Here is a 72,089-nt window from a genome sequence, read left to right as displayed (position 1 = left end):
ACTCTATCTGCTTGACGGTGAGTACTAATGAATGGGGAATGGGGATGGCTGAGGGACTGTTGTGCCTTCTCAACAGGGCTGGAACTGAAGCTGACACAACTCAAACTATAAACAGCCACGTACTCAGATCTTTGATGTGTATGGTTGGTTGGTGTGAGACAGGGTGGCCTATTGCAACACAATGGGCTCACACTCACTGGATAGCTAAATACATCAGCGGGAGGGAAGATGGAAAGGAAAGCAGACTCAGTGGTAGCTCGAGTGCTTTGACCTCTCACCTAAATTGGGGTCTAGTCTCTACTGAAGTGCAAAAGTTTTAGCAGAATTAGATCATTCTTCAGCTGTCCTGACTTCTATGCTGGAGTGGCCGCATCGCAGCCCGTCGTGGTAGACATTATTATGGCAGTTGTCTATAACTGCGTCCTTGATGGAACGTTTGACCGGGATCCACCCAGACACCATATTAAGCCAAAAATGACAAGAGCCTTCCAGGTCATGTTGCAAGGTCTCCAACTCCTAGATGTGTGCAGAGAAAAACACATGACAGAGAAAGTATACTCATGCTACACGCCAGCAGCAGGGACCCATAGCTCGTTGGACTACTGTTTGGTCTCTAGTGAACTGGCAAGGGGTAAGGAGATAGACTGTTTGGACCACTATATGTCAGACCATTTCTCCGTTTTGATGAGCTTTGCAGGAGAGCCTAGGTGCACAGCCATACCGCTGTGGAGGTTAAGAGCAGAAGTGCTATCTGACCCCTCCTGTTTGAAGCAACAGTTAATGAGACGCTATTGCATTACTTTGAGGAGAACTGAGGTAGTGCGAGTAATAGAGCGCTAGGCTGGGAAGCAATGAAAGCAGTGCTCTGGGGAGTGTGCCTAAGACAATATATAGGGTTAGATGACAACTGGAAAGGGACATTCAGAAACACGCATAAGATTTAGGTGCCACAGAGAAAGTGCTGCATACACACCCCGATAGACTGGCAGAGTGGTGGGAGGGCCACAAGGTGGTGCTGGATGATTGGTGCCAGATGGAGAAGCATACTTATACAGCATACCAACAAAGATTACATGCAGAGGGAGGCAAGACAAGTGTGATGCATGCACGAGTGACCAGACAGGAAAATGGAAATTTTTCAATCATCATGCAGAGAGAATCTGGATTTCATTAAGTACAACGGAGGCTATGATTATGTAAATCCTTTTATTGCTGCCCCAACATGCAGCCCTTTAAAGAATAAACATACATCATATAGGGAAATATTCCATTGTGGAACCTTGTTATAGCATATATGCCGATAGCAACAACCATCTTCCTCTTTTAGGCTACGACACAGGAATAAAACTTGAACTTGAAACAACATGGAACTTGAGACTTTGTCAACAGGATACATCCAGACACACCTTTCTGGTGCAGTTAGGAAATATTTCCTACAAAAGACAGATATACGTTTAAGAAACTCTTTCCAGATAAAATCTGATAGAAAAAAATATTAAAGCACAAAACTCCACCAAAACACGTCCATCATTTGTATTACTAACATACTCTTGTTTTATTTTTAAATATGTATCAGTACCACAACCCCCCTGATACATGGCATGACATAACATAAACGAGGTGAGGTGGGAAGGATAATGATAGCCTCTTTTGTCTTTAATTAAATCAAGATTCTCTCTGCATGATAATTGGAGAATCTCCATTTCATTACAAGAGAGGAGGCTATCATTATGCATGTTTAAAGCTTTCAACAACTAAGCTACTTGCATGCTTCACTGGTTTCAGATAGAAATTAGCAAAGGTCTTAGCATTTGACCAGTCTACCGCTTTTAAAATCTCAGAAAGAGTACCACCAGCCCAGAATACCTTACTGGTCATAGCACCCCTTGTCGAATGGGCACCAAAATGTGATAGTTCTATGCCAGCTTCACTCATTACTGCTCGAATCAATCTGGCTATAGTGGTGGTAGAGACTGCTTATGTGGTTTCTCATATGATTTCAAAGGTTGCTCTTCACCATGATGTCTAAACTCTATAATTTTTTGTTCAGATACTTTCATGCAACTTGCCACGCATAATTTTGGACAATCCTGGAATAAAGGACAAAAAACATGACTAGACATATTCTTTGTCCTTTTCCAAATGTCAAAATGTACACCATCTGAAAAATAAACCCTTTTACAGATTTCCAAAACGTTCACATCGGAAACGCTTCTGAATGAAATTAAGCAGAGAAGACTCACCAATTTCTGTGATGTCTGTCTTAAGGAAAGATGTCAATTATTTAGCCATCAGTCAAAGAGCTTGCAAACTACATTAACATCCCAAATAGAAGTGTAACGAGGTCTGGGAGGTCTATTGGTTCAGATACCTTTCTTCATTCTGCAAATTAAACGGTCATTCCCAAACGAAGTGTCGCCTTATAAGGCATGCCCAGCTGGAATACCCGATCTATGACAATTGATGGTCCTGTAGGATAAGCCTGACTGAAGAAGATCTGCTAAATAGTTTACTAACTCAGTTGTAGGAACCTCCATGGGATCCAGACTCCTTTCCAAGCACCAACTACACCATCTTTACCAAACTCCCCTTTATTTTGTCTGAGTTCCTGGTGCCCATGACATCCAGTAAATCTTAAGCCTTTCCCAAAAGGCCTGAGAGTCTTGCAGAACCCCTGATATTCTCCAAACAAGTAGGTCGAGCTTTTCCTTCATGGCCAAAGGATGTTCTTCCCTCCCCCCCCGGGCCTATCAGCAAGCCCTGATGTACTGGGATTAGACGCGGTTCCTGCACCGCTAACTCTAACACCCCTGAGAACCAAAACAGTGAATTCCAGGAGGGGGCACTAGCACTAATTTGCATCTCTCTTTCTGAAGTTTCCATAGTACCCTCTGGATCATTGAGAACCGTAAGAAGACATAACTCCTCTCTGAGTTCCAATCCTGGAAAAAAGCATACACTGTCACAGCTACCGGATCTGGTCTGCAGCTGAAAAACCTGGGTACCTGATGTGTGTGAGCCTGCTTGCAAAAATATCTAGAACTATTGCCCCCCAAAGTGTCTTGATCTCCCTGGATGCAGCTGCCAATCGCTGTAGTCCCTGAGACAGTAAGAATTCCAATCTGCCCTTAGATTCATCTTCCCTGGGATAAGGGCTGCTGACAATACAATCCTGTGCTCCCAACAAAAATACCAGATTACTTTCGCTAATTCCGCTAACTGTTTTGATCGCGAGCTCCCCACCATTTGATTGATATAGGACACCGCTGACATGTTGTCCATGCGAATCAGGACCACGCAGTTGGCTAACTGAGATTTGAAGTTCCTTAGACCGTTCAAAGCTGCCATGAACTTCAAACAGTTTATGTGCAAAGAACTCTCCGAACTTCACCAACGACCACCTGTTTCCAATTCGCTCAGACGTGCACCCCAACCTGAAGAACTGGCATCTGTCTCCAAGATAATCTCTGGCACATTTCCAAAAAATGCTTTCTCATTCAAACACTCAAGGTTGTTCAGCCACCATTCCAAATCCGAACGAGCCTTTGGGAACAAATCTAATAGATCTGCATACCAGAGTCCCTTGTGTAAACCAACTGTCTTTAATCGCTAGAAGGCCCTGTAATGTAGGGGACCTGGTGAAATAGTCTGAATTGAGGATGAAAGCAGACCAAATATCCTTGCTAAATCTCTGATATTCACAATCTGCCTTCCTAGAATGTGTCTCACTTCCTTATCTTGGTTATATTTTTTGTGAGGTTGAAGAAGCTGAGCTTGGAATTTATCTACTTGAAACCCCAGAAATTCCAGTGACTGATTTTTCTATGTTGATAATGAAACCCAGGTCCTCCAGGAGTGCCCTTGTTCAGTGTAAATGATCCAATATATCTGTCTTCACCTGACTCATCAACAGAATGTCGTCTAAGTATTTTATCAACCAAATTCCTCTTTTTCTTAAAAAGGCCACCATGGGTCTCAACACCTTGGTAAAGCACCATGGAGCAGAGTAAAGGCAAAAAGGAAGACAACAGAACTGATAAAACACTCTCCTCCATCTGAATCAGAGATATCTCTGTGAACTCTCTGTCATAGGGATCGTACAATAAGCATCCTTTAGGTCTAGTTTCACCAGCCAATCCCCTTCCTGTAAAACATCCTGTAGAATATGGATCCCTTCCATTTTTAAATTATTGTAAACCATATATTTGTTTAGTTCTTGTACATTTATAACTGAATGCCATCCCTTGTTCTTCTTTTTTACCAAAAAAGATTGCACTTAGACACCCATCATGAGAATCTGTCACCTTTATTTTTGCACCTTTTGGTAACATTTTGGAAATCTCCACATCTACTAAATCCATTCTTTCTTTGTCGGAAACAATTTCTCTGGGTTGAAATATCTGGGAAGAGAGCTCACAGAAAACTATACTGAAGCCTGTTATGGTTTTTAGAACACAGAGTTGTTTGTTATATCTTCTGAACTGTGAATAGACATTTTCAATCTTCAGCCTACCATTACTGGGGAAGAACCAATGCCAATTGTTCCACCTAACTATGGGAGTTGATCTGTGTGATCTTGTTCTTCCTCCTCTAAACCTTGATCTCCCCGTTTGTGGGGAAAACCTGTTGAGGTCTGAGAATCTCTACCATAGTTCATGAAGTCTTGAGAGTACTGCTGGTTTCGGGTATAGAAATGGGACCTGTTGACAGTTCGGCCAGCAGCCAGTCCCTTCCTCTCGGCCTTCCAAAAACATGTGACCCAAACACACGTCTCAGATTGTACTGAGCTTTACTCAGAGCGGTAAAGGTGGAAACATATTTGCTTAATGATTTAATAAAATCTTGACCAACCAGGAGGCCTCCAAGTTCCCCTTTTGTCTCCCTATTGGCTAAATCAGCTAGTATGGGGCTCATCCTCACAAGGCAAAGGCCTGTAGTCTGCGTTAGCATCTGCAGCGAAGCATTCTGCAGTCAGCATACAGTCGTGGTTCCCTGGCTGGAATTTCCCTCTTAACGTGTAATGAGACTAGGAAGTGTTTTTATAATAACACAGCTGATGTTCCAAGAAAATTTCCCTACGTAAGGATGTGTATTTTCTACAAATTTTGGAGACTAAACTTCTACCTGGCCCGCGCCCAGCGCCACGACCCCTGGTCCCCAGCTCTCCCAAGCCCCGCTGATCCGCTACGACCCAACCACCCTCCACGCCCTCAACCCAGGACGCTCCAACACCTGCTTCCAAGCTCACCCCAAACGCACCCATGGACCCTTCGCCTGCAACTCCTGCAAACGCATCTTCCACCACGCAACTACCACGACCACAAGCCCACGCGCCATCAACCACCTCAAGTGCATCCTAGTCAACGCTCGCTCCGTCCACAAACACGCAGTTGAACTCTGGGACCTCCTGGACTCCACAGCACCGGACGTCGCCTTCATCACGGAGACCTGGATGAACGCCTCCTCTGCTCCAGACATCGCCACCGCCATCCCCGAAGGCTACAAGATCTCCAGGAAAGACCGCACCAACCAAGCAGGAGGAGGTATCGCCATCGTCTTCAAAGACTCCATGAGCGTCACCACCTCCACCGAAGACACCCCTCTCGCCGCTGAACACCTGCATTTTCAGATTCGCACCGACCCGAGGACCACCCTCAGAGGATCCCTCGTCTACCGTCCTCCCGGACCACGCGCCCCTTTCAGCGACGCCATCGCCGACTTCATCTCCCCGCACGCCCTTGCCTCACCGGACTACATCCTCCTAGGCGACCTCAACTTCCATCTGGAACAAAACAACGACCCCAACACCACCACCCTGCTCGACAACCTCGCCAACCTCGGCCTCAAACAACTGGTGAACACCGCCACCCACATCACCGGACACACGCTCGACCCTATCTTCTCCGCCAGCAAACACGTCTTCTTCAGCCACACCTCCGCCCTACACTGGACCGACCACAGCTGCGTCCACTTCACATTCCGACGCGAGACCCGCCACCTCCGCACTCAACCCATCCCTCGTCGACAGTGGAACAAGATCCCTGAAGAGCAACTCCTCTCCGCACTCGCCGCCAACCAACCCACCCTCACCACCGACCCCAACGACGCAGCCCTCAACCTCACAAACTGGATCTCCAACTGCGCAGACAACCTTGCTCCCCTCAAACGCACGCATCGACAGACCAACACCAAAAAACCTCTCTGGTTCTCTGACACCCTCAAAGAATCAAAGAAAACTTGTTGTGCCCTTGAGAAAGCCTGGCGCAAGGACCACACCGCTGACAACATGACCGCCCTCAAGAACGCTACCCGCGAACACCACCACCTGATCCGCGCTGCCAAAAGGAACTTTTTCACCGACAGACTGGACAAAAACAGCCACAACAGCAGAGAACTCTTCAGCATCGTCAAGGAGTTCTCCAACCCCAGCGTCAACGCCAATGCCAACGCCGTCACGCCCTCACAGGATTTGTGCGAATCCCTCGCCACTTTCTTCCATCGCAAGATTAGTGACCTCCACGACAGCTTCGGACACCAGACCCAACCAAACACCACCGAACCCGCATCCCCGGCCATCACCCTCAACAACTGGACCCACATCAACACGGAAGAAACCAAATCCATCATGAACTCTATCCACTCCGGCGCCCCTTCGGACCCCTGCCCGCACTTCATCTTTAACAAAGCCGACGACATCATCGCCCACACCTCCAGACCGTCATCAACTCTTCTTTTTCTTCTGCTACCTTCCCCGAATGCTGGAAACACACCGAAGTCAACGCCCTACTAAAGAAACCTACGGCTGACCTGAGCGACCTGAAAAACTTCCGCCCCATCTCTCTTCTGCCTTTCCCAGCCAAAGTAATAGAGAAGACCGTCAACAAACAGCTGACCACCTTCCTGGAAGACAACAACCTGCTCGACCCCTCACAAACCGGATTCCGAACCAACCACAGCACTGAAACCGCCCTCATCTCAGTCACAGACGACATCAGAACCCTGATGGACAACGGTGAAACAGTCGCACTCATTCTTCTCGACCTCTCGGCTGCCTTTGACACCGTCTGTCACCGCACCCTAATCACCAGCCTCCGCTCCACCGGGATCCAAGGCCAGGCCCTAGACTGGATCGCCTCCTTCTTCGCAAACCGTTCCCAAAGAGTTTACCTCCCTCCGTTTCGCTCAGAACCCACCGAGATCATCTGCGGCGTACCTCAAGGCTCATCGCTCAGCCCGACACTCTTCAATGTCTACATGAGCCCCCTCGCCAACATCGTACGCAAGCAAGACATCATCATCACCTCCTACGCCGATGACACCCAACTTATACTCTCCCTCACCAAGGACCCCGCCAGCGCCAAGACCAACCTACAAAAGGGTATGAAGGACGTCGCAGATTGGATGAGGCTCAGCCGCCTAAAGCTGAACTCTGAAAAAACGGAAGTCCTCATCCTCGGCAACACCCCGTCCGCCTGGGATGACTCCTGGTGGCCCATGGCCCTCGGCACCGCACCGACCCCCACAGACCACGCCCGCAACCTCGGCTTCATCTTGGACCCTCTTCTCACCATGACCAAGCAAGTCAACGCCGTGTCCTTCGCCTGCTTCCTCACCCTCCGCATGCTCCGCAAGATCTTCCGCTGGATCCCCGCCGACACCAGAAAAACCGTGACCCACGCCCTCGTCACGAGCCGCCTGGACTACGGCAACACCCTCTACGCCGGGACCACAGCCAAACTCCAAAATCGCCTGCAACGCATTCAAAACGCCTCGGCCCGCCTCATCCTCGACGTACCCCGCAGCAGCCACATCTCCGCACACCTGAGACACCTGCATTGGCTCCCAGTGAGCAAAAGGATCACCTTCCGACTTCTCACCCACGCACACAAAGCCCTCCACGACAAGGGACCGGAATACCTCAACAGACGCCTCAGCTTCTACGTCCCCACCCGCCTCCTCCGCTCCTCTGGCCTCGCACTCGCTGCTGTCCCTCGCATCCGCCGCTCCACGGCGGGTGGGAGATCTTTCTCCTTCCTGGCGGCCAAGACCTGGAACTCCCTCCCCACCAGCCTCAGGACCACCCAGGACCACTCCGCTTTCCGGAGACTCCTAAAGACCTGGCTGTTGGAGCAGCGATAACCCCCCCTTTTGCCCTAGCGCCTTGAGACCCGCACGGGTGAGTAGCGCGCTTTATAAATGTTAATGATTTGATTTGATTTGATACCATGTTCACTGGCAATGTACCAAACTGTAGCCTTGACTGAAGCACAAAGTGATCAAGAATGTCTTGTTTGAGAACACAGTGCTGGGCTAAGCAAAAACAGTTAGATAGATTAAAATAAAACAAGACCGTAAAACTGGTTATTGTAAAATAACAATGCGAAGCCGAATAAAATATATCTAGGTCAAAGTGCACAGTGGCCTAGTGTGTTAAAATAACGTGCATGGAGCTGTAACTAAAATGGCTACACAACAGAGCCAAGCCTGGGAATCAGCAGGGTAAGGTACTTGGGAAACCAACTGGCACATACTGAACAAAGGTTCTTGGACCTCAAGGTTGGAAAGGTAATTACCAGACTCTGAGCCTCAGTGCATTTTTGGAAAGAAGTCCCTCTATCATTGATGGGCAGAGTTGCTACTGTTAAAATGATTATGCTCCCTTGATGCCTATACGCCCTTCAATTTCCAGACATTATTTTGCAACCATGGACATCCTTGTGGTTGAACTGTTGTGGGCAAACAAGAGGTAGTGTGTTGGACTGTCCACACTTAAACAGACCTGCAATCAAGGGGGCTAGAGGTCCCTCATATGGAGCTCTACTATATGGCTGCCCATTTACAGCATGCTGTCCACTGGTTGGACCCTGACAATAACTGGGAGAAGAAACTCCTATGAGGCTTTCATGATGGGAGATCACTCCCGTCCTGCTGATGAGAGGGTCAAAGGTGCCCCCAAGCACACCCTACATTGTACTCCAAGTGTGTGAATTGAGGGCAGGAGTGGTCACAAGAGTGCTGCAGAGGGCGCTGTACGCCCTGGACATGCCGCTATGGTCCCTACAACCATTCCTTAAAATAGTTGAATCCATGTCAGTGCAGAGATGGAGAGACAGTGGCTGCAAAACACTAGGGGGCAATATCTTGCTGGACGATCTACCATAAGGGACGTCGCTACAGAATCCTTTGCACTAGGAGTGGGACAATAGCTGCAATATGCAAAGATCTCAGTGACAGCACAGGACCTTCAGACGGATGCACCACCACACTCTAACACCTTGGTGACATTGTTGGACATGACAGGGGGATGCAGACTGATCTCTCATATATGCAGGGCCCTGCGAGAGCACATTCCGACTATGACACTCCACATTCAGGCCAAGTAGGAGGGGATGCTGGAGGACCCCATGACCATGAAAGATTGAGTGCAGGTACATGAGCGGGTGAGAATAGTCCTCTCCAAAGGCAGATTTAAATTGTTACAATACAATTATGTGCACCAAATGTATCTTTCCCCCACAATACTGCACAACATATACGATACCCACAGCAACAGTTGTCCACGGTGTGAGGGATTGGAGTCAGACTTTATACACCTGGTGTGCTCCTGTACATCCCTGACATCCTACTGGCAAACGGTGCTGCAAGACATCATTAGAGCTACTGGGTGGACTATACAGCTTACGATGAAGCAGGTACTGTTGTGGCTGATCCTTTCCTCTACTATAAGAAACTTAGTAGAAAGTTTGTTTCACTTAGCCTACTGTTAGCAAAACGTCACATAGCTATAAAATGCTTGGGGAGGGTTCCTCTAAGACATTCAGACTGGCTTAGAGATGTTTATGAATGGGCGATAGCTGAGGGGATACGTATGACACATATCCATAGGGATTAAACATTAGAAGACAATTTGCTGGCATGGGCAGCCATGCTGTCTGATTTAAAAGCACTCCGGACAGTCCCCACTGGAAGAAGCCGCAGTATGATGCACATAGAAACTATACTGTCGTGAAAAGGGAACAGGTCAGTGGTCCTGTTATCAGCAAAGCTGTTCCCAAAGATTATTCGAGCCTGTTAGCACAACATAACCCCTTAATATGTATTGTGGGGCCTAGCACGAGAGCAGTGAGGACAGGAGCTTTTGTTGGGGATTTGTCTATCTGATGTTATTGTGGATTGCATCATAATGTTGGAATGTATATCAATTGCTTGATACTATTACATTTTATATCCTATGACACCTGAAGAAGGATCATATTTAACCAGAAAACTGCTATCTTGCAAACAAACCTGCCCGAATATTGCCAGATTGTTAAACTACTGCAACCAAAATTATTCTCTATATGGCATACAGCAAGGATAACTTCAGTGTGCACTGTTATTAACTATCAAATTTCAGATTGAATTTAAAAGAAAGCCTAACAGTTTGTCTCCTGAAACTGCCATGGAATTCCTAGACACTGTAGTAAAAATAATAAAGCAGCCTGCTGTGCTCAAACAAAACTCTGGGCAGAAGGACCATATACCGCGAAGCTGTGCAATGTCCAATATGTTGCTGAGCTCATAAACATTCATTAATCTATCAGCCTGCTAGTTGTAAAGTGAAATATGAGGAGGGAGTGTTTGGCATTCTGAAACCGAACTAAAGCATGACCTATTAGCTTTGGCAATGCTGGGGAAAAAGTAGGAAAATGTGTTGCTCTCTAAACAGAATGTAGGAGATAAAATGTTTGAATGTGACCGTGTGATGGTTGAGTGTACTTTTTAGTTATGAAATAGTCCATGTATAGCAACGGAAGAACTTCCAGGAAGCCGGAACAACACACATTACAGCCAAAAGCATGAAGTGAGAAAGTAATACTTTTCTGGGTGCAGCTGAAGCACAATATATAGTTTTGCCATTGCATGCCATTATCTCAAGAACCTTCGTGCTGCAACCTGGCATGAGTCTTTCTGGGTGCTTTGGGTCACATCAATTTCCTGCAGGTAAGGGCAGGGTATGGAAGGTTTATATTCTAAAGTGACGAATTACCGTTGTTTCTTAGGAGCCCCTGCACCCCACAGCCATGGGGTCTGTTTTGTGCTGCCTGGTTCTCTTTAGGTGGTCGAAGTGGACAGCACCTTGCGAAGCAGGCAGTGAATGGTTCACGTAAAAATGCACTGAATTTATTAATGATGATTGCTGTAATGTGTTTATCAACTGCCTTGTCATATTTTAAATTGGTAGGTGTTTACATAACGTTTTATTGTTTGTTTAGCTTGCTAATGGTGTAAAATGATTTGCATAAACATTAGAAATACTTTGTTAATGTCATCAATATACATCTGCAGTAGGTACACATAGGGTTTCTCCCAAGTTTGAAAGTATTGCTTGCATTGCATGCAGTGAGGCGACTGCGGTGTTACCTGATTGTAATTACATGTGATAGGAAGAGCTTAAATGTTGCATTTCTTGACAGTCACTCCTAAAGGGGTCTCAAAAAGCACTGGGCTTGCCTTTTGCAGTGAGGCAAGTATCTGTTCCACCTCTTTAAATGTAAGTGTCTCTAGAAAGATTGTTAAAAGTCACATAACTTTCGAGTAGAATGCAAAACTGTTTCTTTCCACACATTTACATGCACAAATTGCATGCCATTGCAAACAATCTCCACCTGATTTATTCCTTAAAATCCTGCATGAAAAATTGACTTTCAGTCAAACTTTCACTTAGTTTTCCGTCCCTTTTTAGGTCGAGTGTACCGTTCGACGTGTTGTATACTTTTTAAGTATACTTATACTGTGGGTTCCAGTGATTTCATTTGTTGGTTCCAATGTCATTCAAAAATCCTTGCTTGCTAGTGGTCAGTTCTGCCTCTTTGTCCTGCCTTTTTCTCTTTGGGACCACCACAAACTACTGTATAGTTACACTATGTCCTGTTTATCTCTTCTGAAGGGGACTTTTTCTTTCAGTATTGGCCTGTTTGTCTTACACTGTGGGTGTATAATCAGCCCCTCCTCCCCACCAGCTCCCTCTGTAAACATAAACCAACAGCAGTGAGGGGCTTTTCCAGGGCCAGCTCGCTCTCTTCCCCTTGTTATTTTTAGTTTTTAGACTGGCTGGCCTACTGATAGAAGCACTCCAGCAGGTGGGTCTTCCCTGGGAATCAGCAGAGTAAGGTACTTGGGAATCCAACTGGCACATACTGAACAAAGGTTCTTGGACCTCAATGTTGGGAAGGTAATTACCAGACTCCGAGCCTAAGTGCATTTTTGGAAAAAAGTCCCTCTATCATTGATGGGCAGTGTTGATACTGTTAAAATGATTATGCTCCCTAGGTGCCTATACGTCCTTCAATTTCCATTCATTATTTTGCAACCATGGACATCCTTGTGGTTGAACTGTTGTGGGCAAAGAAGAGGAAGCGTGTTGGACTGTCTACACTTAAACAGACCTGCAATCAAGGGGACTAGAGGTCCCTCATATGGAGCTCTACTATATGGCTGCCCATTTGCAGCATGCCGTCCACTGGCTGGACCCTGACGATAACTGGGAGAAAAAACTCCTACACGGCTTTCATGATGGGAGATCACTCCTGTCCTGCTGATGGGAGGGTCAAAGGTGTCCCCAAACACACCCTACATTGTACTCCAAGTGTGTGAATTGTGGGAGGGAGTGGTCACAAGAGTGCTGCAGAGGGCGCAATACGCCCTGGACATGCCGTTATTTTTAGTCTGTGTGGCAAGAAAAGTCCAGTCAGTAATTTACAACGCTAAGAGCTCTAAATCGAGCAAACACAAGACTATTGCATTCCAAATGCTTGTTTTCTTTGGCCTTGCCATTTCGTGCTGTGTGACCACATGTTGTTTCTTTTGCCTCAACTTCATGTTTAGGATCGTTGTGTTCATTCGTGGCCTCACCCCGGGAACCTACGCACCATTGTTAATGCTTCTGTGTCACTACATGACAGGCACTTGATTTAATTTTATTGCGCTTCCTTTGTTGACTTCCACACACCCACACTACCAATCTGCCTTTTGATTGCCATTGTTTATTTAATTTGTTATGAGTTTATTTTTAAATCAGCATTTTTTTTTAATAGAGACGACGCTACACTCGAACCCGGTTCCCCGGTCTAAAAGTCGGCAGCTCTGTAGGTTACGCCACATCACTGTTGTTATGACTATTCTTGCGCTGCATCGCCCTGCCATCCCCTTTGAAATTGCACGAAGGCAACATGCTGTGCTGTCCATAACTCCGAAGCAAGCAGCCCCCGTGCCTGCACTTATGCCAACCCCTCTCCCTGCCTCTTTGTGGTACGGGCTTGGATTCTGGGACAGTCCTTTGTGTCTGTGGCTCCTGTCATGTGACCACTTGCCACACAGCCAGATAGCAGCCCTCCCAGGGGGCTTAAGATTTGCTTGTAGTGGGGGGGATTTCGAACACGCATTTCCCACCTTCTCCAGGTGCTTGTTTTTCATACGCCTATAGCAAGTGCTGGATGGGTTCTTGCAGAATGCATTTGCAAACACGATATGCACGTCGTATCATCAAACAGATTAGAGCAAAATATATTTTCTCTCCCATTTTCTTTCTATTTTAGGAACATGTATTTCCAAGTTTCAGTGAATAGACTGTGGCGCGCCTGTCATCACTTATCCTTTTTATGTGTACACACCCAAGGTCGCATGGTTCTTTGGGGAGTTTGCTGCTGTTATGGACATCATCAGACCTTTAATCCATAACCAGAAGCCCAAATGTAATTAATCATAAACACTCCTTGTATTCAATTTTTCCTGATATTTACAGAAAATACAGACAGAAAAACATATTTTCCTCTATGTATCTATTTTTAAATATGGATAAAAGAAGAAATTAAGTTGCTATTTTGAGTGATTCTAAATGCAGTCATTCATGACTGTCCGGCTAATAGCTGTGCTGATAGATTGGTAGGGGAGGTTAACAAAGACATTTTAGTTATGAGGCTTACAAAAACAGATCTGCACAAGGTTGATACTAAAATGTGCATTGATTTATCATCAGTGGGTGCTCATGTTTTAAAACCCTGTCAGGAATTCAAGTAAAAGTGTTCGTTTATTACTGTAGATAAATGTGGAAATGTACTCATCGTAGTTTCACTTTAAAAAAGTAAACAAGGAAAAATACAAATAAAATTAGCAATATATGAATATAGGTAAATACGGACAGAAATGTCAAGAACATAAATACCATAAAACTGGGAGCTCTAATCATAAAGCAGAATAAATAGCCAATTTTTCAAGAAAAAGAAAACGTTGATAGTGGGTCAAAAAAACCTGTGGGCAGATTTATCAAGGCTTTGCAAAAAGTGATACAAATAGATGCACAGTTGTTATAAGATATTTGCTTTCGAGCGAGTTTTGTGCTGGAAAGTTGGCAAAAAGTACCAACAATGAACACCACTTTGCGTTACTTTGCATCACGGGGTGTTCCAGGGTGGTACATGGGCATCTTCATGCAACCACCCATGGGTTTTGAAAGAAAGTCATATTTATTAGCAATAGTGGACAAGGCTGTGCATCAAAAAACGCCTCCTCGATGAAGGCATTGAAAAAAAGCAATGTTTTTACTTATCCTAACTTTTCCAACATTGGATGTGAGCTATACTGTACAGCACACATTTAATACGGGTAAAATGTTAAAACATTTCCAAGCACTGGATTTTGTACTTGAAAGGTACCCTTCCAGTACAAAATCTATGCTTGCTATAATGTACACACCCCTGCACGATGGTGAAAGGATTTGTGGGTGTCGCAAGGCAGGCTCAAAGAGTGTCGGCACAGAAAGAGAAGCAGTGCCATATCCTTCTAGATCTGGCACTGTCAAGCTCTCTTACGCATCGCAGCACACTTACTTTAGCTGCTGTGTTGTGTGACTTATTTGTAAATTTGTCCTTTATTTTTTATAGCGCAGGTCTATCACAGCATTATTCTATGACAACGGCCAGCCAAGGGATGTAAACTGAGAGGTGAAAACTAGCAAATAATAAATGTAGATTTTCCTAGTAATTTATGGAGGAAAGTCTTAATTTTATTAAAGACACGGAGGCAAGTATTATGCTTTGTCTTTTCTTTATTTCAAATAGCAGCTGCAGTCAAGAATAAAAACTACTGATCCCATAAGTTGAACAAAAGTAGCCAATGGGAATCAAAAGGTAGTTCAAAGCAATGCACTAATCACTAACAATCTGCCCTAATCATACCTATCTTGTGCGAGGTTAATAAGTAACAAATAATGGAATAATAAAACAACAAATACAAATAGCCATGCAAAACGATAACATTTCTTGTAGAATGAACAAAAGTCTATGAACAAAATCCGGAAGCGTGCGCTGATCTAGCAACTGAATGCTGCTGAAGGCAGGTGAAGTAGAAGTCCTTGTAGACGAAGAACCGGAGGAAGGACCTCTAAGAAGAGGTCTGTTGCGTCGATGTAGATGCTGGAAGGGAGGGTAAAAAACAAGAGTGTTAGCATCTGTAGAGGCGGGATAATACTCGCCTACGTGTCTTCAATAAAATTAAGACTTTCCTTCATAAATTACTAGGAACATTTTATGGCAAGACCGGAGGCTCCTATTATGCTATCAAAGCGTATCGATCACATTTAGTGAGGCATGTTGAATTGGTTTACAGTAGAAAACTCTAAAAACGTTGTCATTAGACCAGTCAGCCGATCTGAGAATATCCTCAAGGCGAGAACCGGCCCAAAAGGCTTTGGACACCATGGCTCCTCTAGCCGAATGGGCACCAAAGGAGGAGCTATCAATGCCAGCAAGTGACATAATCAAACGAACCCAGCGAGCCAAGGTAGGAAAGGACACAGGATTGAAAAGCTTTCTGAAAGAAATAAGGAGTTGGGTAGAGGAGGAATTTCTCAAACCGGCTGTCTGTTGCTCATAAACTTTTAAGCAGTGGCCTACACATAGCTTAGGGTGATTAGGAAAAAAGGGATAAAAAACTGAAGAGAGATTAGTCTTAGTACATCTAAACACATTAAACAGAACACCTGAGGGTGTAAAATGACGAGCTGTAACATCTAGAGCTCTAACATCAGATAAACGTTTGAAAGAAACAAGGTATAAAAGCATGGTGAGTTTAGCAGAAAGTTGTTTTAACGATAACAATGAATTGTCAGGCCAGGAAACAAACAGATTCAAAACAGCATTAACATCCCATAACGAACTGTATTTAGGTTTCGGAGGATTGGAAAATGTTACTCCCTTTAGAAGCCGGCACACCAAAGGATGCTCTCCAACTGGTTTTCCCTGGATGTAAGAGTGTGAAGAAGAGACTGCAGATCTATACAGGTTGATAGTGCGAAAGGACTTACCTTTGCTGGCTTCCGCCGCCAGGAAGTTGATAATCAGAGTTACATCTGTTGTAAAGGGATCAACGTTTTTCCCCACACACCAGCTATGCCAGAGACCAAGCTGATCTATATGCTTTCTTTGTTCCTGGAGCTCTTGCCCTGTCAATGAAGTTTGAAGCTTCTGCCGAAATAGATATGCTAGGTTGGGATTCCCTGATATTTTCCATTCTGGAGTATCAGACTGTAACAGAGGCCATGAGGGTTGGTCAAGAGATCCGGGAACGAGGGGATTAGGAACGGAGGTTCGATTGACAGTTCCAGGAGAGTAGGGAACCACACTTGGGAATGCCAGAAAGGGACTATGAGAACTAGAGAGGCTTGCTGACGTCTGACCTGCGCCAGCACTCTGGAAATCAAAATGAAGGGAGGAAAAGCGTAATTGAGGGAGGATGACCAATCCTGAGAAAACGCATCGAAGGCAAGGGCTAGTGGATCCGGGTGCCAACTGGAGAATTGTGGAAGTTGTGCATTGAGACGGGATGCAAAAAGGTCTATGTGGAAGGGACCCCATTTACAGAGAATGTTGTTTAAAACCTGTGCATTGAGTATCCAGTCGCTGGAGTTCTGGAAGTGGCGAGAATACCAATCTGCTATGAAATTGAGGTTGCCAGGTACATACTCTGCTTGGACCGAGATTCTGTTTTGAAGACAGAACTCCCAAAACCCTTTTGCTAATTCTGCTACAGGTTTGGATTTTGTGCCTCCCAAGTGGTTGATGTAACAAACCGCGGAAATGTTGTCCATTCTGAGAAGAACTGGACAGGAAACTCCCTCTCTTGCGAGTCTGGCTGTTACGTAATCTGACACATGATCAGTGGGAAACCACTCTGTAGAATTTGGATGTAGGATGTCGCTCGGGACAAACATTGGAACCCCTTGTGCCTCTAGTACTGTGCAAGACCCTGAAAAATCTTGGGACCCAGATTTGTGTTTTTTGGGAGGAGGAGGGGACAGAATATCTCCAATGTCCTTGTCGGAATTATCCGTATTAGGGTCATGCATCTCATCGTCCATGTCTAATATCTTAGATATAGTGATAGGAGAGGATATATGTTTCGATTTAACCATGCATTTCTTTGAAGATTTAGATATTAACACCTCCTTAAAAGGAGGCCTTTGAGGAGCCATGTCCTCTGTCCTACGTGAGACACTGTCACTAACCAATAGCGTTGTTTTTTTTGATGGTATAGGACGCTTTCTCCTTTCCCCCGCATATTGGGCCATCATTGTTTTGGACACCAAATTGACAACTACATTTTCCAAATATTTTGACATGAAGCTGAGATAGCTTGATCAACAGACAAATGGATAAAGTCATTTGAATTTTCTTTAAGGACATCTTCCTCCTCATCCTGAGTTAAGTGTGAAACAGAAGAGCTGTCCATGGTGGCAGCAAAAGGTTGAAAGGGAGGAAAGGGTTAAATTTCCCACAGAAGTGAGAAAAAAAAACCAGCCAGGCTCCACCAATGGGCGGGACAAAATACTTGCAAAGATGATACCAGGAAGTCCCTAAGTAGAAACGAGGAGTCTAGTGTTGGAATAAGGCAGCCACCAGAAGCGTCAGCTGAGGAAAACGGTAAGCATCTTGAAGAGAGCGGTTCGCCCTCAGCGAACGGTAGAATATGGCTACCGCGCACTGAGAAGGGAAACGGCTTCAAACGGCAGTTAGGGGAAAAAAGGGCGCATGACGTGAGGCACGAAGTTAGAATGCGGCTACAAGCCGACTACACGGAATAACAAATATGTACAGGAATAACTATAATGGCATACCAATGGTAAAAACAGTGCAAACACCAAACACGTTATGAAGACCAGTAACATAAAATGAATATGAAGGGACAATAATACTTATCTTGACTGCGCGCAGCAAGAAAAGAGGGCTGTTCTCAGTCAAGATAGGTATTATTAGAGCAGATTGTTAGTGATTGGTGCATTTACTTTGAACTACCTTTTGATTCCCATTGGCTACTTTTGTTCGCCTTATGGGATCAGTAGTTTTTATTCTTGACTGCAGCTGCTATTAGAAATAAAGAAAGACAAAGCATAATAGGAGCCTCCGGTCTTGCCATAAGATTTAGTTCCAGCTGGACCAAACATGCGTTTCATGTTTTTTTGTAATTTAAATAAGTAGCTTGTTTTTCTGGTACACCTCTAATCCATCCTTACCCTCATAAGATTTTCCCTTTGCACAATCCGCTGCAACAACTCTATTCATGTGCAGCTGTATTTCATAGGGGAACAATGTTAAGCAATATTGGTGAAACAAAATTTAAAGGATGTTTTTTCCAAGCTTCCAGAGGCTCCAATTGTGGCATTTGTCACCACTCAAATCAAACAGACCCAGCTTCGAACATCCTGCTAGCCTGGGACACTGCATATTTATCTCTCCCCACTTCCCCATTCACCACTGCTTGCTCAGACCCCACATTATTGTCCCATGAGTCGGATGTTCAATTTTAGGTCTCACTACAATGACCTTCAGCCATTTGTTGCTTAAGACCTATTTTGGACAATACAAACAGAATGGGATTTCGGTCAGTCACTTACTCATGATTGGATAGATTTCTGGTCAATCTCACTTCCCAGCTCCCTGATTCTTGGGTCTGTCTCTCCTAGGAACATTTCAGACTCACAATATTTTGAATGGATCATTTCACTTTTGATGTCAGGCCTTGTTTTGCATTGCTTAAAAGGGACTACTTTCTCTCCCTCTGCTCTCTCTTTCCTTTTCCTACCCCTCCTCTCTTTATGTCCTCACCCTACTCAGCTGCCAATGTGAAACTGAGGCCACTCAGGCTTTGCGTGCTGCCCAACACACACTCGTGGGCAGTCATTTTAAAATGCTTGTTTGACCATTCCAAGATGGCCGCCCATGCATGTGCAAGAGACACCTTTGACTGTACCTTGTTTTGTGTTAGGACATTCCATTAAAAAACTGCAACAACGAATGGGCAAACATCCATGATGGCTACCTCTAAATGAGGTTTCTTAAATTATACCTAAATAAATTTAAAGATGGCCAATGCAGATGAGCACTCATTTGCAGCAGCTGTCTAGGAGAAGAAAACGAGCATTGGCAAAGTCAATACATTGCATAGCCAAGACCTATTCATTGGTATACTACAATTAACCTTTTAAGTGCCTTTTGAAATAAATATGTTTAAAAAATGCAATACTTTCAGTTCTAATACAAACTTATCCTATGAGCACATTTTATCACAAAAATAGTGAAAGTGAAATTCCTTTCAAAGTTAATCGGTGCTGCATGAGAGTTTTGAACTCCAACTACACAACCTAAAGACTAATGTGGTAACTAGAGTTGTAGAACAGCAGTATGGTGTGCGGGAGGGCAAGTTCGAGATTAAAGCAGAAATTAAAAGTCACAAGCGAGGGACGCGTATCTAAAAAAGGAACTAGAAACCCGATCATGTGCTACGCCCTCTCTCGCTATATTTCTGGCCCTGGTGTCTTGCGGCAAGGAGTGTTTTCCATAGGAGAAGCCAGGACACCCCTTCATAATAGGCCAGTCATATCCTAGGTGCAGCTCGAGTGCCTGAACCACTGCTACAATTGGTGTATCTCTTCAGTGCATTACAGGAAATATTACACTTCAGTTACCTATGCAGTACCTATTCACTGTTTGAAGGAAGCTTGCAATAATGGCTGCAGCTATGTGAGGCCACTGAAAACTGTCTGAGCACCGGGACTTGGGTTTGACCCTTGACAAGAGGGCTGTATTTGCCCATTACGGTCAGTGCTTGCCCACTTAGGACTGTGTGTGCCAGGGGTTTGTGCCTGTATCCTGGCCTTTAACATTATCTGTAGGCTTGGAGAATGGTTTAAGGTATTTGAAAGTTTGCGTGGGCACATGAAGACTGTCTGGCAAGTTATGGCTTTATCAGCAAAGGCGACTACTGCATCCCTGCCATCAAGCTGGATGCCTGGCAAAGGATAACTGTACTCATGGTATATGTTAGCCATAATGCTGCCCCGAACGTTTTATCAAAACCAAGACATGACCTGGTTTTTGAGAGAGGGTCGGATGCACGTGCACATTAATAAAAGAGTTGGTTGTGGAGGCTCACATGTCACCTGGCCCTCTTTTCACACCAGAGACAGAACTTAACATTTTACAGTCATCTTCTGTGCTGCTTCGCCTCATTTAAGCAGCCCAGCAGGATTTAAAGAGGGGTGAATGAGGTCTACCAAGAGACAAGGCCGCGATCCTCTGTATTCAATTAAAAACATGTTATCCGGCCGGGAGAGGCGTCTTATCTCGCTACAGTAGAAAATAACTTGTCTCCATCACAGCGCATTGTTGAAGTGAAGATTTAATGAGCAAAAACAAACCCAACGCGTTTCAGAAACAAATTTTCCTTGCTCATGGACTTTTTAATTTTTAACTGCTAAGTGCACAGACACATTAATTAACACTGAAAGCGACTCTGAATTCATAACCATATGGTTTATACAGAATAATATCGGCCATCTTAAAGTGGCTATTATACTCAAACAATGTAAAGAGTACAACTTTTACACAATTTTTTACAAATATTACCTTATCATATTACAAAAATAACAGTTCTTCTTACGCTTCGTCATGAATCGAACCATATGTCACAAATGGGTTGTATCACACTATTACAGAACGTTTAACCCACATTGGCATTGTGACCAGATATGTCACTAACTATATTGTATTATAAAAGAGGCCCAGCTAAAAGAACTACCACAGGATGGATAGGAAAAAACTCCCAAATAATTATCAAAATGATATAGGAATCCGCAGTTCTGCCTCTGTAAGCCCATGAAGCCCCCAATTACCGTTAGGTACCCACAAGGGATACCTACTTTTAGGGTCCTCCCAGACCCCCCCTTTGACCCACAGGAGGCCGCCATCTTGGGGAAGTTAGCGGTCTAGTGCTGTATGCTTTAGCATGCCGAGATAAAAGAGCTGCTGCACATTTAGACTCGGTTCCATGTGAGCATTCAAGTTTCAGACCCCGGGGAGGTGAGCATTATATATAGAGTGGGAGTGTCGCTTTGAGGAACTAAGGGCTACATGTATCAAACTCTGGATTTGCAACTCGCAAACTGCGAGTCAGAGCGACTCGCAATTTGCGAGTCTCAAAACGGGATGCAAGTATCGCAATTCCAGTTTGTGATTCACTGCGGAGTCGCATCGCAATTTGCGAAATTGCAAATTGCGATTTCGCAAATTGCACAAGGGTGCGGCCTGGACTCGCAAATTGTGACTGTGTCCATAACTCGATCTCCCATATAGACAGTTGGCTGATATCACAAAGCCTGACAAACTAGATGCAAGATATGAAATTGCTGCCAACACCACCCAGGGTTTATTTCTTCTTCCTCTTGACTCTTCAAAGCCCACTTCCACCATTGAGGTGAAGGACTTGATAGTGGCAATCAGATTCCCTAAACAAAATAATATACAAGATGGAAATTCGAAAACCAGTTGCTGATTGCTTCAGAATCAACGCTGGGCCATGCCTAAAGTTCAAACAAGTTGGAAGACAGTTAAATTACACATCTATTGAACATGCATAGCTAAAGAAGTCCAGATGCCGGGATGACAGAGTTGGATCGCGTGAACTAAGACCAAACTGTTGCTGCTTTAATTTAGAGTGAAAGAAACACACAAAAAACCTTGAATTGATTTGATGCATTAAGAGAATCCTGAGTGGTGGGAGTATGAGGAAGTAGGGCTCCTGTGACGACAAGCAGGGCACGACAGTTCAGGGATGTACCAGGAAGAACTTCACCTTGTGTACTGAATGGAACTAATGAACATTTCACATATGTGCATGTCGTATAGGAAGTTAACATTTAAATAAGAAGCTATCCTGGATACATTTCTTGGATACTATTCCAGGCTATGAGATTCCAAGATTTAAATACCAGACTACTTGGGTAATATTACATTGGCATGTGTGGGCAGCAAAATCAGAGAACAACTTAACACCTTTATATGTGGAAGAGAATCTAATGGTGGGCTGCCTTGATCAGGAGTTTTACAAGGAATTTACAGAACTATGTTTACCAGCGTATAAAGTGTTACAGACAAGCGCCCTGCCCACCACAAGAAGTGATCATCTTAAGGCCACAAAAACCTGGGAGGGGACCAAATAACTGCTCCTTATATAGACCATGATCTCTAATAAACATTGTTCATAAAATATTGGGCAGAATACAGGTCAGTAGAAAGATGCCTCAAGTCTGGCTTTATCCCAGACTGCTGCGCTTTTCACAATATGCACACACTGCTGTACCCCGACAGTTGCAGAGCTTTTCCTTGTGACTGAGAGGACCTTTAATTCCTTGGATCAGCCATCTATTCTTGAAGTACTGAATAAGTACAGGGTGGGTCATTTCTTTCTGAAATTCACTGGCTTTATATATACCCCCCCCCCCCGCTAGCTGTTGTGTGTAAATGGGTAATTATATATACACACCTGTTCCCTCCTCTTGTTTGAGCTGGTGATGGAGCTAATGACATGCATATTAAATAGAACTCACTCATTTTAGGGAATACATGTAAACAACTTATCTCTTACAGTCTCCTTCAGAACACCAAGATAAAAACCCCTCCCGTTGTCTGGGAGGTAAATGGACTTGGTATTTTCTCCACTTAGCAAAATAACAGTGACAATTATGAACTGTTCTGAAATACGGAAACAACTAGTCTAACAGAACCTGGATCACAGAATTCATGTATACTTATTCAGAGGAACCCCAGTGAATTCATGCGCTAAAGCTACAGGACAACTATAGATACACTAGTCTTTGGCAAGTAGACAGATGGCTCACACTAGCCATCTCTATAGCTGTAATAACAAGCATTTGCAATGCATTCCGTCTTGCATTTGCTAGCGTTAAAGCGTCTTGGCGTTTGCAATCGACAATGTTTTTTACCCATGTGTTTTGGTTTGGAATGGAGTGGACGTATGTGGTGCAGAATTATGTGGGTTTTATTATGCTATGTTGTAGTGTGTTATGTTACACAGTGCTATGTTGTGTTGGCTATGTTCTTATGTTGTGTTACTTTATGCTCTGTTATGTTATACTACGCTGTTGTATGTTGTGTTATGTCATGCTATGCGGAGTTATGTTATGCTATCTTGTGTAATGTTATGCAATACAATGCTATCTTGTGTTATGTTATGCAATACAATGTTATGTTGTGTTGTGCTATGCTAGGCTGTGTTGTCTTATGTTGTGTTATGCTATGTTGTATTCTGTTATGCTATGCTAAACTGCTGTCTTATGCTGTATTATGACATGCTACGTTCTGTTATATTATGCTATGTTGTGTTATGTTATATTGTGTTATGTTACGCTATGCTATGTTATGCCATGTTGTGTTATGCTGAGTTATGTTACGCTATGCTGTGTTATGCTATGCTAGGCTGTGTTATGTTATGCTATGTTAGACCGCTGTCTTATGCTGTATTATGCTATGCTACTTTCTTTTACATTATGCTATGTTGTGTTATACTGTGTTATGCTAATTTGTGTTATGTTACGCTATGCTATGTTGTGTTATGTTACACTATGGTATGTTATGCCGTTATGCTATGTTGTGTTATGCTATGTTATGCCATAGTGTGTTGTGTTATGTTGTGTTTTGCAATGTTATATTGTGTTATGCTAAGCTATGTTGTGCTGTGTTATGCTGTGGTAAGTTTTGTTGTTATGCTACGTTATGTTATGTACATTATGTTGTGTTCTGTACTTATGTAGATGCCAGGCATACTGCTATATCAGTTTACTGAAGGATGTCTATGCCAATGCTACCTTCCTCTTTACCTTAGGATGATAAAAGGCGATGGAATGTCAGGAGCCGAAGGCAATAAGTCCAGTTTTCCCCCACAAAAATGACTGCGGAGTTCTATTTGTGCAGGAAGCGACACGGAACGTGCACAACGGGACCCACCATGCTTGCTACACAGTTGTCCAACTGAAGTGTTGACCAGAGAGGTGTCCGCATATATGTAAGGAGAAAACATGGAGAAAGAAGTCATGCACCAAACCGTACTGCAGCTAGGTAATAGAAGGCACTGGTGCACACTGGACAAGAAATGCATCCACGAGAAATATACACATAGTTTAAGTATTTAGTTCAATTGTTCTTGAACAAATTATGGCAGGATAACAGAGTAGTTGAAATGTAAAGAGGATGATGCTAGCACCTGGCTACAGAAGGAAGACAACCGGACAGGTATCTCCGAAAATACTAACTGGCAACAACAAATACCATTACCGCATCCACAGACACTACCCAGACCTAAAAGGCATGTACTCTATCTGTCCGCAATAGTCTCTCAAAAATCCGAAGTATAATTTAGAACAGTGTTCAAATTACATTTTTCTTTCAACAAATCGCCTGGCCGTTTCAATTATGTGCAATAGGTGTTCTTGAATTTTTAAGAGAGCTCTTATAAAAAAAAAAAAATCTAAGGTTCTTGTCACATTGAATGTAGTTCACATCTGCTTGCCAGGAAGTCCTGCTGGGCAGAGGTGACTGCGAGGCTCCGGTTTCGTGCTGTTTGTGTGCAGCGAACACTGGCATTTACTTGCCTGTACTTCTCCTGTGGGGGTTCCGCAGAGCAGGCATGATGGGGAGTAGTTGTCTTAGCTGTGCCAAAGTCAGCCTGCTAGGGCTGACAGTCTGTCTCCACACAGAAAAGAGATTCAATTATTTCAAATTGCGGCTGTGTCCTCTGTGTAAAACAACAAACACATGGCGCCTGGCATGTTTCTAGGCGATTAACGGCAGCGCCTCCCCTCTGGTGTGCATCCATAACACACGAGGGGATAACTGACAAGCCACCCCATGAACAGCAATAGACCACGGATGGAGAGATGAGCATCTGTGGCCTTAGCAGAAAAATGAAAAGGCTGATGAGGAGTGTTTTAAGCAACGTGAAACCAAACAGCAGGCGGAAGGAGGGACCAACACACGCTGTAACAGGAGGAAGTGTGATGGCCAACTAAAATGTTCTCTTAGTGAAACCCTCTGGGTGGGAACTTGGCACGCAAAAGGAGGGACATTTAGCAAAGTGCAACAATAAAAGTGAAGCATTTAAGACAAGCACAACAAAGAACAAATGGCAAGAGTGGGCATGGTTAAAAGCCCATATTCAATACAATATGTCTTGCAGACTGTGCTGTGCACTGCCAAGCTCAACCCAACAATAATACATGTCGTGCAGAAGGAGCTGTGCGCTAACCAAGCTCAACCAAAAAATGAAGGAATCACCGAAGCTCCTTGGTGTGTTCCTCAAAATACCTATTTAATTACCTCAGATGTGTTTTTTTTTTTATTATAAACTAAACTGAAAGTGACACGCTTAAGATTTATTTGGGCAGGATATGCTGGGAGATTCTAACCATGCCAATGAAAAAAGGGGAACTGTTGGTGGCGGACCCAGATGTGTATTACCTATGTGCCAAAGCAGACCACACATTACGGATTTCATCTTTCTCTTTACTGCAAACATTTATTAGAGCAAAGAATTGTTGAGTCCGACAGTATTGAGCTCAAAAAGCAGCTGCACAAACATACGTTAAGGGAATCCACCCAGTAGCACAACAAACTGATATCGGACTTGGTCCAGGCAAATCAGAGGATAAGTGAAAGCATTTTACATCCAAGTACAATATATTTCATAGCATACACAAATTCATATATTTCAAATATGTACATAGATTTTACATTGCATCTCAGACTTTGGTAAAATGTGACAAGCCTTTACGGTGATTGCAAACAATGTACTACAGCTGGACTGGATTTTCTGTATCTCACATTAAAATGCCCGGCCATTGCGAAATACTGGAAAGACACTTTTGCAGTGCTGGACAAAATTGTTAATTCCTAGGGAATATTCTCTTCTTCATATGCACTGTTAGGCTATGTAAAAAAATGGCTCCAGTCCCTGCAGAAGATTTACAGCCATGCACATATTACTTGCGAAGAGAAGACACCCATGACAGACTAAATCCATGTGATCTATCAGCTGGCAGACGCTTACTCAGTTATAGTCCATTCTATAGCCCGACAACAAGACTTCTGGTACCCACTTCAAAATTACTTGATCATTAGAAGTGAGACTGAACAAGGATTTCCTGCTGTATTCCACTGGAGTCATATGCCCTACCATGTAGGTTTGAATTCCCTCTGTCGCACTATAGCAGCCGTACCACACCATATCCAGATTCATTGTTTTGTCAGTTAGCACTGACACACTGGCTGCTTTGCATCTCGAAAGTGCAAACTAGGGGTTTCAAGTGTCACTTAAATGGAAACAGAAAATGTGTTTTGGTTTCACCAGTATTTTATTAAAGGATTAAATTGGGGTTTGTAAAAAAATTTGAAAACTTACATAAAAGTTCTTAGACAAAAAAAAAAACATTAAAAAAAATAATAACCCAGCCCAACCCACAACAACATAAAATAATATACACAGAGTATTTAGATTGGTTTGATCTTGAAGTGTAAACCAATTAAACTGAAGACGAGACATTTGAGGTCCTGCACCAGGTAGTAAAATACTCGTAAGCCTTCTGGGTCCCTAGAAAGAACACACACGACAAGCATTAATTTATCAAGTATTAAAAGATGTTATACAGAAAACCTTGAGATTAAAATGATAATAAATACAGTAATCTCTTCCCTAATTAGTCGTTCCCTGCAGATGGCAGTAATAATGTTATGATATGATATTATCGGTACAGGCAAACATCAAAAGTAATATTCTGCTAAGAAAAACAAATCAAACACCCTCAAGTGAATATATTCAAAATGTAAATGCATTCCGCCCCCTAAGAGGAGCCTAGTGCTGGATAAAGAAAGTCTTCATTTTTTTTTGTTTAGCTAATACAGCCCGATGGGTGTAAATGCCCGACTGTGGTAGATGGACAATGCTGCAACTTTACTAATAAATGATACTTACAGCTATCTAAAATGTCTGCAATATTTTAATTCATCATATAAACAAATGTTTCTACTCTTTTGGCATTTTTGCCCAATATTATGTGTACCGAGCGATGTGTCCTACGCCAGTGAATTTTGTCAACTAGCTAGTTGGCAGGTTGCGGTTTTTTTTTTTTGTTTAAAAAAAAAAAAAGAAAAAAGCACAAAACCCAAAGCTGGTTCCTAGCATCTAACAATGTTTTTATCGACACCCCTTTGCCTCATAAATGTTCCGTTATCTGATATAGCAAAGCATCCTAGTTCTATACAGTACTACACCCGCCAAAACCTAAAGATGCTAATCATAGAATGCTGCAGGCAACTTACTTTGATTGGTTTACATCAATAAGGGATCCAATTTTTGAGGTGGTGAAAGAAATGTGTTCATCTCCAATCACAATTTCGAGTTCCTGAAGAATAGGAAAAACACAGGGGCCATCATGAGTACATAGCACAAAACATTTTAATTTAGTTAAATTTGCGTATTTCATCAAGCCATAAACATACCAACCACTTCAGTGAATCAAAAACACATGATGCCAAACATGCATTTGTTCACTCATGTCCATGGATTTTAGAGTTAAAAGTGTGCATGTGAAAAGACTGATACTAAACATTTTAATATGGAGTCCAAAACGGACACCTTTCCCTCTGATGATATCCTGCAATTCAATGACATACCTCATCTTGTCTCAAATACAAGAACTAACTTGCACATTGAATGGAGAAGAAGGTTGGCTAATAATGCGGTCCTCGTTTTACCATTTCAGCAAAGGGTTGCGGTAAGTTTATTTTCTGAAACAATGAAATGTGAGCAGCATGTATGCAATGGATCAGATGGGAAGACGGCACACCAGAAAGGTAAAAATCAGAGATTCAGAAACAGATCAGAAATGCTTTCTCCTCTCTACTCATACACTATAGAAATTGGCTGTACAGATCATTAATTATTATCAATTTATTCATCAACAACCCCTTACCTTATAACTGTGCGATTCTCTGCTATAGCAAAGCAGCATATTCACCTTCACTATTAGTTACCGTGCACACATCTGCAGACTCCCACAGCTAGCAAGAACAGGCATTGGCAAAGCCAGTAGGTATTGCAGTTAAGACCTATCTGCTTTGCCAAGGCCTTTAGGCTATTCTCTACGGCCGTGCTTCCCAAATGTTTTAGGACCGCAACCCAATTTTTAGAACAACAAACTTCTGCGACCCACCTACCTGCGATGAACACGCGATGGGCTACTTTTTAATGTAACTAAAGCCTTGTGTGATAGTATACTGTCACAGACAGCAGATTTTCCACTGAAATGGCCACTAACTTTGCACAGGCAAAGTTTACCAATAAAACTATATTGGGCACAAATAATATGTGGAAATCCAGTTTCAGTGAATATTTATCATTTGTGAATCACCAAGTAAAGAGTCTTGATTTGTTGTGATCCTAATAAAAGCATTTTTCCCATCAAACTTCAGCATTACAAAAAATGTACTTCATAAGTCGTAACTGCTGAATGTACACTGTTCATTTACAGGTGTTTACAGTTTGTTGTGTGTTACAAGAACAAAACAAAAAAAAACACCATACAGCCTTTCCTGTCACACTCCCTGTACCCCAGCTAGGCTGCCATTTTAATCATTTTACATTTCTTTGATTGTAAAGTGAGAAGAGTCTGTAAACATCAAACCCTCAAATTAAAAAAAAAAAATAATAAATAAAAAAAAAAACATAAGCAACAATTTGTCAGAAGACACAGCCTAACATTTCACCACTGTTTTTAAAGAGCAGCAGATGTGGCACGCTAAATACAGAATTGAAAGGCATGTTTATTTATTGATAGGCCTTTCACAGCTCACCAAAACCCTGCGACCGACCCACTGGTTGGGAAACAGTACTCTACAGTTACAGGCTTTTTTCTGGTGCTGTGCAGCATCATTGAATAAATGAAAAAAGCTATGATGTTAACAGCCGAGGGCAGCTGCATCATTCCAATGGTGTACACATCCCTGATGATACATCCGTGTACGGCGCATGCAGTCTCCAACAGATTGAAACTATTTACTTTAATTTTTTGTATAACTGACGCCATTTGGTTCAGAATATAAAAAAAGCAAACATTTTGGCGCCAAAGCATACAAAAAACAAGCAATGGAATCGTATTCGCATTTGCTTGAGTGAGAGCTAGTGGCATTGTAAAATCATAACTGGACTATTCTTGCCACATAAACTGGTCAACGCTGCCTTATGATTTAATCTTTTCCCGCCATATAATTCCAGTGGTCCTGCATTTAACTAAAGACCTCGCATTAACCTTCTTCCTCTAACTGCAGCAAAAAACTAACATGTTGCTATTTAGGCATCCTAATTTAAACTGCCATGCTAATTCCAATAGAATACCACTTTCACCACCTCGCCATCAGAGTTGCTGGCGGGCTAACACAATTCCCAAAAAAGACACAAGACAGCCACAGAGGAGAAATAAACTAGAAGGGTCAAACAAACATATTGAGGGTGTTTCAACAGTCAGAGCGTAATAAGGATGTTAAATTGGCCTGAATCATGGTCATAATTTTAATAAGGAGAGATTATTAAAAACATATACAATTATTATCTAAACCTTTATCTGAAATAAACATTTGGCATTAGACTTTAATACTAAACAAAGCCCCAAGAGGGCACCATAACAAAAATATAATTTGGAAGAGATATGGTCATGCATCCATACGGTTAGTCCCTAGAGGACATAACCCCATGAAAAAAAAACAGGAGAAAGTAATGCAGTGTAACCATATACTTAGCCCCTAGGCAACATTTGTAGGGCTAGAGGGCCTACTGCAATATTACATTACAAACAAGGCTTTTAAAACAAAACTTCTCCCAGCTCTAAAACAAAAGTTTTAGTCATGAGAAAGCTTAAAAGATACTGAATGGTGGGAAGGGTTATAATTTTGGGATCCCCCTCTAACCTATTGTGGGGACCCAGAGATGATGTAGACAGAGCGTTTTGGTGTTCTAATTGTCCTAGGACCACCACAGGCTGAGTTATGAGCAAAAATGCTTTGTAAAAGTAATGCCCTGCAAAGCATTATGGGGCACGTTTCCATAGTGCAGTGAATATTGTAGTATCGGCTCTCCTGTTGTGCCGGGAGAGATGCTTTTGCTTTGAGGCTGTTTTAGGTGGAACATTTACCAATTTAAAGTTTATTAAGGGGAGAGCCACAACAAATGACTGCTTAGGTAACTGAACAACGTGACCAGCGCTCAAATACCGCTGATCGAGTTCATGCTGTCGTGCCTGTTCACGCTGAGAGCACCATGGCCGGCATGCAGTACTAAGGGGAGAGACAAAAGAAAACAATAGTTCGCCCACACTAAAGTATATCGGCAATCATGCATTAATCCATGTAACAGAGGCAATCTGCAAGGCATGACGAGAACAGCCTCATGGCAAGATAGACGTAAAGCAATTACCAATGACAAGCCTCGAAAACCATCATAAAATGGTTACTAGACCTGCATGTCGAGTAACTTAAATAATCTACTTGACCTAACTGTAATGTACTTGACCCGTAAACTGGTCTCAAATTGTGTGGTCCTAGGCAAATATTTTATGTTAGAGAGTCGCTTTTTCCTCCATTCTCATATGTGCGTGCATTTTCAAATATTTGAGTTCAGCATTTCTGCTGTACAAAAAAAACTCTTGCTTGATTAAACATACCAAAACATTTTCTCCATGTTTGATAAGAACTAGCCCACATACAGGTTACACATGATCCGTGACTTGTCTTAGTTTACTAATAACATTGCCATAAGCACAGAAGTATTTCCCAGCTTAGGTTTTAAACACTCACTTTTCATAAATATATTTCTAAAGCATGATGTGGTTGCACACTGTCATTTACAGACAGTAAATTTCCAAGAAATGTCCACAAACCTTCCCACTAACATGCAGCTTTGCTGATAAAACTATGTAGTGTATTATTAATCTGTGAAAACTGGGTTTCAGGAAACATATTTATAATTTGCACAACACCAAGTAAAGTGTTCCTATTTGTTTTCATCCTCTTAAAAAATAAATGTCACCACATTAAAAAACAACAAATGGTCTTTCACAGCTACAGATGTATCTTGAAATGTTTGAACAGTCGACTTATTTATTTAAATGCTGGGTGTTAGGAAAAACCCACACAGCCGTTCATTTCACACTTGTTACAGCAGGTCAAAGACGCCACCTTACAAAATCCTGGAACTCTGCAGTCAGAATGAAAAAAAGAAACTGAGTTTTGACCTCTGTCTCTGAACACAGAGCAAATTTAACAAGAACAAGATTTAAAAGGTATCTTTTTCACTTTCTGACTGAACAGAACACCTGTTCCCATCTGGGCCTTCACATTATTACAGAAGGACCTCTGAACTGAATATATTTTTAATTTATTTCAGGTTAGGCAGGCATGGTTTGATTTGCTCCTAAACTGCGCTTTAATAAGTAAATGCATTTTTCTAACCTCTACAGAGACGTGAAAAACTAAGATGCCTAACCTACAAAGGAGAACCCCACAAATGCCATGCTAAGAAAGCAGACAATATTCTTCTCTGGCTTGACTACTACCCAGAAAGATCTCCTGCTGGACTTTCAAACCCAATCAGCCTGGGATACTGCTAGAAGTGGACAACGTTCTTATTCTGAAGTGTCCTTGGAGACTAACGTACATAAGAACTATTTCCTCTATTTCAATTGTGCTGTTTTTCACATTCCTATGGAGTGTCCTGCTTACCTTCGTCATGACTCATTCGCTGTCTTCTGTCTTACCTTCCCCTCTCCCCCACGTCATGAAAAACTCCTCCACCCGCACCAATTTCTCAGGCTGAAGCTAACTCACGAATCTACACTGCAAGTCTGCTTAATGCTCTCCCTTTGCCCTATTTTTGACAAATCATGACAGTGTATCTCCAGGAGGCTATTTTTATATTTTACAAAATGTTATGTGCAGGAGTTGAAGCCCCTCATCTTTTGGCCAAAAGTTTCTTTTGTAGCTGACAAAAACATATATGCAAGGGGTCAACCTCCTCTGATTCTTCCCCACTGCTCTTTAAATGGTTCATGGAGCGTCTGTCAGCTTCACCATATAAAACAAAAAATCATGAGTACATGCACCAAGAGACTAATCAATTCTACTGACCTGCCTTCCTACTCTGTCAGGTGGTGGCCACAAGGCATCATCTTCCTTTGTGATTTCACTGTCATCAATGATTCGCTTTAGTTCTTCCATAACACTTTTATGTACATAGGCCTAAAAGGCAAGAAAGAACATTTCTGTAATATTCCAAATAAATGCTTTGGCAAATGTTAGCAAAAAGTACTTCTAAACATGATTGTGCATGCACCTATCTTACCAACAGATTTAAGTGCCTTTAGGGAATTAAAAGTTTCAAAAGGAATGTTCTTTCAATACAGTTTTCAGCAACAGTGCTGCTTGACCAGGGACTGAAACAGGAAGTGAGCTACACATAACAAGGCAAAAGATAGCATGGCAAAAAAAAAAATGATTAGCATAAATGTGTGAGAAATATAGAGGCAGACCACAAATGAAAAAAGGCATGGAGCGGAGTATGCAAAATAACTGCACAGGAAGATATGAGCTGAGCTTCAGGAATAAGGACAAAGGCCAAACTATTAATAAGGGCTAGGAAACAAGAAGCGGCAAAGCGGCATGGCTGAAGTGTCTGGAATTGATATAGGTGTGGTGTTGAAGCGAATAATAGACTGGACTATTGGGAATATTCTATAAAGAGAGATACATACTGCAAACATAAAGAAAGGCACAAGTGCACTTTGAAGAACAGTATATCAAGGGTACAGTATGCTTCCCCATACTTAAGGGAGAGTTAGGATTGGATCAAGGAAAACTGGACTATTAAATGTGGCAAGCAGCGGGATGAGAGCACAAAATCCATACATCCCTAAAACTATAAGGAGCTGTGGTTGGAGTCTGGGAAAGTGAGCATTCAGCAGAATTATAGAAGAGAGTTTCATCAATATTTGTTAATACAGTATGTTAGCAGTTCTTAACCTTTTGACACTTGTGGATCCCCAATGAATCATTATTGGAATCTGAGGACCACACCGGAGCTTATTACTGGAAGATGGGAATCCCAGCCTAAGCCATTTCTACCATTTGAACTTTAAAGCAATGCACAAGTATACAGAAACAAGTATGCACCAAAAAAATACAAAAGTGCCGAAACATTTAATTCATTAACAAATACAGGAAAATACTAATTTTAATGGGAATGTTTGAGCTTTTCGAAACTCGTTTTTTCATTCTAAAAGACGAATCCATATGCTAAACTCTAGCATTTCAATTTCTCTTCTTTACCCCTAATGCATGCTCTCTTTTTGTCGGCTCTTCAAAAAAGACCACTCATTGTCCATACTCTGCTTTACTTGTGCTACCCCAATGAATCACGCTAAGGATACTAAATACATTTTTCCACTCTAGTTTCAGATCCCTTCACATTTGCGAAACTTTATTACATTTTCAATTTTTCCGCTGGTTTCTTTATCTACACTTTATAAAATTGACAGCCAGTAGATATTTACTCAGAGGTTTTTGGGTTAATAAAGGAAAAAGAAATAAGGATATCTAGGGACATGGATCCACTCATGGGGATTCGCAGATCCCAGGGAAAAGCAAGGCCCCAATTGGCAGGCCGCAACCGAGAGGAAAGTTTTGGCCCCTATTTTGTTTGTTGCATCCGATCAGGGGAACAAAAACGATTGATAAGTATACATAAGGGGTCCTGATAGAGATATCCTGACCCCACAGGAGACATGGAGGGGTTCCGAGGCAAAAAACTGAATTGTTTTCCTGTCAAATCACAAATGCCCCACTGTGCTCAGAATGGACCCCTTTTAAACGTGAAAAAAAATGAAGAACAAACATTTGCAATGCAATAGGTCTTGCATTTTCTTGAGTTGGAGCTATTGACAATGTAAATTCATAACTGTACTTTTTGTGCCACATAAACTGGTCAACCATGCAGCATAATTTGGTCCTCTTTGCCACATAAATCCAGTGGCTTTGCATATAACTAAAGCACTTCCATTTACCTTCCTCATCTATCTGTAGAGTAAAATTGAAAACAGGGTCATTGGCACCCTAATTTAAATCTGCCATGCTAATTAGAATTAAAAACACTCACCGCCCAACCATAAGAGTTGCTGGCTGACTAACAGAAATGCTGGGCGAAGGCTAAGAGTAGAAATATCAATAAACAAGCAGCACTATAACATTTTGTGTGTGACTATGAAGTACTGTGAGACGTGGAATAGTGAGGCATGGTTTTGTGTAGTGGAATTATGTGGCACAGTGTGCAGTGGAAATGTGTATACTAATTATGTGGCATTGAGTGTGGAGTGCAATTATGTGGATTGGTATGTTGTGAAGTGATAAGTAGTGGAATTAAATTATGTGGTATACTGTTGAATTTTGTGACATGAGGTGGAATTTTGTGGTGTGGTTTGGATGTATGTGGTGTGTTGTGTAATTGTGTTGCTGAGTTGAAATATGTGGTTTGTTGTTGAATTAAGTGGTGTGGAGTTGAACTGTATGGTGTGGAATTGTGTGGCGCTGAGTGAAATTATGCTGTTGGAATTAGGTGGCATGGTGTTCAGTGTACTTTTGTGGATTGTTTCTTTGTGGCATAGAGTGGTTTAATGTGGGGTGTATTTATCTGATATTAAGGTGAGTGTATTTATGTATAGTTGAATCATGTTGCATTGATTGGTTTTATGTGGAGTGTAATTATGTTGTGTGGTATTGAATTGTGTGACAGTGAATTGTTTGGTGAGAAATTGTGCGGTGGAATATACTTTAAAAACATAAAACCCACCCTAGTCTGGCTTTGTAACACAGTGAGACCTTGAGAATTAGCTGGAGATTTGTGTGATACTTTGAGAGTTTATTTGAGGTGCCTTGGCTTTTTAGTCCCAGGAACTTGGCTCTAGTGTGTGCCCATGGTATGGCACTTTGCTTCAATTCCGTCTCTCTAGCGTCATTCTCTGCAAGGTAGCTCTGCACCGTAGGTTTCTCTTGCGTTTATCTCTCCTACACTATTTTGTTCCAGAGATGTCTATCTGATGTCTGACTCTGATATAGATCAGTGAGTCAGACAGGTAAATGTAGAGTGTCTGCATAACATTCTGACCCAGAGTGTTTGCTATTTTATCTGTCTATTGTCTGATACTGTTGTTTATCATAGGCTTTGTATGAGCTGTCGCCACTACAGTATTCTGTCAGAATTGTCTTTAGTATGTGTGCGAGCTATGATGCTTTGTTCCAGAGCTGCATCTGCATCAGTCTCTGCTACAGTATTCTGCTGCAGAGAAGCCAGTCTCTGCCAAATCCTGCCTCAGAGAGATCTGTATCGAGTATGTGATATTTTGCACTTAACTGGATCGGTCTCTGGAGTGAATTCAGCTAGCCCAGTGACAACTCTGAAGTGTGTTTTTTCAGCAGTTGAAACTTTAAATGGAGCAACCAGGATTTGACACTCTGTAAGTCACTGACTACTGGGATAACTTTTTAGGTCCCCTGTAATAATGAAAAGATCCATATTGGCTTTAATTGAATAAATATTGTCAGGAGCCGTTTCAATGGGAAAAACTGTGTTGATTGAGAATCCACAGGACTAAACTAGACTGAAACCAGCACAGTTTGATGTTTTTATTTTATTTTTACCAGTTTTATATAGAGCAAAAGCGACCCAAAGGTATTTCAGCTCTTTACATGAGCACCAGTTACATTGCAAAAAGCTACAGTCAATTTTTTTTTTTTTTTTTTTAACACACAGGAAGACTTAGAGATCTGCCCAGAATCACAGAATGTAGAGTTGATGCCAAGATTTGAAACGTGTCCCCCGCTCAAAGTCGGCAGCTCTGGCCCTGATGCCACACACTAACCTGATATGTTTGGAGCAGACTTGGGTTTTGTGCAGCAGAGTAGTGTAAGCTTTAACATAATGATTCTGTCATGTAGTCAAAATCGATTTTTGAATTTCTTGGGCTGTATGAGCACAGCTGACCTATTATTTAGAGGGCATTCACCCGAAATCATTGCACCCTGCAGAGTGTGTGAACACTTCAGCACCCAGACCGCCAGGGCTTCTGCAGTAGTATATGGTCTGACTGCCCAGGGCTGAGGGCAGAGCTTTAGCCAGCAGGACTCGAGACACAGTAGGCTACCAGGCAACAACCCTGCTAGCACGACCACCCCCCCCCCTCCCGGTATAGAAAGCGTGCGAGGAGTTGCAGGATGGAGCAGCCACTCTTGGCAATAAAAAAAAGTCAATTCAAAGTGTCATGCCCGGACAAACGTAAAGCACTTACCAGTGTCAAAGGATTTTTGAAAGGCAAGCCCACGAACGAGTGAAAGTGATGGGTGTGAGGTAGATACCAACAGGTCGGAAAAGCAGCGCTTGAGTGCGACTATGCTCAACCTTAAAAAAAAAAAAAAAAAAACACACACCACATGCACCTAAACGTGTGTGGTGGTCAGATATATGTGTGGGGGAACGGGGGAGGGCGTGCGGGGTTGGTTGATAGCAGATGGTGGTTGTATTAACGTGCAGTAATTACATATTACTTTACATTAAAAAAATAAAACCATAGGAATTCACTAAAAATAACAAAGGTTACAGAGACGTTTTAGTTAGGATGATGTTTTACCCACATAAAACCACAGAAATTCAGCAGTTATAGTTTCTTCACATAAGTAGAGCTATAAACAGCTGAATTTCTATGGCTTTGTATGGGTAAAACATCAACCTAACTATTAACATCCCTGTAACCTTTGGCTTGTTCAGTGGATATGGTTTCATTTTTTACAGTCGCGGATCCCCCCTGCCCTCACTTCCTGCAGTAGGCGTCACTGACCCCAGATTAACAACCACTGCTATATGTTGTGCTAAAGGGTGTTTTAATGTTTTACAAAAAAATCAATCTATTTTCCTTTGTGGGGGCTTGTTAAAGTTAGGGATTTGACATTTGGAAATGGGATTTATTATTTGTTCCCTTGATAACGGTATCAAAGGTTTGCTGAACATCTCCCAACTGTAACTGAGGGACTGAAAGTTGGAGTGAGAACATTCCTGAGCGGCTGAGATAAGCACAGAGGGGATGGAAGGATGGAGAGGAGGGAGGAACTGGAAGGAAAATGCCATATTTTAAGAGTGCTATTTTTTCTTGGTTCCGAAGAGATACCTGGGGAAGAGTGCAGAAGGATATACAGTGAGAAGGAAGAAGTGAACTGATTAACCAGACAAGAGGTGAGACAAAAGGTTTTCATGGTTTCAAATGTGTGTTTCTTGTGTTTCTTATAAAACGTCAAGAGTTTGGTTAATCAGAAATACAGGAGCAGCTTACTGTTGTTTAGAAGCATGGGGCTAGACATCTGTTACCTTAGTTGGATTTGGACATCAATACATTACGTTTGCAAGAAGCTGGAACAGAAACATGACGATCTAAATTGCTTAAGTTGGGAGCAAAAAGTTAAAGAAATATTATGGGTGACAGTTGTATAGATGCAAGATGAATGTAAACATTGGAAAAGACTAGTTTGAATGGGCGAGACAGCTAATGCATTTAGAACAGAATAAAATAGTTGCCTGGTAAAGCAGCAAAGTTATGTTAAGGAAAGAGGTATCTATCGCTCGACCTACACTAGGCAGAAGATAAGCAAGCAAATGAATATGGGATAAAAACGAGGGAAAAAACCAAGTGAACTTGCTGAGCCTTATACATATCTAGTTCCACGTGTCAGACTAGTTGGTTTATACATCACATTAGTCATGATTCCCATATCACTGAAACATGAGATAGATAAAAGTGTTTTCTAAAAAACAAAAAAACACACCACAAAAAGTTTGCAGAGGGTCACAGCAGTAAAGAATGATCCCTGTGAAAGCAAGCAGGAAAGGATTCAGCGCACCAAAAAAAAAAAAAAAAAAAAAAAAAAAAAAAAAAAACAAGGATAGGTGAGGCTAGTCTGGGCTCGAAAAATGAACCAGCGTATGACGGAATCACTGAGATTGGAATAAATCTTCACTCTGGACTCAAAAAGAAAACAGAATAATGTTAACAGACCATCAGGTCTAGTGCCTTGAATAATCTACGTGGCCTCAGAGTAATGCACTTGACCCATAAGCAATTCAAATTGGGCGATCCTATGCAAACTTTTTCTTTCACTGATTCACCTTTTTTTACCCGCATACAAGAGCACCTTCAAATATGCAAGTTCAGCATGCCTGCGGTACAAAAAACGTGCATTTGATTTAAAAGGCTAAACATTTTCTTCATGTATAGCAGAAATTTAACTCACTTAGGAGTTCACATGACCCCGGACTTGCGTCTTAGTTCACTAAAGCCTCATCATCTGGACAGAGGCTGGAATGTCCCTCATTACATATTCTCACTTAAAATACATGTATTACTAAAGCACTACGTGATAGCAGTGTCCTTTATAAACAGACATTTTCAATTGATATGGCCACAAACTTTCCTGCTGATAAGCAGTTTTTCTGATAAAGGTATACAGCATACAGTGTGTGGAAAACAGCAAATATTTATCATGTGCACATCACCAAGTAAAGTATTTCCATCTGTTTTGATCATATTAAAATCGCTAAAACACTTCAGAATTAGAAATAAGTGCTTTCCTAACTTTTTAAATATATTTGTACAGTTCATTTACAATCTATTTCCATGTTTTGTGCCCAACACCATAACTCTGCAGTTAGAGAAAGAAAAGAAAACATCAATCTTCTGGATAAAGTAAGCAGGAATTTGTAAGGAGCCATAAACTGAAATGTGTGTCTTTGAATGCACTGTAGATGAAACAAGATGTAAAAGGCATCTTTATTGCTCATTCACTTTGGCTGAACAGAACACCTGTGCTTTGCCCGCTGGAAAATAGCTTGCTCTTATCAAATCTGTATCGCTATAACAAGTGGGCGAATAGATTGCATAGATACATATGGTAAGTTACACATCTAATAAGAGGTGCAAATGTTGGGTGCACAGCTATTTCGGTACAGAATACAGAGCACAGATCATATGTATCCCCATACTGCCGGCCTGGCATTCATACAAAAAAGTACTTGCAACAGAAACAAGGCTAGTCGAGTACTATTAATAAGGATTTAACATTCCACAAAGCCTAAAGAAACATTATAAATGTAATAGGAACAACCTAAATTCTGAAATGTTTCTGTCTTGAGACACCAGGAATTTTTCACAAAATAATACAAAGAGCTCCAAAAACAGTATGATTTTTTTTTAGCCCACTTATTGAACAGCATTTTACTGGCACAAAACACAGTGACCTCTAACACTATTCTCATGTTCAGATAAGGATTACCAAACTATAAGTGAGTTTTCTGATGTGGTGGGGACACCTGCTTTTCTGTTCTGATAAACCTCTCAGTGACCTCCAACACTAGCCTCAGGCCCAGATAAGGATTTTTCTTTTCTTTCTTTCTTTTTTTTTTTTTAATGAGATTGGGACTCCTGCCTTTTTGTTCTGATGAACCTCTCACTGGCCGTTACATTTCGTTGAATATGTCAATTAGCATCGGACGAATATTAAGGTCATAAAATGCATCTCATCTTTTTTCAAACAATACACTGAAGACAGCTCTTGATTAGTCCATCACAAAGAACTAACAATCAAAACCAGACAGGTTTCTTACAAGTCTAAAGTCCAACACTGCAAGAACGTTGGCGAAGCAAACAGAAAATGCTGGTTCACTTCCCCCATTAAACTGTAGCACTGAGCCCAGCAAAAGATCAGTGCTCAGGTGCCCAATCTCTTGATTGCCCCACACACTGAAAATGTGCCTTTGGCATGCAAAATTCGCATGTGGCATTCAGCTTGTGTGAAGCACTTTCTATGGGGCACTGAGGTAATCAACCATATCACCTCTCATATATTCATTTTGCTTTACTGTGTCCCTTTGCATAGCTTCATTTAATTCAGACTAAGCAGCCTCCCCTAGAAGGACTCCCGTCTATCAGTTATCAGCCAGACTGCTTTCCATCTAGAGTTGGCTAAAGTGAGAGTACAAAAATCTAGAAAAATCCCTTCTCTTATGGCACTCCACCAATCTAGAATACTTACTTGCCTCATCCCGTTGTTTCTGGTGCCAGCACAACCACACCTATCTTTGCTACTCAGAAGACTTCACCTCTCCGGCTTGTCAGATGTTGTTCTTATAATGCACTATTTGTTGTTGCCCTTAGAGTTTTGATTTTCACTTGCTCCCTCTACACCCCACATCCAAGACACCCTGTTGGAGGTTTGTAAATTGCTTCACTGCCCAGTAGTCTAGGTATGTACTATGTAAATAGGTTAGATAAAAAAAAATAGTTAATAGCATACAATACCTCTTTTCTGATCATGACATCATTTTTGTAATTGCTGTTGTTGGCATATCTTAATTTACCTGTGGAAACAAAAATAGACAAATTAAATGTCACATATGCATAGTCTGTCATCTGTAGTTTAAAATTTACAAAAACACATTTGTCCATGAGAAATGGACAAATTGTCAAACTATTTAAGATATAGTGTGACAGATCTGACTTCTGCACTGCTTCTATTAAAGGTAATGTTATATGGTGTCATTCACAAGCATGCCTTTCACACGTAAGAGGATAACATTTTTTTTTTAATAAATAAGGGGTTAATTTGGCGCACCATATAATTCAACATCAGTTTTGAAATTCAACACAAATATTTGTGATCACTGTGCCACATGAATGACTCTAAAATAAAGACACGTTTGACAAACATGCTTCTTTGCCCGCAAGTATTTCTCGATCCATATATTTCTCAATGCCAGTACAGTGCTGGAAAGTTTGATAGTTCAGGCCTTTGTGATTTCTTGGTGAGCTATTAAGTCTTTTTTCAGGACATGGGAAAAATGTCAAAGAAGTTTAGGTTTCAGCTGTCTGCCTCACCTCAACATTATTTTTTTTTGTTACGGGTGGGCAGAGCTCGTGGAGTTCTTCTACTCCGCAGAATTATCTAAAAACTCCATGAAATTGCATGGAGTTCCACATGTGGCGAAATACCGCCCTAGGCTGCTGAGGACAGTGAAACGAGGGAGGCCTGAAAACAGAGCTGGTGCCCTCAGCAGCAGCTTGCAGCCGCAGTTTGCTGCAGCTCGACAGCAGCCAACACAGAGAAAAAAACCTAGGTAGGAATCCCCTTGGCAGTGTAGGTTAAATGGTGTCTTTATAAAAAGTGCAGCCCAGTTTTTCTTTGGAAAGTTATGGGCGACATGTATTTTGATGTTATTGTCGTTTTTAATGTATTTTGCCAGAAAGGAAAAAAAAAGTAGAAGAAATAAAACATTAGAAGTGAAATTAGCAAGGAAGATGTGTAATTGAGCTACGGACGAGCACCACATTTTGTCAGCGAGATGCAAAACGCCTACAGCACCTGGTATTATTGTTATTATTATATTACTTCCACCCTCACTGTGCCTTTTGTTAGACTTTGGCCTATTATTAAGTATTGACGAGTGGCTCACAGAAGTTACTGTTGACTTTTAAAAACCTTCACGCGGAACAAGCTCTCGAGATTTGCTTGCGACTTCTCGTTACCATAGGATCTGCTTACATAGCCTTGATTAACCCTGAGCTTCTCGTGTGCTTCAAACTATTCATATTTCGAACACTCATGGTTGTCTCGGGACTGGTAGCATTTGTGACTCCTAGCACCTCTTACGCAGGCTCGTTCAGTGCATGCGGTGTTCTACTAAAACATAGTTTGTTTTTTACTGAGGGAGTCCGTCAGCTTCTATACTGGAATAGAATGTTTCAGTGAGCTAACAACTCACCCAGTTGAGACTTCTCATCATACGAACTACTTTATTATCAACTAGATCCTGAAGGAGACACTCTGACTTGTTATTGGGCAGATTATTTTACAGAAAACTAAAAATGGGCGTGAGTCGTCTATTATTCGGTGAAAGGTTTAGAGAATAAAAGAGGACTACTTCTAATAGAAAAAAATCATTTTTTTATAACCCGGACTGAAAATGTGTTACTTTATTAGCTGGATTTCGAAAAATCGCTGCCTCGTAAAGGTAGTGGCTGAGGCAACAGGGAGTAAGAGAAAAAGCAGTTGATGAAAGGAGAAGTGTCTTTGCAAATGTGTGACTTTCCACCTGTTTCATGCGTGGCACTGCCAATAACAAGTAACTGTCAAATAAACCAGGCAGAACGAAACCCTCTCCCTTCTCCTATACTGGGCCGCCCACTTGACAACTAAACTCAGCATGTAGTCTGAACCCCAAGGATAAGCTGTGTTGGCAGTGGCACAGTTCCTTTAAGAATACTGTATTATGTAATTACTCCAGAGAGTGCAGACACGCCTGCATAAGCAGACAGTCTAATTACAGTGAAAAGTCTTGTCCACAAAAGTGTGGCTTGATGTACTGCTAGAACCTTGGAAGAGGCAGTTGGTCCAGTAATGAAGTTAAGTTTGGTGATAATAGAGGGGGGGGGGGGGGGGCGCCTGGCTGCACTACGATTGTCTAACCACGATGTAAACATGCACAACACAGCAGGAGTCCGTGTGCGTAAAACGCATGAGAGCCAGGACTAAAACCCGTTTTGTACTTGTGCGGCGAAGATGTGATATAGAGGGGCCAGAGAACGAATGCTAAAGTCGAGAAACGCAAGCGTGGACAATCATAGTCCAGAAATGTCTTTGTAGCCCTATGTTAGATGAAAGGTGATATTTTGTTTTGTGGGAACATTCTCTTTCTTAGAAGTGAGCGTGCAGGAAAAATGAAGGCTACAGCCATGAAACTTTGGGTGCGCATAGAAACAAATAACATCTGACTCCATAATCATTTTTTTTTCTTTTCTAATTACCATTAGGGGTGGGTGAGTGGTGCGCCGGTGAAATCCGCTACACTGCGTGGAGCGCTCAAGACTCAGTGAACTCCGCCAGAATAGCAGAGTTCACTGCCCACCCCTAACTTTTTTATTTCTTTTTACAATGAGAGTCTTGTATTCCTGAAAACAGATAGTGCATTAGCAAGCTTTATAATTGTTGCGGTGATATTTTTGCTCACTTCTGTAGCATACAGGTCACTGTGATCATCACTGGATAAGTTTCACGCTTCATCCAAATATATCAATCAAGGGACAAAAGTTTCTCATGGTGTGATCAATTCTGGTAGCCTCCAAAAAAGCTCATATGAACATAATCTTACAAAGTACAGAGAAATGAAGGCAGCAAGAAGGTACAACTTGCACAGACCATGCATAGCACAGTAAGTGGCTAAAAAGTTAAGCAAGTGTTGGCAAATATCACAGAGCAGCCTTACTAGAAATGTGCTTATTCACAGATTGTGTGTCGTGTGTTTGTGTCGGCTGGTGTGAAGAGAAGGATTAAATGGCTAGCTAGAATAGGTAAGTGAATAAATGGATGGCTAGAACAGCAGGCACATGTAAGAATAAACAAAGGGTATGTATGAAGGCACTAAACTCTTGAGAATAAAACTATCAGAGGCTTTTCTTTGCAAGGCAAGCAACCTGAAAAGTATTCCCGGTTGGGGGACGCCGCAGAAAGAGGGCGTGAGCTGCTCTGGGGCAGGATGGAGGTGAGGAGTGTGAACGGATGCGGAGAGCAGTGCCAGGTCCTCTAACGATAAACATGCTCTATGAGTGCCCCCACACTTAACCCATACAATTTTACCATTAATGCCCTCTAAGGCTGTTGGCAGTGACCCACCATCCATTGCTCTTTCACCTCATTTAGAGTTGAGCACCTTAGTCATTTTTTCAATATCGTTTATTAAAACCTCGCTTGCAGATATATTCATGATAGCCAAAATGGAAGATTTTCACATTAGTCTCCTCTGCTGCAAAATCTGTGTTGCTCTCCGCTCTGCCCCACCACAAAGTGTGGGAAACAGGCGCTGCACAACCCGTTACTCGTATCTCTGGAAGAATAGAGGGAGAAAGCTACCAGAGGAGCGCTATACAGCTTTTGTGAGGCCTCTTCAAGAACACCCAGATCAGATGGTGATGCCTGAATAACAGCTAAGCAGGTCCTACTGCCTACAAGGCAGGGTGCATGGTATTTAAAAGTAGGATATGTAAGCGTTTAATGCTGAACATGCAGTGAAAAGGCCTCTAAAGCTATGATCCTTGTAGCAGGGTCGGAAGTTCCGTAGGAATACACCGGGATTCACAACTACATTTAATAATGTTGTCTCTTTCTAGGAAACAACTACAAATTTCTTTCTTGGACTCAATGATGGGGGATGCTCCGATAGGTTGGAAAAAATGCCCAGATGATGAACTCTGTAGACGTTGACATGCAACAAAGCCCTTTAAAAAGGATTCCTAAAAATATCATTGAAATACTTTAGTAAAGAACTCTGGCCAAACCGGGCATTACACAGATAACAGTGTTTTGTTTTAAGCAGAAACATTGTTATTGCATTTTTAAAAAGGTAACAGTACTTAACTGCAATGTTTAAATACATCAAGACATATTTAAACATTGCCATCTTTATAAAAACATTTGTGAAAAATTCTGAAGGGGGCACAATGATTTGTAATTTTTCAACTGGGGGGGGGGAGCGCGGCGCTACAATGTTTGGAGACCACTGGTCTATATCATGGCTCATCTAGATCAGCAATGAGAACATAATAAAAGATTCAGAACTTTGTCAGACTATTCCTACATGTAAAGCCACAAGCTCAAATCTTCCCTGCGTTGAGGGCCCTACATGGGTTACCGGTTGTCATAAGATCTGCCCCAAGCTGCTTCATATCACCCACAAGGCACTAGATGGCAAAGGACCACTTTTCAGTATGAAGAGAAAAAAAAATCACAACGCATATCCAACAAAGGAACCTGAACCCTAGACTAGCACACTATCTTAAAATTCGAGCATACCATAAACAACGGGTGGGACATCTTTCTCTTTGCAGGTAGCTAAACAAAGAGTCTGTTATTCCTAAACACAAGATCCACTAACAACCATTTCTGCTTCAAAAGACTAGTCAAGAGCTACTTCTCGGCTACATGATCACAATACTAGCAAAAATGTACAGAAACAGTACGAACAAGACATTGAAACTATGAATAAAATAATAAAAATAAAAACTATCTATTCAATGCATGTATATTTGCACTGTGCTAATCCTATGCTTAAAAACTCTGCTAGAAAAACACACATTTGAGGTGAGCAGATTCAGAGTGTTGCTGGTGTTGCAAGAGGCTCCATAAAGAAAGGCTGCTCTCTGCCTAAACATGGAAACTATCCGGGCTTCCTTGCTTCCTGTTTGGAATAATTTATGGGACACTGTGCCCAAAGTTGTTTTGTTGCGATATATACACACACACACACGTGTACACACACTAATCTATGTATTAATAGAAAAAGTATTAAACCTGTTATGTATGTAGCTATGGTATGCATATGGATGGGTGCACCGACGTGTTTAGGCTCTGTATAGGGATGTACCAGAATACAGTGTATGCACACACACACACACTTTTACATATAGACGTGCATGAACAAATGAGATCTATACTTTTTTGTGAAAACATATTAAAAAAAATATTAAGTAATGAATGTTTATGCATTATATGTAACATAGGTAAACAAGTGTCCGTATATGGGTTTATGCTTCCTTGTTTGATAATACATATATGTCATTATGTAAATATGGTTACAGTGAAGGTACCTTTATATAAGGTTATAACAATCTTTACAATTAAAATATAAAACAATTATCAAATTGCATATGTATATAGGAATTTATGAATATTTATTCACAACATGACTCTGCCTATCTGGATTTCAACTGTTCTGTGCATTAATATGAGCTTAGGCTTTGTACACTAATGTACCTCCATATGTATGTATGGAAAAAGTGATATATATATATATATATATATATCTCCACACACACACACACACACACACACACAGACCCACTGTGTGAATACATTTTAAAAATCCTTGTGTTAGGTATATAACAATAAATATAAATTCATGCATTATTACATATAAAAATATGCCACGGTATGCAGATGAGAGGATATGGGTTTATGCTTTTATTTACGATTTGTGTATGTAAATATTATAGGGAAGGTACCTGTAGGATTATAACACTATTTTAAACATAAAAAGTAGATTCATACACAACGTACATGCGTGTCTCTGAAAATGTAAATATTACTACATTTATGTGCATATGGGTATATATAGGGGTTTATGTCTTGCACAGAAACAATACTACGAGCAACGTATGTGTATCTATCTATATATTTATGTGTGGGCTTGTCTGTATGCATATTAATTTTTAGATATTTAAAAATAAAAAACACCCCTGCATGCCCCTCAGTCTCACTCATCTTAAACCTTTTTTACTACTATGGACTCCCAAACATCCTTCCTACCTTTTCCTTCTTCTTATTCAATTTATCCAACTAACAGCTGCACATGTCCACTACTCCCAATAACATTTACATCTTCCCTTTTACTAATCCACCACAGTTATCGATCCATAAACGAAACACTAAATTAAATTCATGAGATTACAAAAGCACACACTTAAAAAAAAAATAACTAAAAAAAAATTACCATGTCTAATCCTACAAGGGAAAAGGGTGCACATATTACTACTTTACTACATATTCACATTTATCCTTGGGTTCCTAAGCAGTGTGATACTTGCTGCAAGGCGCTTCAATACCTCGTCAGAGGTGATATATAAATACAATTTATAATTACAATTAAATGAGAAAAGGTATCAGAATAAATCAACTGATCAAATTCCTCAACAGGCAAAATGTAAATTGTTTTTTCTTCTTCTTCTTACCAGGTTGTCACCTAGTAACTGTCTATCACCATACAAAAAAAATAATCTACCAGTAGCAAAGTAGAAAATGAACTAGAAAGGAAAAGACAAAAGAAAGTAGCTGTCAGAGCACAATAGTTCTTTTCTCAGATTAAGTGATAGCCAGCACAGTGTTTCAAGGCAAGTTAATTAGCTCCAGTATTACTCACTCACAAGATTTATGTGATAACTTTGCATCTTTTTTTAACAGTAAAATGTCCAAAAAGGTTTGAAGATTTTGGTGGGAAACATTCTACCCCAACGACTTAAAGTATCCAAAAATATATTGCTGAATCAAAGATGAAGTATGATGATGTTCATGGTTACATCAGACAAAACTTGTAACAACATGAAATGCTATGCACACCTCTGGATTACCAGATGATGTATGCTTGGCACCGTGGAAAAAAGAACTATACTGTGAGCTCTAATGCTTTTGTACAAAATATTTAATTAGTCCTTAACTAATCCCTCAAGTTGTGTTCCTTGTTTGTGGTAGACTGCACTAGTGAAACTCATTTTAAATCACCCTCCCTACACCCAAGAGTCTTAAGTAACTATTGTCCCATAGTATTGCTTCCTTTTTAGGTAAAAATGCTTGAAGCAGTTGATGCATTTTTAGAACCTAGTAAGCTGGTTTACCTCCGCGTAGAAGTACAGTAGTAGTTTCCATTGTAGGCATCTTGTGCTTAATTGTTAATCAAGGAGAAACAAGTGCCCTGGCCTTGCTCGATTTCTCGGCACCTATTGATGCCATCGACCATTTATTTTGGTCTTAAGCCGGGCTGGTATTGGTAGAAAGGGCACTTCTTGAAATTAATTACATCCTGGAGTCTTTGTTGCGGTGTACTGCTGCAGCATTACATTTTGTCACCCCTATTAAACATATACACGATTCAATGAACTAAATGTCTTCAGAAAGCTGGAACCTTTATATGATACACAACTGATCTTCAGAACAATTAAAATCAGATTCTTCTGTCCTAGAGGGCAGTTTAACTTAATTGCTTGTCCCTTATTTAACAGGGAACATATAACTTCATGAAACTAAATCCTGGTAAAATTGAATTTGTTAATTCCTTCTGCAAATACTGGTCAACTGGGGGATGTTGGGCCGCAAGCAATTCAGAATTGCCAGCTCTTGCTAGTTCAGGCCATTTATACTCTAAATAAATGACATTCAACAATAATAATTGTTTTGATCCAGTCGACATTTGGTCATTGCTATTCCAGTTGTCGAAACTCTCAAAAAATATATATGATTCAATGGACTTTAACCGGGGCAAAATACTGCAGTCTGACTAAACACTCACAATTCAAAGAGGTCTCACCTAACTCCTATTTTAAGTCAGCTTCAGTGATAGTCAGTAGAAAAGAGCCAAGTTTAAATCTACAGTGAGCATTCCCCAACTAGTTCCCCAAAGCACTCCAGATTCTTTGTAACTTTTCTTTTTATTTCCACTGACTGCAACTCTTTTTGTCTAGATCATGTATGCATAGTTTAGATACTCCACTTCCACAATCGCAAGCTCAGTGCTCTGAAATCCACTCCCTGTTACTTCGTATTGAATCTAACCTTCTCTGTTTTAGGTTCTCCGTTAATCGGTAGCGCATAACTAATGAGTACATAATACTAATTTGACTGGCTAGTCTTACTGTTCTTAGCGAAATGAGGCTCTGGCAAATGTGTACTATAAATGTTACGCATAGTACATGTAAGTCTGATCTATGGAAATGATGCAACAAAGAAACTGAGTCCTTGGTGTGAAATAAAGGCCTGAACTGCTATTGAATATCTCTTTCAGTTGTGACCCAAATTTAGGGAATAATTGATCACGGAACCAGCAAAGGGGAAAGGTGTGAGTCATGAGGAGTTAAAGTAGGACAGCACAAGCAGCTGTAGTGTTCGCTACAGATAACTGTGTAAACTGTAAACCACAGTTTCAAATACCTAAACAGTCAATTCAACCTTTCCTCATTCAGTGGTTGATAACATAAGTACTACTGACTTTGGTATTTGTGAATTATTATTCCTGTGTTTAGTTAAGGCGGTAGATAAAACCCAATTACAAAAATGCTAAAACACTGAAGTCAGAAGTGGTGCTGCCTTATACACCTACAGAACTGCAAACCAGGTAATGTTTTTACCTACAATCCCCATTAAGTGTGGTTCAAGATATAGACCACAGGAAAAAAATGAACCGGATACATTTTCATTGCAAAAAAGGAATACAGATTGCACCAGACCTGCCTAACGATACAGTAGCAAGATGAAGGCATTTTTTCTCCACCACTGTAGTGACTACCTTGCTCAACCTCCCACAAGTAAATAAAACTAAGAATATAGTGAAAAAAAATAAAAATCCAAGCCAAGTTAAAGGTTGAGAACGTGCATCATGCGATTTACAAGAGTAGAGTGGGATCTATGCGGATTGAATTGGTCTGGTGCTCTTCATCTGACATCAAATGTTATGTTTCTATAAAATACAAATCAGAAAGGATACTTGCGCAGATCGGTTTTACCAATAGCGTTTCCCCAATTGCCATAGACTACAGACGTTTCCCTGTAAAAGGTGTCAACATGGGTTACCATACTGCGTTGTTCTGAACGTTAAAGGAACCTAAAATATTCTATTCTCCCTCAATTCGTCCTAAAAGGAATGAGGCCCTCATGACGACTTCGGCAGTCTTTTTGACAGACCGCTGAAGCCGCTGCAGCCAGCAGACCGCGATATTACGAGTGCTGGCTTCTTTCTGCCATTATTGAGGCAGAAAGCAGCCACCATTTGTGCTGGTGGTCTGTGGTGCAGAGGCGGTTCCCTCGCCATGCCAGCAGGACTCCGCCTGCCGTATTACGAGCCGTAATCCCCTCCTGGACGTCCTCCACAACTAAAGAGGTAAGTGGGCTTTCCGGCGGGAGTGGTGGTGGTGGTGGTGGTGGTGGTGGGATGTGGTGTGGTGTGGTGTGGTGTGGTGTGGTGTGGTGTGTGAGTGCACGCGCGCGGAGGGGGTGCTGAATGCGTGCGTGTCTGCCAGTGTATATATGTGCGTGCATGTGGGTGTGAGTGCACGTATGCTGAATGAGTGTGTATGTGAATGCATGCGTGCACGCAGGGGTGGGGAGTGCCTGTGAGTGTGTGGACAGGTGGGCGGAGGGAGGGTGTGCATATGGGGGGACGTGTGTGTGTGTGCCAGCAACAGGAATGAAGATTCCCGTTTCCGGGTGCGTGACCGGCAGAGTTTTCGTGGCATGGTGATCACCACGGAAAGCCTGGCGGTGTGCAACCTCGTAATCCCAACGGCGAGTTGGAGGTGCTCCCCACCGGCAGCGGCAGTGTGACTGCACCAACAGGCCAGACAGAGTTGTGGAGGCTTGGTGTCTGCCAAGCCTCACAACAAGTAATGTGGCGGTTCTTACCGAGGCTTGCGGTCTCATGACCGCCAGCCTCGTAATGAGGGCCTGAGTTGACAATAGTCACATGAGAAATAAACCAGTCATTACAAAAAGAGCAAGGGAAGGTAGAAAATGTACGCGGCATCGCCTATCACTAGCCAACAAATTATAGACTCCTATCTGGCTTGCCCCTTGAACTCACACAACCCGCCCTGCCTATTCGTCCTTGCTGCTCATCTTTAGAATGATGTGCTAGCATAAGATGATCACAGAAGCTCTTCGGCAGGCTCTCATTTCTCGCATTGGAAGCAATAAATAAAGTCTTTAAGCATCACAAATGTGTCATAATAGAACACGATTATTAACCAAAGCCATCCTATATGGAACAGGAGCAGCCCGTCAAACAATAAATGCCTAGGCCAAAATGTTAAATTCGTTACATTCCTTACGTTATCTGAAGGTCGTCTTACTGGAATGTACGTTGACTCAACTGACTTCTTCAGCAAAATGACTAGCGAGTTAGAGTTTTTTTTGGGTTCCCAAGCATGGCTGCCCTAAAGAACAAAATAGGAACTGGTCCTTTGGTCTGGTTTTCAAATTTGAAAAACAAATCGGCAGTCGATGCGAATCCAAATGACATACTCCACATAAATGTATCGCAAAGTTCTCTTTAGTGTCGACCCGACCAATTTGTCCCGGGAAATCAGTTTTTCAAAACGGTGTGCCGGTGAGATATATGGCTACCAGTCGTGGATGTGAAAAAGGCAGAGAGGGAATGCTACATTTGCCAAAATAAATTTAAGGTCGTCCTGGGAAGCACATATTAACGATCACATTTTACCCACGCTGCTTTGTCTATTAAACACCTTGTCATGTCCACAGTATAAGATCATTAATTATGTTACATTATCCACATGAAGCATATAATAGACAATTCAATGTACAATACGTAAGCCAGTGTGTGTGTAAATTAACAGTAGAGGGCAGAGCTTGCGCTTATGGGTACGCTCATAAATAGCCTTACATCTAGTGCCCTCAATATCCACTCCAAAGCGCCACCCCTTACCCCCTTACTTTAACGACAAAAGATCATGGACAAGGGGATATGGACGCTATAAGCAGACCACTCAGAAACAGGTGCAATGGCCTCCTTTAGGCTTGGACTCATGGCTCCAAATTACTCCCCGCTTGACATGTACTTAATGGTGGGATTTACCTAAATAAACTGCATGGGGCACCACTGCAACAGATCCATATCTAGAGAAAGGTGGGCTATGAAGTGGGGGTTCCCGGACACCCATGCCTCTTACGCAACCGATAGGACTCCAGGTGTTAGACTGGGCTTAATAGAAGAACTACCACAGCACAGCTCCTGGCCCTACTGAAACCAGTTTTTAATATACCTTCAAGCAGACGCCACTCGAAAGGCAGCCCGAGTCCCTATCAATATGCACGCAGGGACCTTGGCGATAATTGGAGACCGTGACTTCCCCTGGCATCGGGTATGCGCTCAGACTACTACTGTAGGCACTAGAAGCTCCCCTCGAGCATCCTCAGAACTTACCATCTGGCCGAAACTCAAACTCAAGGAACTCGTGACCGAACTTTCCCTTGTGCCCTACATAGTATCGCAGGTAGAAGTCGCTCCCCATGGCCACCACTCTTAGACCCACAAATGCAGCACCCCCGCCGGCAGAGCACGAAAGAGTACAACGGGCGCAGAATAGTGACGTCAGAGCGTCGCATCGGCAACACAGAAAGAAGGGCAAATAGTCATAGAAAAACGTTCAACAGAAAAACCAACTGTACGAATTGACAACGATAGGAAAGAAAACACGACCATATTTCTGTCGTAAAACCTTTCAAATATTTTTTCAGCAGCTATGTGACAGCCTCATAATGTAATCTGCGCTTGCATCTGACAAATTATTATTGTTTTTTAGGCTGGTGACCGATTTTATAGTACAAACTTTAAAGGCCTATATCATGAGCTACCGTAGAAGCACCAGTGACCAAACAATACTTGTTGCAAAACGGTTTCGCTCATGCTTGTTTCAAGAGATCATCAAGTGCAAGCGGCTCAGGGCAACTCATGTCTTTATGCTTAAACCAGCGCGACAAGGATGACTCTTCTGGCAGAGTCCCTCTTGTGCAACGCACAGCACGGAGCCTATCCTACCTCCTCGTTTCAGTCATAAAACAGGAAAACAAGCATTTGCAACACAGTAGGCCCCGCATTTGCTCGAGTTAGAGCTATTGGCGTTGTAAGGGCACTTCTCTTGCGTCTTTAAATTGGTCAACCCTGCTGTTTAATTTGGTCATCTCTGCCACATAATTCCAGTGGTCCTGCATGTAACTAAAGCACTTCCATTTACCTTCTTCCTTTATCTGCGGCAACACATGAAAATATTGACATTTAGCAGCCTAATTGAAATCTGCCATGCTAATTAGAATAGAATACCACTTTCACCGCCCCATCATCAGAGTTGCTGGCCGCATAACATAAATGCTGAGGGAAGGCTAGGTGTAGAAATATTAACCCCTTCCCCGCCACAGACGTAATGGTTACGTCCATGGCAGCGCCCGTGTGGCGCCATGGACGTAACCATTACGTCCTGAATGCTGCCCTCGGGAGAAGCGCTAGCGTTCCTCCCGAGGGCCGCCCCCCCACCCCCCTAGGTCAGGGCTGACAGGGGAATCCCTTCCCCTTCAACCCCCGACCCCCCCCCCCCCCACCCCCCCTGTGACGTCAGCGCGCGAGCGCACGCTGACAATCACACAACCTCCCCCATTTCGATCACGTGGGGGAGGCCCGGAGGGGCTTCAAAGGGAAGGAAATGTATTTCCTTCCCTTTGAAGTCTCTCCGAGGGTTTCAAAAGCCGGATTGCTTGCAATCCGGCTTTTGAAACCCCACTAGACACCAGGGATTTTTTTTTTCTTCTATGAAATTGACCGAAGGGAGCGACCCCTTGGGCAAGGGTCATTTTTTTTAAGGCCTTTTCTGCCCCCCCTGGGGGCAGATCGGCCTATTATTAGGCCGATCTGCCCCCAGTGGGGGCAGAAACCTCTAGACACCAGGGATACTTTTTTTTTATTTATTTTTTTTATTTGTTTTCTTTTGTTTTTTAGGTGTGGGATGCGACCCCTTAGGCAAGGGTCGCTCCCATAGGGGGAAATTATATTTAGGCCATTTCTGCCCCCTTTGGGGGCAGATTGGCTTATTTTTATGAGGCCAATCTGCCCCCAAGGGGGGCAGAAACCACTAGACACCAGGGAGTTTTTTTTGTTTGTTTGTTTTTCACGTAAGGGGAGCGACCCCTTAGGCAAGGGTCGTTCCCTTGGGGGGCAAATTTATTTTAGGCCATTTCTGCCCCCCATGGGGGCAGATCAGCCTATTTTTATTAGGCCGATCTACCCCCACGGGGGGCAGAAACCACTAGGCACCAGGGATTTTTGTTGTTGTTGTGTTTTACAGATGGGGAGCGTCCCCTTAGGCAAGGGTCGCTCCCCTGGAGGGGCAAATTGTATTTAGGCCATTTCTGCCCGCTTTGGGGGCAGATCGGCCGATTTTAGGTCAATCTGCCCCCAAGGGGGGCAGAAACCACTAGGCACCAGGGATCTTTTTTTTGCGCCGTCACGCAAGGGGAGCGACCTTGTAGGCAAGGGTCGCTCCCCGGGGGGGGTGTGAGAGGGGCAAATTTATTTTAGGCCATTTCTGCCCCCCCTGGGGGCAGATCGGCCTATTAGTATTAGGCCGATCTGCCCACAGGGGGGGCAGAAACCTCTAGGCGCCTGGGCAAATAGTTTTTTTGTGTTTTTTTTTTGTTTGTTTGTTTTTTTAAAGATGGGGAGCGACGCATTAGGCAAGGGTCGCTCCCCTGGGGGGCAAATTGTATTTAGACCATTTCTGGCCCCCTTGGGGGCAGATTGGCCGATTGTAGGTCAATCTGCCCCCAAGGGGGGCAGAAACCACTAGGCACCAGGGATCTTTTTTTTGCGCAGTCACGCAAGGGGAGCGACCTTGCAGGCAAGGGTCGCTCCCCTGGGGGGTGGGGGGGCAAATTTATTTTAGGCCATTTCTGCCCCCCTGGGGGCAGATCGGCCTATTGGTATTAGGCCGATCTGCCCCCGGGGGGGGCAGAAACCTTTAGGCGCCAGGGCAAATTTTTTTTTGTGTGGTTTTTTTTTTTGTTTGTTTGTTTTTTTAGAGATGGGGAGCGACGCATTAGGCAAGGGTCGCTCCCCTGGGGGGCAAATTGTATTTAGACCATTTCTGGCCCCCTTGGGGGCAGATTGGCCGATTGTAGGTCAATCTGCCCCCAAGGGGGGCAGAAACCACTAGGCACCAGGGATCTTTTTTTTGCGCAGTCACGCAAGGGGAGCGACCTTGCAGGCAAGGGTCGCTCCCCGGGGGGGTGGGGGGGCAAATTTATTTTAGGCCATTTCTGCCCCCCTGGGGGCAGATCGGCCTATTGGTATTAGGCCGATCTGCCCCCGGGGGGGGCAGAAACCTTTAGGCGCCAGGGCAAATTTTTTTTTGTGTGGTTTTTTTTTTTGTTTGTTTGTTTTTTTAGAGATGGGGAGCGACGCATTAGGCAAGGGTCGATCCCCTGGGGGGCAAATTGTATTTAGACCATTTCTGCCCCCCTTGGGGGCAGATTGGCTGATTGTAGGTCAATCTGCCCCCAAGGGGGGCAGAAACCACTAGGCACCAGGGATCTTTTTTTTGCGCAGTCAAGAAAGGGGAGCGACCTTGCAGGCAAGGGTCGCTCCCCGGGGGGGGTGGGTGGGCAAATTTATTTTAGGCCATTTCTGCCCCCCCTGGGGGCAGATCGGCCTATTGGTATTAGGCCGATCTGCCCCCGGGGGGGCAGAAACCTCTAGGCACCAGGGCAAATTGTTTTTTTTGTGGTTTTTTTTTTTTGTTTGTTTGTTTTTGTAGAGATGGGGAGCGACCCATTAGGCAAGGGTCGCTCCCCTGGGGGGCAAATTGTATTTAGACCATTTCTGCCCCCCTTGGGGGCAGATTGGCCGATTGTAGGTCAATCTGCCCCAAGGGGGGCAGAAACCACTAGGCACCGGGGATTTGTTTTTTGGCACCAATGTCACGCAAGGGGGGGCGACCCCATAGGCAAGGGTCGCTCCCGGGGGGGGCAGGGGGGTTGGGGGGTGGGGGACAAATTTATTTTAGGCCATTTCTGCCCCCCCTGGGCCCGGCTGAGCTAGAGGCCAAAATCCACAGGTAGGCACTGTTTTCTATGAAAAAATGTGATGTGTCCACGTTGTGTTTTGGGCCATTTCCTGTCGCGGGCGCTAGGCCTACCCACACCAGTGAGGTATCATTTTTATCGGGAGACTTGGGGGAACGCTAGGTGGAAGGAAATTTGTGGCTCCTCTCAGATTCCAGAACTTTCTGTCACTGAAATGTGAGGAAAACATGTTTTTTTAGCCAAATTTTGAGGTTTGCAAAGGATTCTGGGTAACAGAACCTGGTCAGAGCCCCACAATTCACACCATCTTGGATTCCCCTGGGTTTCTAGTTTTCATAAATGCGCTGGTTTGCTAGGTTTCCCCAGGTGCCGGCTGAGCTAGAGGCCAAAATCCACAGGTAGGCCCTGTTTTCTATGAAAAAATGTGATGTGTCCAGGTTGTGTTTTGGGCCATTTCCTGTCGCAGGCGCTAGGCCTACCCACACAAGTGAGGTATCATTTTTATCGGGAGACTTGGGGGAACGCTGCGTGGAAGGAAATTTGTGGCTCCTCTTAGATTCCAGAACTTTCTGTCACCGAAATATGAGGAACATGTGTTTTTTTAGCCAAATTTTGAGGTTTGCAAAGGATTCTGGGTAACAGAACCTGGTCTGAGCCCCGCAAGTCACCCCTCCTTGGATTCCCCTAGGTCTCTAGTTTTCAGAAATGCACAGGTTTGGTAGGTTTCCCTAGGTGCCGGCTGAGCTAGAGGCCAAACTCTACAGGTAGGCACTTCGCAAAAAACACCTCTGTTTTTTTCCAAAATTTAGGATGTGTCCACGTTGCGCTTTGGGGTGTTTCCTGTCGCCGGCACTAGGCCTAACCACACAAGTGAGGTATCATTTTTATCGGGAGACTTGGGGGAACGCTGGGTGGAAGGAAATTTGTAGCTCCTCTCAGATTCCAGAACTTTCTGACACAGAAATGTGAGGAACATGTGTTTTTTTAGCCAAATTTTGAGGTTTGCAAAGGATTCTGGGTAACAGAACCTGGTCCGAGCCCCGCAAGTCACCCCTCCTTGGATTCCCCTAGGTCTCTAGTTTTCAGAAATGCACAGGTTTGGTAGGTCTCCCTAGGAGCCGGCTGAGCTAGAGGCCAAAATCTACAGGTAGGCACTTCGCAAAAAACACCTCTGTTTTTTTCCAAAATTTAGGATGTGTCCATGTTGCGCTTTGGGGTGTTTCCTGTCGCCGGCGCTAGGCCTACCCACGCAAGTGAGGTATCATTTTTATCGGGAGACTTAGGGGAACGCTGGGTGGAAGGAAATTTGTAGCTCCTCTCAGATTCCAGAACTTTCTGCCACAGAAATGTGAGGAACATGTGTTTTTTTAGCCAAATTTTGAGGTTTGCAAAGGATTCTGGGTAACAGAACCTGGTCCGAGCCCCGCAAGTCACCCCTCCTTGGATTCCCCTAGGTCTCTAGTTTTCAGAAATGCACAGGTTTGGTAGGTTTCCCTAGGTGCCGGCTGAGCTAGAGGCCAAAATCTACAGGTAGGCACTTTGCAAAAAACACCTCCGTTTTTTCCCAAAATTTAGGATGTGTCCACGTTGCGCTTTGGGGTGTTTCCTGTCGCCGGCGCTAGGCCTACCCACGCAAGTGAGGTATCATTTTTATCGGGAGACTTGGGGGAACGCTGGGTGGAAGGAAATTTGTAGCTCCTCTCAGATTCCAGAACTTTCTGCCACAGAAATGTGAGGAACATGTGTTTTTTTAGCCAAATTTTGAGGTTTGCAAAGGATTCTGGGTAACAGAACCTGGTCCGAGCCCCGCAAGTCACCCCTCCTTGGATTCCCCTAGGTCTCTAGTTTTCAGAAATGCACAGGTTTGGTAGGTTTCCCTAGGTGCCGGCTGAGCTAGAGGCCAAAATCTACAGGTAGGCACTTCGCAAAAAACACCTCTGTTTTTTTCCAAAAGTTAGGATGTGTCCACGTTGCGCTTTGGGGTGTTTCCTGTCGCCGGCACTAGGCCTACCCACACAAGTGAGGTATCATTTTTATCGGGAGACTTGGGGCAACGCTGGGTGGAAGGAAATTTGTGGCTTCTCTCAGATTCCAGAACTTTCAGACACAGAAATGTGAGGAACATGTGTTTTTTTAGCCAAATTTTGAGGTTTGCAAAGGATTCTGGGTAACAGAACCTGGTCCGAGCCCCGCAAGTCACCCCTCCTTGGATTCCCCTAGGTCTCTAGTTTTCAGAAATGCACAGGTTTGGTAGGTTTCCCTAGGTGCCGGCTGAGCTAGAGGCCAAAATCTACAGGTAGGCACTTCGCAAAAAACACCTCTGTTGTCTTCCAAAAATTTGGATGTGTCCACGTTGCGCTTTGGGGCGTTTCCTGTTGCGGGCGCTAGGCCTACCCACACAAGTGAGGTATCATTTTTATCGGGAGACTTGGGGGAACGCTGGGTGAAAGGAAATTTGTGGCTCCTCTCAGATTCCAGATCTTTCTGCCACAGAAATGTGAGGAACATGTGTTGTTTTAGCCAAATTTTGAGGTTTGCAAAGGATTCTGGGTAACAGAACCTGGTCCGAGCCCCGCAAGTCACCCCTCCTTGGATTCCCCTAGGTCTCTAGTTTTCAGAAATGCACAGGTTTGGTAGGTTTCCCTAGGTGCCGGCTGAGCTAGAGGCCAAAATCTACAGGTAGTCACTTCGCAAAAATCACCTCTGTTGTCTTCCAAAAATTTGGATGTGTCCACGTTGCGCTTTGGGGCGTTTCCTGTTGCGGGCGCTAGGCCTACCCACACAAGTGAGGTATCATTTTTATCGGGAGACTTGGGGGAACGCTGGGTGAAAGGAAATTTGTGGCTCCTCTCAGATTCCAGATCTTTCTGCCACAGAAATGTGAGGAACATGTGTTTTTTTAGCCAAATTTTGAGGTTTGCAAAGGATTCTGGGTAACAGAACCTGGTCCGAGCCCCGCAAGTCACCCCTCCTTGGATTCCCCTAGGTCTCTAGTTTTCAGAAATGCACAGGTTTGGTAGGTTTCCCTAGGTGCCGGCTGAGCTAGAGGCCAAAATCTACAGGTAGGCACTTCGCAAAAAACACCTCTGTTGTCTTCCAAAAATTTAGGATGTGTCCACGTTGCGCTTTGGGGTGTTTCCTGTCGCCGGCACTAGGCCTACCCACACAAGTGAGGTATCATTTTTATCGGGAGACTTGGGGCAACGCTGGGTGGAAGGAAATTTGTGGCTCCTCTCAGATTCCAGAACTTTCAGACACAGAAATGTGAGGAACATGTGTTTTTTTAGCCAAAATTTGAGGTTTGCAAAGGATTCTGGGTAACAGAACCTGGTCCGAGCCCCGCAAGTCACCCCTCCTTGGATTCCCCTAGGTCTCTAGTTTTCAGAAATGCACAGGTTTGGTAGGTTTCCCTAGGTGCCGGCTGAGCTAGAGGCCAAAATCTACAGGTAGGCACTTCGCAAAAATCACCTCTGTTGTCTTCCAAAAATTTGGATGTGTCCACGTTGCGCTTTGGGGCGTTTCCTGTTGCGGGCGCTAGGCCTACCCACACAAGTGAGGTATCATTTTTATCGGGAGACTTGGGGGAACGCTGGGTGAAAGGAAATTTGTGGCTCCTCTCAGATTCCAGATCTTTCTGCCACAGAAATGTGAGGAACATGTGTTTTTTTAGCCAAATTTTGAGGTTTGCAAAGGATTCTGGGTAACAGAACCTGGTCCGAGCCCCGCAAGTCACCCCTCCTTGGATTCCCCTAGGTCTCTAGTTTTCAAAAATGCACAGGTTTGGTAGGTTTCCCTAGGTGCCGGCTGAGCTAGAGGCCAAAATTTACAGGTAGGCACTTCGCAAAAAACACCTCTGTTGTCTTCCAAAAATTTGGATGTGTCCATGTTGCGCTTTGGGGCGTTTCCTGTCGCGGGCGCTAGGCCTACCCACACAAGTGAGGTATAATTTTTATCGGGAGACTTGTGGGAACATAGATTAGCAAAACAAGTGTTATTGCCCCTTGTCTTTCTCTACATTTTTTCCTTCCAAATATAGGAGAGTGTGTAAAAAAGACATCTATTTGAGAAAAGCCCTGTAATTCACATGCTAGTATGGTCACCCCGGAATTCAGAGATGTGCAAATAACCACTGCTCCTCAACACCTTATCTTGTGCCCTTTTTGGAAATACAAAGGTTTTCTTGATAGCAATTTTTTACTCTTTATATTTCAGCAAATGAATTGCTGTATACCCGGTATAGAATGAAAACGCACGTCAGGGTGCAGCTCATTTATTGGCTCTGGGTTCCTCGGGTTCTTGATGAACCTACAAGCCCTATATATCCCCGCAACCAGAGGAGTCCAGCAGACGTAACGGTATATTGCTTTCGATAATCTGACATTGCAGGGAAAAGTTACAGAGTAAAACGTAGAGAAACATTTATGTTTTTTTCACCTAAATTTCAATATTTTTCTTTTTCAGTTGTTATTTTCTGTAGGAAACCCTTGTAGGATCTACACAAATGACCCCTTGCTGAATTCAGAATTTTGTCTAGGTTTCAGAAATGTTTAGGTTTCTGGGATCCAGCATTGGTTTCATGCCCATTTCTGTCACTGACTGGAAGGAGGCTGAAAGCACCAAAAATTGCAAAAATGGGGTATGTCCTAGAAAAATGCCAAAATTGTGTTGAAAAATTGGGTTTTCTGATTCAAGTCTGCCTGTTCCTGAAAGCTGGGAAGCTGCTGAGTTTAGCACCGCAAACCCTTTGTTGATGCCATTTTCAGGGGAAAAACCACAAGCCTTCTTCTGCAGCCACTTTTTCCAATTTTTTTGAAAAAAACAAAATTTTCCCTGTATTTTGGCCAATTTCTTGGCCTCTTTCAGGGGAACCCACAAAGTCTGGGTACCTCCAGAATCCCTAGGATGTTGGAAAAAAAGGACGCAAATTTGGCTTGGTTAGCTTATGTGGAAAAAAAGTTATGCGGGCCTAAGCGCGAACTGCCCCAAATAGGCAAAAAAAGGCCTGGCACAGGAGGGGGAAAAGGCCTGGCAGCGAAGTGGTTAACAAGCAATTACAATGCAATGGGTCTCACATTTGCTCGAGATAGAGTTATCAGCATTGTAAATTTCTTACTGGACATTTCTAGCCACATAAATTGAAAATGAAAAGTAAAACAGTTGACAAGCGAGCTGATTCAAAGTGCCACGCCTGCCATGAGCGTGAAGGAGAGACAAAAAAGAAAAAAGAAATTCGCTTGCAGTCAAACGTATCAGCAAAAGTGCAATTATCCGTTTAAAAGGGTTGATGGCCAAGGCGGTAACAAAACTGCCCCAGGGAGGGACAAACGTAAAGCATTTATTTACCAGTGATAACAAAGGATTTTTGAAAGGCAAGCCCATGAACGAGTGATAGTGATGGGCATGCTGGGGGCATGGTTAAAAGCCAACAGATAGATTACAGCAGGGCAGAGCGCTTGCGCGCTCGACCTAAAAAGGATGTGGAAAGAGGCTGACATGTGCATAGCTGCCAAGATTCCCAGGTCCATGCGTGATGTGCAGCTCCATTTAAGCTTTTTTTTTCTTTGAATTTTGGGACTTGTAGTCATGTTTTATAGTGCAATAAACAAGACTACAAGTCCCAGAATTCAAAGAAAAAAAACCAGACTGGAGCACCCCATTACACATGGACTGGGGAAAGTTGGCAGGGCTGGATGTAATAGGAAGGTAGTGGTACTGTATTACTGGATGTTCGTTGTTTTGTGCCGGAGCCAGAACTGTCTACCAGCAGTATACAAGACACAACATGTCAGTACACTTGTCAGGATGAAGCAGTTGAAATTGGCACAGACCTACCTGGACTGCGCCAATGTCAGCGTAACCATCCGTTAATTTTATTAATTTATATGGAAAAAAGGCAGAGGAGGAGGAGCAGCCAAGACTCCGTGAGCAGGTGAGAGTTGCTTGGGGACCTAAAAGGAAATAACATGAGTAGTTGCATCTAATGTTTCATTCTATGATCTCCTTTCAATACCACATGTCTCATGATTAGCTGGGGTGCGTGCAAGCCTTCTTGCCATTGACACAGAGGTCCTACTGTGAGCTGCCCATGCATCAGGGGAGAGGTTCTAAAGTATTTGATGCAGTGGGAATTTGGAAGCTGTGTCTGGGGAAACATCTGACATGTTGGTGAGCCTCTGCCTTGGCAAGTGAGCGACTGGGTTGGAAGTTGAGTCTCTTGCCCTTGTTTCGTTGTAAGTTGTCTCCTCAAGATAGTCAGCGACCCACTCTTATCATCTGTGCTGTCAAGTAGACTTTGAAGTAAACCTCGACTCATTAATCAGCTGACTGCCCCACCCCGCTGTTGTCTGTTTGCAGAGACACCGCCTCTGTGATGTGGAGAAACCTCCCTTTATAGACCGGGCTGGCAGCCTGCATTTTATGAGATTAGGCTGTAGGTGGCCCCAGGCCTGTCCCTTCTTTGTTTTGTGTTTGCGGATGTGTGGAACACTACGATGTGAAAAGTTTATGGCCAACGTCCCCCACAACACACCCCTAACAGTGTCTTAACTACGTTCGGTCACCTCATCCTCAAGGAGAAGAAGCAGGGATTAGGGTCTTATGTTGTTTCTTTCCAACATACTCATGCTGTGTAAAATCAGGAATGCTGTTTTCATGTAGACCCCCCGGTCCACATAGGTGGCTTTTGACACTAATCAAATTAAATACCATGAAGCCTTTGCAGTGCGGGGACACCGGATTACCACAACTGAAAAAACAAGAATCATATACGTGCGCTGTAAGCTTTACAGAACTACCCTGTCTTTTGAATAGGGTACGTCGTCATTTCTGTGCTGTTTCGTCTTACATTTACATACTGGGGTCGTAATGGTCGCCCTATCTTCTTAGTGGAAAGGAAATCCAAGGGAGTTTCACTCGTTACTGTGGCACTGTTTAATTCTTGAGGACGTTGGTAATTCCATGCCCAAACAATGTACCACCATGGAGCGTGAAGCAAAAGAAAAAAGTAGTGTGCAACAGTAAGATACATGGCCAACTGTGAAATAATCCATGGAAAAGAGTCAGTCTCCAAGGGGTAACAAAACAGCCTCAAAGTAGGACAAACGTAAAGCATTTACCTAACAAACCAAAGGAATTTCGAAAGGCAAGCCAAAGAACCAATGAAAGTGATGGGCGTGATGAAAGCCCACATAAATAGATTACAGCATGTCGAGAGACAGCGCACTGCCTAGGATCGACCTAAAAATAAGAGTTACAGTAGTCTGTTATTAGTGACGCCCATGATTATGGTAGGTGGGTACTATATCTGAACAGTACTTCGTGATTTTTTTCCCTACCTGTCCCTGTAACAAGGTGGGATTAGTCATCAAAGTGTGTTAAAACAAGCATTGGCAAAGCCAATAGGTGTAGAGTGCAGTGGTTAAGAGTAGAGTGGCATAGACTGCAGTGGCATACAGCGAAGTGGTGTAGAGTGGCGTAGAGTAGATTGCTTCAGAGTAGAGTAAAGTGGTGTATAGTGCAGTGTTGCTGGGTAGAGTGCAGTTGTGTAGAGTGGCATAAAGTGTGAATGGTGTAGTGGCATAGAGTGCAGTGGTGCTGAATAAATTTGAGTGGCGTACAGTGGATTGGCATAGTGTGCACTGGTATAGAGTTGAGTGTTACAGAGTAAAGTACATTGGCATGGAGTGTACTGGCATGGTGTCCAGTGCTGCAGAGTTTAGTGTTGCATAGTGGTGTAGAGTAGAGTTGTGCAGATAGATCGGTGTGGCCTAGACTGGAATGGTGTAGAGTGGAAAGGAGTGCACGGGGTATAGAGTAGAGTTGTACAGGATAGAATAGAGAGGCGTAGCATGAAGTGGCATAGAGTGCAGAGAGGTAGAGTGGAGTGGTGCAGAGTACAGTGACGTGAAGTGGTGTGCAGAGTAGAGTGCAGTGGTGTGGAGTGGTGCAAAGTAGATTGGAGTGGCGTAGACTGGAGTATTCATGGTGTGGTAGCATTCTGCCTTTACAGACAACACATTTTCAATTGAAATGACCACTACATTTGCACAGACATACAGTCTTACTAATAAAACATTACAGTGCACAGACGAAAATGTGTGGAAATAGTGTAATGATTTGTTTTGATCATGTTAAAGTATTTGTTTCCAACACACTTCAGAAATAACACAAACTGTGTGCGAACTTAAGCTGGACAGCCTAAAATAAATAAAGCAAGAAAATGTGGTTTACAAACCACAAAGCTAAGGGCAAGCAACGGGCAAAATGCAATCCTAGGTCAGCTTTTTGAATGTCCCCAAGATGTCTTAAGCAAACCAGACAACTTTGCTTTCTGATAGGCTGCGACCTAAAAAGTATAGTAACTGTGATCCTGAGTCCATTTGGGGGCAGGGTCAGTGAGCATTAGGGTGGGATGAAAGGAACGGCTAAAAAGGGCAAAATAGTCTGTAACTGTTTTGTTTTTTCTTTAATCTTCAAGTAATTGCATATAAAATAACACACCTTGAATGACAAATAAATGCAAGTTAAACTAATCAGTTAAAAATACACTTTTTAATGTTCTGAAACCCGTATTGGTTGATGTAATCACTGCAGAAATCCGTGTGTGTAACCAGAAAGCCACACAATTGAATTCTGGTTTGGTGCAGTGGGGAATAGTGGCTTGTGAGTTATTAGTGTTACTAGCTCGCACTCGCAGCCTATGGCAGAAAGCACTGTGAATAGATATAGCATTACACACAGTATAAGATAGGCTGCCACAAAGTGCACAAAAAGATTTAGATGTAAGATAAAGAGAGTGTGTCCGTGTGCATACTTATCCTACAGGCTACACAACAGCTTCAACCCGAAGCGGAGTAGTCCCTATATAGACTTTGGTGGTCCCCGACTGAAGCTGTCCATATGTCTATTTGATTTAGCTCAAAATGATGCTGAAACATTCTTGTCAGAATGACAGCCAACAATTGTTGTTCAAAGCTTTATGTAAAGAATTAAGAGGCAGATTATATATAACATGCCATATAAATTTAGCAGCACAGCATACAAATCATAAGTACCGAGAACTCAGTACAGTTCTAAGTGGAGTCAGGTATAGATTCGCCTACTAAGGGTGGGGGACAGAAATCCACGTCTTTTTTTATAGAACTTTACACAAAGACATTTATACATTCTGCACTAATAGTTGGTTCTGAGAGGATGCACCAATAGGTAACAAGCAAAAAGAAACATTTCACTACGAACTATATTAGAAGATTCTCTCATGGTATTAATAGTTGGATTTTAGTCATTCTCACACTTTACTTCAGCAACTCAGTTGATACATTGAATAGCCATAGCATTGGCCGGTTGAAAAGTCCTTGGTTAGGTCTGGTGAGAGAAAGACTCTGGGAACACTCTCTGTTTATAAGTGTGGATCCTAACAATGCTTTATATAAAAAATGAAAAGGACAGCAATAGTCATCACATGATATACTGTGACTTTGGTGCAAGATGGAGGACATTGTAAAGACATTCTAGGTTAGCATAAACTCAAATTAAAATGTGTTTAATGGAAAGGAGGAAAACGATTCCCACAAGTGCTTCCAAAATATAGATGAGCAATATGCAGATTGTACCTAGTGTAAACATTGTTACTAACTGTCCCTTAAAAGCACAAACTCTATAGCTCATGAGGTCACCTTACAATGTCTCTCAAAAAGAATACTCGTCAGGTGACTCCATCAATTAAAGCCAATACTGGCTCCCAAGCAGCCTTCTCATTTGAGGATTAACTAAATGTGCACATTTACATTTCTTTCAGGTGGCAGTCACTCTGGTGCGAAGGCTTTTTTCTTGTTTAGCTGTCGGCCCCTCTCTCAGCTTCACATGACAGGAGACTTTCTCCCCTTCCACTTTAGCTCAGGATTCTCAAATGTCAGAATTAACTGTCCCAGGATAGTTGCCTCTTATTACAAAGAAGGGGAACTGTTCTTGTCAAATCAAAATAGTATGGGCACGTCATGCACATCAGATCCCGCCCACTTTGAACTTTAGGTGGGATCTACCTCAATTACTATAACTGGGCGGAGGTTGTAGGGATAATAAACTCTAACCAAAATTTTGTTCTAGTCATTACATGTCATAACACAATTCTGTGTGATTAAGAAAGTTTTCCCTATAAAGGAAACTACAACAAGCCATAGAAATATAAGGACTGCAAATTAGCAGTCAATCAATCAAGTTGTCATAACCAGAGCAGAAACAATCTTTATGACTGGCCACAAGACAGACCTGCCAACTCACAGAGTCATTGTCTGTCAAACAATATTGGCTTCCTTCAGACTGTCACCTGGTGAGGAACCAATAACAGTAGCAGAGAAAACGAGCTGGAAACCACTGCTAGAGTGGATTTTAAGATCATGTTTTGAGGCTTTGAACAGCTGATGATCAGTAAGGTGTATGAAAACACCCCAGGACATTGTAATCAGCCTCAGCACGCTCTTTCATTTTTAATATGGAGGAGGGGGAACTCTAAACCTTAAAAGGTATTGCTTTGACTTAAAGTGGGTCCTCCCTTGTACCTGCACAAAGCTATGTCTCTCTAAGGAGCTCTAATAAGAGCAAACACAAGTGTCATGGCCTGATTTTAGTCATTCTAAGTTCGTTTGGATAGTATTTTACCAATGTAAACCTGTAATATTGTGCCAGGAATGATAGAAGGCTTTTGTCATTTTTCAGCTCAGCATTGAACGCAGTAGCAAATCCTATGCTTAAAGACTTTGTTGTAAATATAGCAAGGACTCTTCTAGCTCACAAAAGCTGGCACTCTGCTAATTCTATGCTTAGAAAACAGACATTTGAGGTGAGCAGTTATAAAGTGGTGGTGTTGTGAAGTGGTCCATTTAAAGCAGCTTCTCTCCACCTAATTCTTGAGAACTACCCAGAGTTCCCTATTTCCTTTTGTGCATAACTTATGCAGCACTTTAACTCTGAAAGGGTATTGCTTTGACTTACAGCCAGTGCTGCCTTGTGTCTGGACAAAGCTATGTTACATTGAAAAGGCATTATTCTTTTCTCAATATCTTTGGTGCATTTCTAATCTGCACAAAACTTTCTAAGCACATCCACTTTGGGTTGTGCATGGCAAAGTTTTGTGCAGCTGTTTCATGGGGTTTTTATAATAGTGAGGGGTCCTAGTTAATGGCATTTCCCATTTCAACTCCCATAAGCTTTTTTTGCTTTTTGATAAAGAAAAGAAATGCTGAGCAGAATTACACCAAACCCGACATGTAAAGAGACATTTACTCAAGGAAGTACCCTTTTCAGTTTGTTGTCAGCCAGTTCAGTATTGATTTATCTTCAAAAATTAGCATTTTTAAAATGTTCTGGTCTGGCTTTAAGTGGTTAAAATTTATAGATTTATAGATATCTGGACCGTTAATTTACTGGTCCCTCAGGGGATCACAATTCCACAAAGAATTTGTGAATCTAATTAGTAAATGAAGGCACATCATTAGAGGAGGAAGCTTTTTCTCCCATGTGGAAAATGGCATAAGAAGGCAGGGCAAACCTAACCTGATTCCCAGGTCCGTGTGTGTGTGTGTGTGTGTGGGGGGGGGGGGGGCTATAAAAGCAAACCGAGTGAATGAGAGAAATTTAGGAGTATAAAATTATGACTGACAAAATAGAAAAGTAATAAGTCCAGCACCACACATGACCAGTCACTGATACTGCAATACCTTCCAATATAAAATAATGGCGATACCGACTTAAAATAAAACCCCTTAAACAATAATGTTAAATTATGACAAATTACCCATAAAAGTTAAAAGTATAAATCATGTTATTTTAATGTGGAAAAGAAATTAAAAATAAAATATTTTTAATTTTATTTTAGCATTTTAACAACTTTTCATAAAATTAAATAGTAAGATAAAATTTATTTTTATTAACATATGAGTCAAATCCTTTCAATTAATTATATACAACATTTGTAATAATTAATACTACAACACAAAAATATATTTTTATACCTTAGGTAAGATTTAGTTTTTATTTTGAGCTTCAGAAAAAAATAATATTTTAATGTATTCAAAATAATCACATTTTCGATTTCAAATTGCCGCTCGTTTTCGGCACCTGACTTCAAACAGAGAGTTCTGCTTCCTCTGTTTTCAAGCCTTCTTTTAGGCTTTGACCCTCGCCCCCATTACCTTGTGTGAATTAATAGTCTCTCTTACAGCTCTTTCTGTGATGAGTGGCTGTATAATCCAAGAAACAAAAGGCTTTCAGCATTAATTTTGTTCTTCACTGACTTGTTTCAGCAACCCATTTGTTCTCAATATCTCAGTTGTATAGGATTTTTTTCCTCATGTTCCATTCTTTAATTTTACAATTTTGTTTGAATTTGGTAATACTTGTGTGCCCAGCATGTAGTGTAATCCGCCATCCTTATTCTTAGGCTCTCCTGGGGAACACTCTTTAATAATGGAAGGTTAGTTTACCATATTGTCTAATTACATGACAGTCATGGACAGAAAAAAATGATAATGAAAGATAAAAGTGTTACTGTTAAATATGCTTAAAAAAGAAGCATACATTTTTGGAGCATTTTCCAACACTTCAACCTTCCACTAGTATGACTTGATTATTAATTGCACTGAAGCTCATGCTCGACTTAAAGCTCATTTTACAGACGAAGCCCAGATTGTTATGGAAAGACACAAGTTTTAGATTCAGGTTCAGTTGCCCTAAGGAACCCATTGACGTATATGTGTTGCCTTTAAGAATTTTGGCATCCCATGACAAGTCTGATGGCACTACAAATGCATATATCTATTATGAGAAACTGGGTTGTTAGGTGAGAGGGGTGAAACCCTACTCAAGCTGCAGGCAGAATCCTTGTCAGTATGACCACAAAAAAGTCACTAAATTAACCTGTGTTTAACCCTCTGGTATCGTTGCACAAAAGCAGTCACACTTAACTTAGAGGCAGTGTGCTAAGTATTTATGCAGTACGCCAATTTAGAAAAATAGAGTAAAATGTAATACTTTTTTGACACCAAAACAATAAAAATCAAATCAGTATGTTGTGAGTACCTCTTGGACCGAGTCGGTTCCCCTATTTTAGCTTCATTTTATATTTCATATTTTACAATTTTTAGTTGCAGTGCTTTTAGCAATTACTTTTTACACATTTTCCTCTATTCTTCTAGGAATATGTTGTACAAGTTGCTTCTTTAGTTACCCTTTTTCTCAAAATGTAATCGGGACATTCTGTTCAATGCTAAGAACACAGAACACAATATCCTAGTGCTTATGTTGCTCATTCACATGAAAGCTTCTAACATCTAGGCAGAGCATTACATCAGAGCTGTGCTTCCAAAACACTATGGCTTTTATTATATAAATGATGCACTGACCTGGAAGGAGCAGAGGGGCATACGAGCTGCAGCCACCCTGGGACAAATAATTTGTTTGACATGGAGCTCTGCTGTCGCTAATCTACCAGCTTCCCGAGGGGATTGACATCCATACTATAGGCTGACTCCTAACGCTGTTTCCAGGTATGATCAGGCAAAGGCAGAAAGGTATACCCGTGGTGCTCTCAGTATAGTCTTAGGGTTAGGTAGTAACGTCTAGAATGTCTAGAACTCTTTTACCATGGTTGGATTGTTCATTATCTTTACCATATTCCTAATTCTGGCAACCCTGCTTTGTTCCATCTGCCTAATTATCAAAGCTCATTCTCTCTATACATGACTACGATTGTTTCAATAAATGTTTTGAAAACTTATCTCGTGTCGCTCTTGCCATAATCACCTTTCACCCCAGTAGGTTTAGGGGTCAGGGTGAGGCACTGTGAGCTAGTGAGCTAGCCAGGAATTAGGCCTACAGATCCTGATGGTGTGGACTGGGCTTAGTCCCCCACATTCTGAAGTTCTGTTGTTCTAATTTGCAGTCCTATTATCTTAGTAGAAACCGTATAACAAGTAGGCCCGCCTAAAAGCACAAATCAACAACAGTGGTTATCTTGTTATGCGGGACTGGGACAAAGTCACAAGTTCAGGACAACCATACTGGAGTGCGGGCCAGATACAGGGATCAGGTGAGTCCCACTGAGAGTTGTACCTGATGTTCTTGATGCGGAAAGTTGCGTTATGCTGGGTTAGTTCAGATACAGAGCTGTGAGGGCTGCGATATGAGGGCTAAAAAATAGCATCGCACTGTGTCAGTTCTGAGGAAATCTACATTTGGGCTAGGAGGAGGACACTCTGATGCGAGCGGGTGAGCTAGGACCTGGGGAGCATCACTAGGGGGTCATGACTCACTCCAGCAGAGGCCATCAGCAGGGCACAGGCATGTCCAGTTGAGTCTGGGCAGCTGGGCAGATGCAGGGAAGGTCTCTGGAGCTTGTTATGGCATGCAGCCCAGAACAGGAGGCCAGTCAGCTAGCCCTGGGAGTCACTCTGGTGGTTCTGAATTCGAGGAGCGGGTCCAGTCTTCCTTCCTGAAACAACAGGACAGCAGAGCAGTCCATCCAGCAGCAAGGCAACAGAGCAGTACTTCTTCAGAGTCTTCCCCTGGTCCAGAAGTGATCTGAAGAGTGGGTCGGAGGGCCCCATTTTTATTATAACTTGTGCTAGCTTTGAAATGGGAGAAGCCTCTGGAGTTTTCCCCCCAAGAGAGGTGTTTGGAATTTCCTGCCTCCCTGTCCTGGTTCCAGTCTGTCTGCAGTCAGAATAGACTAGTCTGAAGATCTTTGAGTGTGAGCTGAGGCAGTGTCTTTGAAGTGCAAATAAGGCTGTGCACATCTTCTCCTCTATCCTGCCTTGGATGACCCATCCTGCCACCACCCAGTCCCTCTATTGTGTGGCTGTTTGGGAGGAATACACAAAGGCTAACTGGAAACTACACAGAGGGCCTGATTTAGATTTCGGCGTACGGGTAACTCTCTCACAGCGGAGATGGATATCATATTTGCTGAAATATAAATCCCATTATTTCCTATGAGATTTATACACTGCAGATGGGATATCTGTCACCATTGTGATGGAGGAACCCAATCGCCGAAATCTAAATCGGGACATTATAGTTATGCTCACATTTTAAATGTACAAAACTATAGAAATGCCCCTGTTATAGTTAGAGTTATCTCAAGTAACTTTTACACCTGCCCTAAGGTAAATATAACTCGCGCCCTCGCCATGCACGACTAACTACCCCACATATTACCGCACTCATGACATCTTTGGTAACATCACTGATAATATCAATGTAGTATTTGCAGCAACAGTTCTGACAAAAAAACTGTGCACGGCGAGTTATAGTTACGTTGGGCACTTCTGACAGAGGAATGTGTTGCTCCAGTTTCAACCAGGATAGAAACATCATGTCCCATAATGTTGACATTTACATAGGGACCACGTTGATCCACCTCCAAGGATGCAGCAAGTACACATTCTTCCTCATCTGAACTGTCACTGTTATATGTTTCTGAAACTTCATTATCACTGAAATCAATTAATGGGTATTGTATGATTAACTGATTTACATTTTTGTTTGCCCTTTGATTCATGTTTTGCTGAAGAACCATCACTTGCTGCTGTTGCACTGGGCCCTGAGGAACCTGCATTTGCTGAGGGACTTAAATCTGATGGGGGATCTGTATCTGTTGTAATCCAGTAGGAACAGTTACATTTTGAATTTGGGATCTCTGGACTATCTACATTTGAACTTGACCACTGTCCACAGTCTGTGCAGCACCACCATTTTGAACCAAATTATTCACATTACTTTACGGATACTCCCGCTTCCAGTGCCTGAAACTACTACAAGCATGACATGGGCTTAGCTTCTTCATTGACTGAACATCAACCACATTATCACTCTGATCTATCCGAACACCACATCCTATACCTCTGAAATGAGGCATGTTGTTAACCTGCTGTTGCATACCTTGCATCCCACTAGCGTTCACCATCACCTGCGTACTCAGGGTTTCTGTTTGGGAAAATTGCGGCCAGACTTAAGAGAAAATCACAGCTGCGTTGAGGGGGAGATTGTTTTTGTGCAGGAAGGAAATCCTTCCTGCACAAAAACAATCTTAAATCGTGATTTGCTGTTTCTATGTGTGCTGCAAAATGCAGCACACATAGAAAGAGCATAAAACAAGGAGAAAGGAAAGCATTTCTC

At 42.7% G+C, this 72,089-nt stretch overlaps 1 protein-coding gene across 1 annotated transcript; it reads right to left on the bottom strand.

Annotated features, from left to right (window-relative positions):
- Nucleotides 1–26,718: 26,718 nt before the first annotated feature.
- Nucleotides 26,719–52,435, bottom strand: MAGOH (mago homolog, exon junction complex subunit). Its single transcript, XM_069232648.1, has 5 exons — nucleotides 52,273–52,435; nucleotides 40,820–40,878; nucleotides 32,559–32,669; nucleotides 27,702–27,784; nucleotides 26,719–26,973 (listed from the first exon to the last, which is right to left on the bottom strand). Exons 1-5 carry the CDS (start codon nucleotides 52,358–52,360, stop codon nucleotides 26,874–26,876), a joined length of 441 nt encoding a protein of 146 aa, XP_069088749.1. The 5' UTR covers nucleotides 52,361–52,435; the 3' UTR covers nucleotides 26,719–26,873.
- Between the last annotated feature and the right edge of the window lie 19,654 nt (nucleotides 52,436–72,089).

Source organism: Pleurodeles waltl, chromosome 4_2 (genome assembly GCF_031143425.1).
Source record: "Pleurodeles waltl isolate 20211129_DDA chromosome 4_2, aPleWal1.hap1.20221129, whole genome shotgun sequence".
NCBI classification, from domain to species: domain Eukaryota; kingdom Metazoa; phylum Chordata; class Amphibia; order Caudata; family Salamandridae; genus Pleurodeles; species Pleurodeles waltl.
This window is presented reverse-complemented; position numbering and strand designations above follow the sequence as displayed.

Coding starts and splice junctions, on each gene's coding strand:
- MAGOH (XM_069232648.1), bottom strand. CDS start 52,360: ATGGGGAGCGACTTCTACCTGCGATACTATGTAGGGCACAAGGGAAAG. Junction 40,879..52,272: donor GTTTGAGTTTCGGCCAGATG/GTAAGTTCTGAG, acceptor TTGTTTCCACAG/GTAAATTAAGATATGCCAAC. Junction 27,785..32,558: donor CTGACAGAGTAGGAAGGCAG/GTCAGTAGAATT, acceptor CCTATTCTTCAG/GAACTCGAAATTGTGATTGG.